The sequence below is a fragment of the Rattus norvegicus genome, chromosome 19, assembly GCF_036323735.1.
Source record: "Rattus norvegicus strain BN/NHsdMcwi chromosome 19, GRCr8, whole genome shotgun sequence".
NCBI classification, from domain to species: domain Eukaryota; kingdom Metazoa; phylum Chordata; class Mammalia; order Rodentia; family Muridae; genus Rattus; species Rattus norvegicus.
Window position 1 is genome coordinate 20,732,490 of NC_086037.1, and position 72,089 is coordinate 20,804,578.

The 72,089-nt window shown below is 43.2% G+C and overlaps 1 protein-coding gene and 1 long non-coding RNA gene across 3 annotated transcripts; one reads left to right on the forward strand and one right to left on the reverse strand.

Annotated features, from left to right (window-relative positions):
• Positions 1 to 17,960: 17,960 nt before the first annotated feature.
• On the forward strand, positions 17,961 to 23,293 carry LOC134483542 (uncharacterized). Of its 2 annotated transcripts, none has more exons than XR_010060363.1 (3): positions 17,961 to 18,089; positions 19,117 to 20,651; positions 21,279 to 23,293. It is a non-coding gene; the product is annotated as an uncharacterized LOC134483542 (long non-coding RNA). The 2 variants fall into 2 exon arrangements; XR_010060364.1 differs by having other exon boundaries at positions 19,117 to 19,276; positions 20,508 to 23,293.
• A 12,729-nt stretch (positions 23,294 to 36,022) lies between these two features.
• LOC134483230 (DNA-directed RNA polymerase II subunit GRINL1A-like) lies at positions 36,023 to 37,111 on the reverse strand. Its single transcript, XM_063278511.1, has one exon. The coding sequence runs from the start codon at positions 37,109 to 37,111 to the stop codon at positions 36,023 to 36,025; it is 1,089 nt and encodes a 362-aa protein (XP_063134581.1).
• Between the last annotated feature and the right edge of the window lie 34,978 nt (positions 37,112 to 72,089).

Here is a 72,089-nt window from a genome sequence, read left to right on the forward strand (position 1 = left end):
TATACTTGACATAACGCAGAGAGCATGAGAGCTGCTTCCACAAACATAGGACATAGTACAACATAGTTTGAGGTAAAGTGAGAAAAACATTTCCTTCCCAAGGGCAGCATTCCAGCCCCTGCTTGCAATCTCTCAGCCATCTCTCCTTGATCCTGTCTGGGAAGTGTATCTCAGTGACTCCACAATTTCTTTCTTTGTTCTTTTGTTTTAAAAGTAACACTTTCTATAACATAGCTAAATGTCCTTGAAGGGGTTTAATGGTGCAAAAAGAAAGCAACATAATATGTAATGTATGCAACCTTTAATGAGTGTATCTATTTTCTTCGTGGCATTATTCAGATACTTTCCCAGATCTGGATTTAACTTTGGTAATTGTTATCTGTCTACAAAATAAACAATATCGAATAAATATTCCAGTTTTCTGGCGTAAAGTCCTCGGGAGTAAGAACTAATGATTTTGGAATTTGCTCGGTGTCTGTTGTTCTGTCCCTCATTTCATTTCTCATTTTTAATTCATGTATTGTCTCTCTTCTGCATTGTTAGTTTGAGGAAGGGGTTGTCTCTCTTGTGGATCTTCTCAAAAAAAAAAAAGAGGAAGAAAAGACAGCTCTTGCTTTCCTTGACTTTGTATTTTTCTCTTTGTTTCTAAAGGCTTGATTTCAACCCTGAGTTTATTGCCCTTCATCAGATCCTACCAGACTCTCTATGGGATGAGGCTTTGCCTCACCTTGGTAACAGCAGCATGGAATAAATGAAGCTTCTGCTGATCTCCGTTGTGGTGTTGCACATCACAATCTCACCGAAAACCATGCATAGCCTGGTTTTAGGCTCTATTAAAGCAGCCCAGTATTTCAGTGTTCCCTGCAAGGTGCCATGGAACAGTAGTAACGTAATTCTGCATGCACATCGACAGGTTTCTCCACGGTCTTCTGGGTCATTTGATAATAATTTATAGTGAGTTCATGGATGAACACACACACACACACACACACACACATACACACACACACACACACACACACACACACTTTACTGACATGGTGCATATTCTTTGCACACCAAAAATAAAGTGAGCATTACTGAAAATGCACCAATAATGGAATCGAAGGAGGGAGCTGTGGGGAAGCTGGGGCTTAGAGTTACTTAAAAGACCCGATGCATTAAAAAATTAAAAAAATTAAAAAAAAAAAGACCCGATGCAGATTCTCCTTCTATTCGAGGAGAAACTTGATAGACAACGTGGTTCTTTATTTTCTTTCTCTAGAGCACACAGGACTAGGGTGGCAGCTAGGGCTTTGAGCATGTTTGGCAAGTACTGTAGCACTGAATTAAATCCTAGGGCTGGAACCCTATTAATCATCTACAACAATTACAGGGCAGGCTGGATGACGACACTCAGCTGACAATGTGGACATCTCAACACAGTCACTGGACAATGGCTGACACACTTGTCTGAAGACTGGAAATGTTTCTCGATCTTGGAGAGGAAAGAAGGACCCTCCAACTACACTGTCCGCTAAGGAAGTTTATTCAGGTGAGGGATGACAGGGACTGTTTTGTCTCATGTCACACATGTCAGTAGAAAATATCCTAGGTATTGGATGGCGCTGTTAGCATTTACAGAACAAAGCCCATAGTGTTGGGAAGGATAATAAATTATGAGTAGGATTAGAAAACCCCAAGCCTCTTCCAGGTTCTAGGAGAGCAAAAAGAAAAAAACCACGAAATACATCATTAATGTGATAGTTTGGTTAAATCTAGTTACTAGTTTCTATTGTGATACCTATTGTCAGTGCCTGCACCGACAGTGTGTGAATATCGGGTGTAGGTTTGTGGGGTTGAAAGAAAACATGTACACGGGTCACCCCTTTTTAGCAAGTACCACCAAGGCTTTACTGAGATCTCCTTATATACCAGAGGCAAAAGCCGTGGAAAAACAACAAGGCAGGTGAAAATCCCCAACCAGGAAAATAGGACAAGTCTGTGTGGTGAAAGTTCCAGCCCAATCAGGGGCATAAATAGCTTCTTAAAAACAAGAAGCAGGAAAGCTCAGTGGGGAGGAAGGGTGCCATGGAAAATCCCAGCCCCAAATCAGGGGCTAAGAGCAGCTGTCAAAGGTGTAAACAATTTCTTGCTATAGCAGGCTGAAAGGCTCAGGGAGCGGGGAGGGAAACACCAAGGTAGGGCCCAACAGGAGCCTTCACTGGTGGCTCTAATGTTTCACTTTCCTCTGCCAACTGGCCTCCACACTGTTTCTAGCACCATAACGATTTCAAGTCTTCCTCATAAGGAATTTTGTGTCAACCGTTGAATGCTAAGCACAAGGCTTCATGAGTGTTCCCCTAACACACACCCATGTTGCAACTTTCCATGCAGGCTATTTCTTGATGTGATTTCAAGAACCTGTACATAATAAGACAGGAGAACATTTTGACTGCATATTCAAACTGGTATTATTTCTCAGGAATTTTTAATGGCTAATATTGGTGAAGGAGGATAATTTGAGTTAGGATGAGACATTTTTGGGCAGGATATGAAAGGAAACATTCATTTAGATGCATAGGAATTACTAAGGTTTTTATAATCAAGCCTTGAGGAAAATTTGGCTTTGGAAGCAGGAGATGCTCAGTGGCTCTCCCCAGGAAAGTCTCCTGGAAAGGGCACCTCTGCTTATGCTCAGTACAGGGAGAACATTAGCAGGGAGGCAAAGTCTGCTCCCCGTGACATCTGCTGTCCCTTCTATGACACTCTATTGTCTCCTAGAGAGTTCTGGCATCCTCTGTGATGTCACCAGTGTTGTAGTGACAACCAGTGCCCTAGTTTCTCTCAGACTGAGTCTGGTGGTTACATCCTAAGACATGTTTTCTCATCTTCACAACCATTTTGGGAGGGGAAACGTTGATTGTGGAGAGACTAGAGTGAATGAGTCTGGCCTTTCGACTCAAAGTAATGATGGACAAAGACAGCACTTCTGGGGAATGTGGAGTAAGTTCTGGGCAGTATATTTTGAGCTTCCTGTCAGGGGGGCTGCAGGCTTAAGCTGACCTTTCTAGCAATGGGCCACAGCAACTGGAGCATCTGAAAAGGAATTGAATTTCCATGAATATCACAATTCCTGAAAGTCAAGGATTTCAGAACTTTAGATTCTCTATCCCCACTGGGAGGATATGGTTAGGCCAATGCTATTACACTGTGAACTTCTGGCCTTTACTTTTCAGTTCATTTGGTATGTTACATTGATATAATAACACCATCAGTGGTCATGGAGGGTCCACCTTTTCTGAGTTTAGACAGGGCAGCAATGTACTTCACTATCATTGCTTCTTTAAATACAGTGGACACCTGACAGTATTAACAGGGGGAGAATTGTGCTCCAGGCAATAACCTTATGTTCTTAGACCTTCTCTGATTTCTTCTAATTGCAGGGTCATCGTTAGCTTTATATATTAGAGATGTGTGTTACAAACATGTTTCTACAATACCAAAACTATTTGGAACATGTAGACCAAGATTCAGCCTGTAACCTATGGGTACTTCTGGGGCATTGGGTATTTCAAATAGGGGAATTGATAAGTCTGTTAACCATGTCCTCCCTGGAAATGCGTTTTAAATCCAAAGTTGTTGGCCTAGAGTATCAGGGTAGGACATCTGAGTGTCTCCAATCACTCAAGTCTTGGATGGTGAATTTATCATCTGAGTTCTGAAACCACAGGGGTGAGGAAACCAAGCTGTACCCTGTTCAGGTGATAAGAATCCTGGAGAAGCCATCTCCATGGTACATGTAAGCACGTGATGTCCTGCATAGGGCACACCTGGCTGCTTACATCTCTTGGTCTCTATAGAGTAGTGGGAGAACTGAGATCCACCGAGGAGGCCTCTTAAGCATAGACCAATCGCCTAGCCGTGACACTGTGTTCCAGGCTTGTTCTCCTGTTTAGGCCTCACTGTGGTCTATGAACACTCTATGCATCTGGCCAAGAAGGAAAAGGAGAGGCTGACTGAAGAGCTGCAGCTCATTACCGAGGAGAGAAATGACCTGAGAGATCACCTGAGGTTTCTGACAGAGAGATCCATGAAGAACGGGGATGAATCGCTCCAAATTCTCTTGTTTCATTCCTGGGACTGCAAGGTCACCTTCATCTTATCCTATTAAGGTTTTGGGTTCTAGAAAGCTGTGCCTCCCTAACCACCCTGTGCTAAACCTCACCTCCCATATAGAGGAGATTCAGAACCTGACCCTGAGGATTGAGATGGAAATTGGACTCATCTGCTTCCATTTATTGAAAAGCAGATCTTGTGGTCTGAATGAAGAATTCGGGGATAAAGTCAGGGAGAGTGAGTTCCCAGTGTGCATTTGCAAAGCCCTTGACAGCTGGTGGCTTTGCAAGATTGTAATTGCAGTGAGTTTATGGTGAGTCTGTATACTTGCTAGGCAGGGGACTGAGTGCTGGAAGATCCAGGCAGCAGCCTGAGGGGCCTGGTCCCAAACTGTTCATCTCAATGCTTGACTAGAAGGTCTCAGGCTCAGGCCTGTTTGTTATTGTCTGTGTGTCTTGCCCTCTGAGACAGCAATGGTGCATGCATTTCTCCTGGTTCTCACAGTGCTCTCTGTTTCCATATTTGTCTTTCTCTGACTCTGTTTACATTTCACTTTTTTGTGGGTGTGTCTTAGTCTGTGAGTCTGTGTGTGCATACATCCAAATGCATATGGACAACTTTTAAATGTTTATATTTCCCTCCACATTGGAATCTAGGGGTCTATGTCCTGGCCTGAGTATTTACTTGTAACACCTTCATGGTGAAGTGAATGCTTTGTTCTTGGAGCCCCACTGTCAACAGCACAGTTCTTTGCCTATGTGGCCACTTTGTCTGTATATTTGTATTCGTTGTGCAGATTATAATTTTGTGTTGATATATGGTCTGTTATCAGGACAGGAGAAAAGAAATCACAGGTTTCTGGGTGTGTTGGGGTGGGGGAGCATGGAGAGGTGTGGCCTAGGCTCTTGATAGCTCAACTGGCTTGACTGCAGATTTCCTCTTGATTGAACAAAGGGAGCCAGGGAAGCCTTCATCTGGATGCTGAGATTCTGGTGTCCTGGACGTAGAAAAACACGTTTCTGAAGCTGAAGAAGATCCAATATGTAGAATTCATAAGGTGTCCTTCCAGGACTGGGGTAATACAGGACCCACCCTGAGTTCATATATTCCTAAATGCTGATGTTCATTGGATTCTATCATTTGGGGCCAGGCCACACTTCAGGCCAAATCCGTATTATGAAGACCTGGAGAGAATGGAGGAGGCGGTCATGTCAATTCTGCACAACTTAGAGATGGAGAACACTGAGATCCATGAGAACAGCCATAAGCTGAAGAAGGAGATGACCTTCTCTAGGTAAGTCCTGGTCAGAAAGGCTATCACCTGTGGAATGGCCATTTCTGATTTCTTTGTTCTGGATTGGACGGTCTTCAGCTCTGGTTCTATCTCTTGTGCTGTTTACACATTGGTGTGCCAGGGTCATTAGGACTCAGTTTTCAGTTCCATAAAAGAGTGTTCCTCATCCCAGGATTGTCTAGGCATCTTCAGAAGGCTCTAGATAGAACAGCACTGATGGAAGTCAGCAGAAGGTTATTAGGCTGACCTGGTCCTCTGGGGTCATACCAGCTTTTACAAAACTCAGTGCGTGGACCACATGGTTAGCATGACCTTCTCTTGGTTCTACTGACCTCCTTTGAGGGTGTTGGCCCAGTACTAATTCATGTTGCCCCCATGCATTGGGCTTTCATGGATAGATGTAGATCCATGTTCTTTCTGAGAGATGTGGACACTAATTGGTGCTCAGGCCAAGCAAACAATTTTTTCTTCCCCGAATTAACTCTTTGTGGTTTGTGCAGCAGCATTATATGTATCGAGATGTATTTTATTAAGTCTTCATGGGTATCTGGGACCTGGTAGAGTTAGTGGTACTTGGGAGTAGGAATGGGAGAAAGGGGCAGCATGATCTTACTATGCAGACTGTATTTCCAGAAACCTGCTCAGCCAGCTCCTGATGGAGAACACATGTAGGAAGAAGTTGGCCCCACTGAAGCAGGAGAGCAAGGAGGTACATCTTGCTTGTGCACTGAACCAGAAATATTCCGTTGATTTCAACAAGAAAGATAAAGACCAGCAAGGTCCAGACCCAGCATCATCTGGTAGGGACAAACAGCTGTGTTAGCTTAACAATATCTGATAAAATTTGCCAATTTGATACATCTTTGCTTCCTCCTACCTCCTTTCTAATTTACACTCACAACCAGCCAACCACCTCATGTAATGGAATTGTTCATTGCTCTGCCTATGCACAAGTATTCTGGGAAGTTAACCACTTTTCAGAAATGGAATTATATTGCAAGTATACTTTGCTGATCTTTTTGAAGCTGCAGTCTAGAAATGGTGACAGATGAATAACATACCTCATTATTGCATATCCATGTGATAGATTGGATCCTATGCAGAGCTTTGAACAAGTTCGTGGTTCTTTGACAAATGACACTCTGTGTTAATGTGACTTCTTGTGTAGGAAGCACCTTTCTGGGATAAGAACTAAGTGCAAATGTCAAATTAGTACTTGTCATTGGCTTTAACCTTGGTGACATATGGACATCTCCTTTCTTCCGGCAACCCAATGAGGTCTCTTCCCATTGCCCTGTTCTTGGTTTGCACTGGTATAAGTCTGGGTCCCATATTGTCAGCCCACATTACAGTGAGGCTTGCCGGGGATTTTGCCCTACCTGCAGAGTTAGCAACAATGATATCAGTTAAAAGGTCCATGCCGACTGTCCAATAGAACTGAGGTGGTAGAAGGCAGCATTCTGACAGCTGGCTAGCATTTCCCCACCAAATCAGTGTCTTAAAAACTGCCTTCCTCTCCCAGGTCTCAGAAAGTGCAAGAGAGCTGGAATTGGACACACCCCAGTAAGAGAGCTTCCTGAAGAATGAGTTGCTTTCTCAGGAGTCCCTGATGATAAACATCCTGAATGGTAACAATATTTTTTGGATGAATATTCTTCCTCAGAGTTAATTTGTCATTTCCTAGAGACCCTAAATTTATATATCACTAAGCCAGCCTGGCTGATTGAGTTCTTACTCACTTTCTTCTTCAGAAAACAGCACTTGAGAGACAGCTTGGGGGACCACCTTTCATTATGTGTGCTAGAGGAGACACAGCAATACATCTGTGCTTCTACATGTTTGTTAAGAATCTGCTTTTAGAAATATTTTTGTTATGATTTTAATTGAAGTTTTCTTTTTGTTGTTTCATATTTATATGTTCTTGTTACTATTTTTCACTTTCAAATATTTTTAAATATTTTTATTCATTTTAATCCTGTTGTGTTGTAAAAATGCATTTGTTATGAATAAAAATTGAATTCTATCTCTTGACTCTTAAGACCATCATTCTTACTCAAGGGTTCTGTGGACCTACAACTGACAGCTAGAGATGGATCTCTGCATGTTCCATGGAGCCTGGGCTAATAAGTGAATTCAAACTCACTAAGGGGTACCCAGTGTGATAGTGTTTTTTGTGTGGATAATGTGGCTGTGTCTCCAACAAACACTTTATGATGTAATCACTGACATACTTTACCCAATTGTTAGGGTCAATGTGGTTCTTCTGAGAGAGCAGCAGATGCTCTAACCTGTGAGTCATCACCACAGCTTCTGCAGGTGGCTTTTGTTATTCCACAGGAGGTGCTGTATTAGGTGGACAAGATCACCTATGATTAAATAGAGAGATCTCAGGAGATGTGTATTCACAGGGAACTTACTGAGCCGTACATGCTCAATGTGTTAGCTTGCCAGGCATCCCTACAGAGCTCTGGTGTTCCCACTCCTCATTGTGGGTCAGGATCATCCTCCAGCACCACTTAGTTTTCATATTAGAGCAGATCTTTCACCTGTTATCAATGATGACCATATGTATTATGCACATCTGATAAAATACAGAATAGAAACTAGATTCCTGTAAGCCAGCTTGGCATAATGTGTTCTATTGATAGCAAGAAACATATCTTAATCTAAGCAGTTTAGGGAGAAACCTCAAGAGCATACATAGTGAATGCTTCCTATAGCTGTGAACACAGGTTTCTTTTGGAGAGCAGGCCTGGGCAGGCCCAGAACCTAGGTTGGGCAGTTCACGCTACCCTTTTTCCATGGCCAAACTGGGATCATATTGAGAATGTATTTTTTCCAGGTGACTGATTTCCAATTTATGGAATTGAACTAACTTACTGAGAGTGGAGGTGACTCACAGAGTTAAAGTACAGAAGGAGCAATCCAGAATGTCCACAAAAACTTGCTGTCACCCTAGGGCTTTAAAAGCTCAGCAGCTAGAGAAGCAATGTAGTATTTGGTTACTCTCATGCTTAGGTCTAGTCATTCATTATAAGCTGAACATGACACAAAAAGAATCATCTGTGTCAATATAGAAGCTAGTTGTAACTAGATTCACCCCACACTATCACATCACTACCGTATTTGAGGTTCTCAGTTACTATCTAAGAACCTGGAAGAGGCCTGGGTCTTGCTACACATACTCATGACTTATGTCTTCATGACACTGTGTGCTTTGTCCTGTTAATGCTACCATTGGCATACAATACCTTGGATACTTTGTGCTGACATCTGTGACCTGAGACAATAGTTCATGTCATGCCTAACCTGAATAAACTGTCCTTAGAGTACAATGTGGTATGAGGGGCCTTCTTTTCCTATGAGATAGCAAAACATTTCCAGTCTTCAGTCAAGTCTGTCAGCCATTGTCCAGTGCCTGTCTTGAGATGTCCACATTTTCAGCTGAGAGTCTTCATCCAGGCTGCTCTGTAACTTTGTAGAAGATTAAATAGGTCCCAGTCCTAGGATTTAATCCCGTGTAACTGTACTTGCCGAACATGCTCAAAGCCCTATGATCTACCCTAGCCCTCTGTGCTTTAGAGAAAAAATAAATAAAGAACGACATTGCACTTGAAATTTCTCCCCCAACAAAAGGAGAGCCTGCATAGGGCCTTTGAGTAACTCTAAGCCCCAGGTTCCCCACAGCTCCCTCCATTGATTCAATTATTGATCTGTTTTCATTATTGCTCACTTTATGTTTGGTGTGCAAAGAATATGCACCATGTCAGTAAAGTGTGTGTGTGTGTGTGTGTGTGTGTGTGTGTGTGTGTGTTTGTATAGTAGTAGAAACTGTCGAGGTGCATGCAGACTCATGTTACTACTGCCCCATGGCACCTTGCAGGGAGCACTGAAATGGTGGCTACTTTAATACAACCTAAACCGGGTGTGCATGGTTTGCAGTGAGATTGTGATGTCAACCCCACTGGAGAGAGCAGCAAAAGCTTCATTTATTACATGCTACTTTTACCAAGGTGAGGCAAAGCCTCATCTTATAGAGTGTCTGGTAGGATTTGACAGCAGGAAATTGATTCAAGGCTCAAATCAAATCAATCAATTACAAACAAAGAGAAAAATACAAAGAGTCAAGGGAACCACGAGCTGTGTGTTGGTTTTTTGTTTGTTTGTTTGCTTGCTTGCTTGCTTTTTTTTTTTTTTTTTTTTTTGGTTCCTTTTTCTTTTTTTTTTTTTTTTTTTTTTTTTTTTTTTTTGTTGAGAAGGTCCACCAGAGAGACAACCTCTTCCTCAAACAAACTATACACCAGAGAGACAATACCTAGACTGACAAAATTAGAAATAAATGGGGGATATAACAATAGACAACCAACAAATTCAACAATCCTCCCTGGTTTGAGTGCCCTGGGGAAGTTGGGAAGCCACTTTTCCCTGACCTGTGTGACTTTCCCTGCATAGTGAGCTCTCCTGCAGGAGATGCTTTCACATGCTTCTTTAAAAGCACCTGTTCCTCAGATCCAGATCAGCTGTGAAAACAGGCTTCTTCAAGATAGTGTGAGAGCTACCCCTCCCAGCTCAGAGCTGCAACTCCATAGGATCCTCCACTCCCAGCGCTGTGTGGGTCCCATGGAGAAGTCAGAGCAAAGTGCCCCTTCTGAGAAGTGACTTAGAACAGAAGGTTCAGAAGTGACAATCAACCCCCAAGTGCTTCTTCCAGGAGAAAGCAACCAGCTCTTCTCATGAAACAGTGTAGGCTCCCACATGACCCAGGTCTGTGACTGGGAAAGATTTTCTGGAGCTTAGTTGCCCAGTCACAGTGGGGCTACATTCTTGATCCATGCTCATTCTACAACAAAAGGTCCTCCCCCTCCCTCCCAGGCCTTCAGTTGAACCGAGGTCCTTCCAGGACCAACAGACCTGAGAGAACAGAGTGCATCTCAGGGGAGAGAAGAGGCCCGAATGAATTTAAATGGGAGAAAAACCCCATATCCGCCATCTAACAACGTTAGGGTTTGTGCATATGTGGACTTCAGAACCTTAAGGTCAGATTTTCTGATAACAGCTGCTGGTGAAGATGAAGTCTGCTATGGGTGGGATTGTCCCAGGCAGGGAGGGGATCTGACTCTGCAGGCCTGGCCAGCTTCTTCATTCTTCTGAAACTAAGTGTTGGTCAGCTGTAAATCTGAAGTGAGAGTTGGTTTTTGTCAACTCAAATGGATGAATTTCAAGTCTCACACACTATGTGAGACACACATTTACCCACAGCGGATTTGAACTCACTTCTATAGAAGTGACTGGGGCGAACAGAGGGAAAGCATTCTCACCTTTACCATTCTGTCTGTATCAGAGACGATGGGGACTGGCTTCCTCGACAGACATGTCCAAGCAGACACACCGTGTAATGGGGGAAAACTGAGGTAAGAAATGTCCTGGGGACAGTGATTTCAGATTGTGCCTTCAGGCAGAAATCTCTGTTGCCATTAAGTCAAGCAGCCTTGGGCCTCCTAAACTTGTCACTACGTCAGGGTGTCTCTGCTCTCACACCTGCATCAGGTCCTCCTCAGATGAAGGCTTCTCAAAAAAAAAATATATATATATATATATAAAGCAATGTTTCTCAACTTGTGGGGTGCAACCACTCACAAATTTATATCAGATATTATAACTTATAAGAGTAGCAATATTAGTTATGAAGTAGTAATGGAATAATTTTGTGGTGGGGGTCACCACAGCATGAAGAGCTGTATTAAAGGGTTGCATCAGTAGGAGGGATTTGAACCACTGCCATAGAAGCTGACACATGGGAGCAGACTCCTCATGTGAGTAGAGACCCATGGCAAGGGATACTGTGTCCTACCTTAGGAACCAGAGGCAGAATCTATCCCAGGAGTCTGTGGGTCACCTTGTCTTAAATTCTTCCAGGGTCAAGAATAGCATTGATCATCTCAGCAGAATCAGCTTGCACAGCCACATCAGGCCCATGGCTTCCCTTTACAGAGAAGGATGTGGGTCTGAGTGACAGCCAGTGAGACTGAGGGGACCCTGACACTCATTTCCTTTGAGCTGTGGTTTCTTCACCTGTAAAATGGGGGTGTTTCTGCTGAATTGGGTTGTTGTGGAGATTAACAGAACATACAACCTGCTCAGTGTCTGCCTGGCATGGACACCTGCTGGTTAAATGGAAGCTCTCGATGGGGATGCATTTAAAAGTAGAATCTCGAGCCCCATAGTGTTAGATGCCAGGCGACATACAGGGGTTGTAAGGGTTTTGTGATTCCAAGAGAGCCTTGAATTAAAACCAAAGGATCTTGTTTTAAATTAAAAAAAATAATCAAGTATAAAGTGCCAATATGAAATAATCATAAACACTAATGAGCTAATTCCTGGAAGTCATTTAGTTTTACATTTTCTGCTTCTATTTTCAAGGCATCTAGAGTAGCACTGTACGAGATCCTAAAACCTTCTCTTATGGTGCTGCCCATTCTTTCCTCTCTCCTTGAGGACTTCTCAGGTGACTTAAGAAAACCTGATTTCCTTTCAGATTGTCCCCAGCTGCTGTGATCTCTCTGTCCATGGGCATTGCCAAAAGCTGCAGAGCCAATGTGTTGTTTTACAACACAAAATTTCCAGACATCAATTTTACCAATGAAGTCTCAGGAATCAGATGCTGAATTCAAGTAAAGCTCCCAACTGTCCTTCCTAATTCACTGTTCCCCCAGAAGAAGGGCATTGTAGCTCCCTCTGCACGCTTTCTTAAAAATCCTTCAACTCAAAGACTTTCCATTGCCCTACTTATCTTCATTTCCTATCAAGTTGTGCCTTGATCTGCTCTAGACCTAAGTGCCCTTTAGCTTTGCAGTAAAGGTGTGAGGTAGGTGAGCTGAACAGTAATAAAGTCCATGTTCACAGTAAACAAAGAGCTCTTGCATTAAATGTCTGTGCCCTGTCGATGCTATACCACACAATACTTTTTCATTAAATAATACATTCAGGGAGATCACAGTGTGATCAAATATTTTGTAACATAACTTAGTAATGTTCTCTCTATTACATAAGTCAAGTACTATCCTGTGTATTCTGGTCTTTTTCTGTCATGTCTGTGTTCATCACCATGTGAATCCCAAGGAACATCAATCCTGGGCTTTTGAAACTGTTGCATACAGCCAACCGGGGACCAAAACTACCCAGGAGACTACTGATACTTGACACACATAAAGTCACCTCCCTATTTTCATATACTTTATGGCAAGAATTCACCATTGCTGACCATGTCTCATTATCCAACGTGCTCCTAAATGGAAGAGTTGGGGTCAAGGAGGTCACTAACAAAGCACAAAACACCCATCTCAGATAAATATGTATGCTTTTTTGAATTCAAACATCCATGTATGTCAGGACACAATTAAAAGTCCAAACATAAGGATAAGAGACATAGAAGAGAATTGAGATTTACAGTTCATAGGTCCAGTAAACATCTTCAGCAAATCATAGCAGAAAACTTCCATAAGGTAAAGAAATAAAAGGCCATAAAGGTACAGCAAGCCTACAGAACGCAAATTAATTTAACCAGAAAAATTTCCTCCATTCACATAATAATTAAAACACTACATGCACACATAAAAGAAAGAATATTATACGGGGTAAGGTATAAATATCCAGTAACAAATGAATTCAGGCCTATCTGATTTACACCAGACTGCACAACGGAGACTCAAAAAGCCAAAAATCCTGGACAGATGTAATGCAGACCCAGGTTCTTATACCCAGCATAATTCGCAATCACCACGAATGGAGAAACCAAGACATTTTATGACAAATCCAAATTTAAACAATATTTTTTCTCTAAGAAAGCATAACCGAGGACAATAGGAGGAAAACTCCAAGAAAATGAGCTAAACTATACCCAAGAACAAAACCAAGAAATTAATCACCTCACAATAATTTAAAAAAAAAAGAGAGAAGCACACAAACATAATTTCCCCAAAACCAGAAAAAGAGGAGAAAGCAGCAAATATTGGTCTTTAATATCTAACCAGACCCTCTGTTACCAACCCCCCAGGTCCTAGGGACAAAACTGCCAGCCAAAGTGCATACAAGGATGGGTCTATGGTTCTAGGTAACTGTGTAGAAGAGGAGTGACTTAAGTGGAATCCATGTGGTAGGAGGCCATTGACTACCCTGAGGCCTGTTGCCCCACCAAAAGGAGATCCTAGAGGTGTGAGGTGGGAATGGGTATGTGTGGGTGGGGGAACACTGTCATATAGGCAAAGCTGAGCAGAAATGGGATGTAAGATTTGATGAGGGGAGTCTGGAAAGAGGGAAAACATTTGAAATATAAATAAATAAAATAACCAATTAATAAAAAAATAGCCGAAAATAAAATAGAAAGTGAAAAGGTAAAAGAAAACTGACACCAAAACAAAACTAAAGAAATCCCTGTAGTGTATTGGTCTAATTCTGCTTGTATTTAATGCTAATTTGTGGAACTCAAGACTGGTTAACCCCAAAGAAGCTGACCCTGCTCCCAGTTAACTGTGATTATAAAGAAGCCAACAGCCAACAGCTGCACAGCAGAGAGATGGGGGAGGTGAGCTTTGAGGGCTTTGCTAGAGAGGATCATGAGGAGGGAAGAAGGAAGAAGAAGCTGCCAAAGAATAAAGGAAGAACGAGTGTTATGGAGAAGAGAGAGGAAGAGGACAGCAGCCATGGGTTAAGGGAGAGGAGAGCCTGGCCCTGAGGGCTGTCCAAGTGGAACAAATAGCAGCCAAGATGCTACACAGTCAGTAAGAGATGAGCGTTATTGTTTGGAAAGTAGATCTGATACCATGGAGGGCAGGCAGCTGCCCAGCTACTGTGCTGATTAGGGCATAGTATACATAAATTTAACACAATGTGTATAACCAGTAAGACAGCGCTGTAGAGGATCCTAAAAGGATTACTTTAGTTTGAAGGGAAGGATAAAATGCCAGAGGAAACAGGAAATAATTTAATGAAACTGTGACAGTCAATCAAAAGAAGCCAATAAAAACCACAAAAATTAACAAAATGACAAAATTTAATACATAGTTTTAAATAATCGGGGGCTGGGGATTTAGCTCAGTGGTAGAGCGCTTTCCTAGGAAGCACAAGGCCCTGGGTTCAGTCCCCAGCTCCGAAAAAAAGAACCAAAAAAAAAAATAATATTTGCATGTCACTAAACTCAATTCCCCAGTAAACAGACATACATTTAGCCAGAAACAGGATCACCATCATGAGAGATGTAGAGGATATACTAGGGAAACAGACCTAAGACACAGGTCCCTATAGCAATTCTGTGCAGTTTCTCTATCAATAAAAACCAACAAGCTCTAGAGATAAATGTTTGTGTTAGTGCTGACCTACACCACCAGACATATATTTTCTTTTAAGTAAATAACAAAATCATGGGGCTTACAATGTAATCAAATATCCTGAAACGTGAGTTTGCAGTGTTCCCTACACTTTTTAAATCAAGTCTGACTACCATTTTGGTTGTTTCCAATCCTGTCTGAGTGCATCATCAAGGGAATCCCAAGGGAAATCAGAAATGGGTTCTTGAAGCTGTTGCACAGGGCCAGTATAGACCTAAGTACCACAGAGGAAACCTTGATTCTTATCACAAGGGATCATTCACCATCCCTCTTGTCACATAACTTATGGCAAGATGTCACCTCTCCTGACCTTAGCTTCTTCTCCTAAATGCTGCTGAAGGGAAGATTTGGTGTCAAGGGTTCTGGATTCAAACCACACCAACACTGAATTCATTTAAATAGGTGTAGTTCATTGAATGCACACACCAATACAGTTCAACCAGAGCAACAGCTCACAACTGTGTACTGGACATTGCTATGGCCCAGCTCATTGCAAGATCCACATGGGCTCATGCACAAGTGCTGGAAATGCTGCTGTCTATGGCCCTGACTCAGGCCATTTTACACATAATTGTTCTTATTTTCCTGGATTCTAATGGGTCCTACGTGAAACTCATAGTTGGGGAACTTGTTAAGATTAACAAATCTCATAACATACAGAACATAAGAGGGTATGTTACCAGCACCACACAGTTCAATGTCAGATTTTTTTTTGTTTTTCTTAGTTTGTTTCTTGGCATCCATGATGTGGAGGCATATTACAGAACAATAGGAAAGAGCTGGCTGCTGTGTAACAAATTTGCTGCTATTAAGGTAGGTACGGGGGCAAGACCTCAGCAGTAGCCCTTAAGATGGGAAGGAGATGATGTGTTTGATAACTGAAAGGAACTGCCTCAGCTGTGTTTCTCTGCCTGCTCAGTGCCCACTCAACATCACTCTGTCCCTGAAGAGGAACTCAAGGTCTGCCCCCTGCTGCCTGTGAGCCAGGACTAGGCACAGAAAGGCAAGGCCACAGTGCTGGTTTCCAATCCCTCAGTAATGCTGGATTTCCAATAATGTACTTGTATACACAAATACTGTGTGGTAAGTTGCAAAAGATACTAATCATTTCTCATATAGGGCAGCAGTTGATTGACTACAACTAATTCTATTTAAGAAAAGAGAAAGAAACCTGGCTCTTGTGGAAATATCTATGGTGGTGGGGAATGAATTCTGCCATGGACTGAACTCAGAAAAGAGGGGTTGGAAGAAAGATGCATGGTTAAATAGCCCACCAGGTTCATATTGTGTCAACTTGATTTAATCTAAGGACAAAGAAGTGGAGTATCTCTGATGGCTTTCTTCTAATCCCTTGAAAGGATCCCTGGGGATTGGCCTCAGTACATCACACTTCTTGATGGGGCAACAACACTCAAGGAAGCTTGAGACTGTCATAGGCACAGTATTATGCTACATATACAGAGTAGATAATACTAAGATGTTCAGATGGTGGTATCCATTTGTATGCACTCTTAATGTGGACGTAAGGAAAGAGAGAGATCAAGGTCCTTAGAATAGAAAGATCAGTTCCAGTTTTTTTTTCTACCATTCCAAACTGAACGGCTGGTAGGGAGAGAATGGTAGATAATCGAGAATTAGTAGATGATGCTTTGAATGAAGTGTGGGTTTCTGTGCTGGTTTTAGACAGGATCTCAAGTATCACATGTTGCCCTCTCCCTGGCTGGCCAGGTTCACTCTGAGCTCAGATGAACCTCTTTCCACTTTCCAATACATAGGCTTACAAGAGTGGCCTCCAAGGACTGTGAGGACAGCATTAGCCTTTGACAGTTGAGGTGTGTAACCCACAACTATAGTTTTAGCCACGTTTTCCCATGTCTACCAGCTATTTCAGATTGTTGCTGTTAGATGCCTGACAATCAAGGACGCAGAATAATACCCTGATAGAGAGCAAGGACATGGTGATCACATCCTTGCCTCTTCTGTATGTTCTGGATGAGGTCTGTTAAAATTCCAATATTGCAAAAATCTTTATATAGGGCCGATCACATTAAGGGTCACTATGCACTGTTCTATCTAAAATGGCCTAATCAGAACTGACTACCATATAACACTTCCTGCAGTCCTCATATGAGAGAGAAGCTTGAGCTTTTTGTTTTGACTTTTTCTCTTCTCTTTCTTTCTTATTTTTTGCTATATAAGTTGCTATATGAATTTGCCCCCAAAATTTGAACTACGGAAGTGATCTATCAGTGTTAATGTGTGCATTCTATAAAGTATTCATTATTTACTATGATAGATGGTTTTGTGTTTGGTGGGGTGGCCATTTCCCAGTGTACAGGTGCTGGGACCTTGCTCTATCCACTTAAAGGATAAGCACCATTTAGCCGTTTATGTGCATCCCCTATATCTCTTGACTATTTTATTTTTCTGATAAAAGCACATGATGTATCTTACTCAGGCCTGTGAGCAATGCTCCTTTGGTAACATTGGTAAAGAGAAGAGAACCCCATAAGCAGCATGAGGTTCCCTTCACTCGTGGTCCCAATATTGCACTTTCCTCTGCCAACTGGTCTCCACGCTTTTCCTAGCACCATAAAGACATCAACTCTTTCTCCTAAGGAATTTTTTGGCAATTGTTGATTGCTAAGCACATGACTTCATGAGTGTTCCCCTAATACACACGCATGTTGGAACCTACCATGCAGACTATATCTTGATGTGATATAAAGCACCTGTACAGAATGAGACAGGAGAACTTTTGACTGCATATTCAAGCTGGTGTGAAATCTCAGGAAGTTTTAATGGCTAACATTGGTGAATGAGGATAATTTGAGTTAGGATGAGACATTTTGGGGCAAGATATGGAAGGAAACATTCATTTAGATGCATAGGAATTACTAAGGTTTTTATAATCAAGCCTTGAGGAAAATTTGGCTTTGGAAGCAGGAGATGCTCAGTGGCTCTCCCCAGGAAAGTCTCCTGGAAAGGGCACCTCTGCTTATGCTCAATACAGGGAGAACATTAGCAGGGAGGGAAAGTCTGCTCCCCATGACATCAGCTGTCCCTTCTTGGACATTCTATTGTCTCCTAGAGAGTTCTTGGCATCCTCTGTGATGTCACCAGTGTTGTAGTGACAACCAGTGCCCTAGTTTCTCTCAGTCTGAGTCTGGCGGTTACACCCTAAGACATGTTTTCCTGCCTTCGCAACTGTTTTGGGAGGGGGAACGTCGATTGTGGAGAGACTAGAGTGAAGGAGTCTGGCCTTTCGTCTCAAAGTAATGATGGACAAAGACAGCACTTCTGGGGAATGTTGAGTAAGTTCTGGGCAGTATATTTTGAGCTTCCTGTCAGGGGGTGCTGCAGGCTTAAGCTGACCTTTCTAGCAATGGGCCACAACAACTGGAGAATCTGAAAAGGAATTGAATTTCCATGAATATCACAATCCCTGAAAGTCAGGATTTCAGAACTTTAGTTTCCCCATCCCCACTGGGAGGATGTGGTAAGGCCAATGCTATTATATTGTGAACTTCTGGCCTTTACTTTTCACTTCATTTGTTATGATACATTGATATAAAAACACCATCAGGAGTCATGGAGGGTCCACCTTTTCTGAGTTTAGACAGGGCAGCAATGTATTTCACTATCATTGCTTCTTTAAATACAGTGGATATCTGACAGTAGGAACAGGGGGAGAATTGTGCTCCAGGCAATAACCTTATGTTCTTAGACCTTCTCTGATTTCTTCTAATTGCAGGGTAATCGTTAGCTTTATATATTAGAGGTTGTGTGTTACAAACATTTTTCTAAAATACCAAAACTATTTGGAACGTGTAGACCAAGATTCAGCCTGTAACCCATTGGCACTTCGGGGTTTGGTATTTCAAACAGGGGAATTGATAAGTCTGTTGACCATGTCCTCCCTGGAAATGCGTTTTAAATCCAAAGATATTGGCCTAGAGTATCAAGGTAGGACATCTGAGTGTCTCCAATCACTCAAGTTTTGTGAATGGTGAATTTATCATCTGAGTTCTGAAACCACAGGGGTGAGGGTCCTGAACCAGCTGTACCCTGTTCAGCTGATAATAATCCTGGAGAAGCCATCTCCGTGGTACATGTAAGCACGTGATGTCCGGCATAGGGAACACCTGGCTGCTTACATCTCTTGGTCTCTATAGAGTAGTGGGAGAACTGAGATCCCCTGAGGAGGCCTCTTAAGCATCGACCAATCATCTAGCAGTGACACTGGGTTCCAGGCTTGTTCTCCTGTTTAGGCCTCACTGTGGTCTATGTACACTCTATGCATTCTCCCCATGCAGGTTCACTGTGTCCTTCTACCTACAGACGCTGGGAGAGAAACATCATCCACTGGAACTGAGCTAAGCAAGAAGCAGGCCAAGAAGGAAAATAAGAGGTGGATTTAAGAGCTGCAGCTCATTACAGAGGAGCGAAACGACCTGAGAGATTGCCTGATGTTTATGACAGAGAGATCCATGAAGAACAGGTATGAATCGCTCCAAACGCTCTTGTTCCATTCCTGGGTGTTCAATGTCTCCTTCATCTTATCCTTTTAAGGTTTTGGGTTCTAGAAAGCTGTGTCTCTGTAACGACCCCTTTTTAAACCTCACCTCCCATATAGAGGAGATTCAGAACCTGACCCTTCCTGAGGAGCCAGATGGAAAATGGACTCATCTGCTTCCATTTATTGAAAAGCAGAACTTGTGGTCTGAATGAAGAATTCGGGGATAAAGTCAGGGAGAGTGAGTGCCCAATGTGCATTTGCAAAGCCCTTGACAGCTGGTGGCTGTGCAAGATTGTAATTGCAGTGAGTTTATGGTGAGTCTCTGTACTTGCTAGGCAGGGGACTGAGTGCTGGAAGATCCACGCAGTAGCCTGAGGGGCCTGGTACCAAACTGTTCATCTCAATGCTTGACTAGAAGGTCTCAGGCTCAGGCCTGTTTGTTCTTGTCTGTGTGTCTTGCCCTCTGAGACAGCAATGGTGCATGCATTTCTCCTGGTTCTCACAGTGCTCTCTGTTTCCATATTTCTCTTTCTCTGTTTACATTTCTCTTTATTTGTGGCTGTGTCTCAGTCTGTGTATGTGCATGTGCACACATTCAAATGCATATGTATAACATTTATATGTTTATATTTCCCTCCAAATTTGAGTCTAGGGGTCTATGTCTTGGCCTGAGTATTTACCCATGCAGCACTTTCATGGAGATGTGAGTGCTTTGTTCTGGGAGCCCCACTGTCAACAGCCCAATTCTTTGACTGTGTGGTCACATTTGTCTGTATAGTTGAAACCATTGGGCAGATTATTATTTTGTGGCCAGATGTGATCTCTACTCCATAATTATGTGTAATGCCTGTCTCTACACTATTAGTTATTCAGAATGAATAATTCCTGTTGTCAAAACAGGAAAAATCAAATCACATTTTCTGGGTGTGTAGGGGAGTACCCGGAAGAGCTGTGGCTGAGGCTTTTGATAACATAACTGTCTTGACTCCAGGTCCAGTCTTCTGTATTGAGCAAAGGGAGCCAGGGACCCCTCCATCTGGATGCTGAGCTTCCGGTGTCCTGGCCCCAGAATAACAAGTTTCTGAAGCTGAAGAAGATCCCAATATATAGAATTCAGAAGGTGTCCTTCCAGGGCTGGGGTAGTACAGGACCCACCCTAAGTTCATATATTCCTAAATGCTGATGTTTGCTGTATTCTATCATTTGGGGCCAGACCCCACTTCAGGCCAAATCCATATTATGAAGACCTGGAGAGAATGGAGGAGGTGGTCATGTCAATTCTGCACAACTTAGAGATGGAGAACACTGAGATCCATGATAATAGCCACAAGCTGAAGAAGGAGATTACCTTCTCTAGGTAAGTCCTGGTCAGAAAGGCTATCACCTGTGGAATGGCCATTTCTGATTTCTTTGTTCTGGATTGGATGGTCTTCAGCTATGATTCTATCTCTTGTGCTGTTTACACATCAGTGTGCCAGGGTCATTAGGACTCAGCTTTCAGTTCCACAAAAGAGTGTGCCTCATCCCAGGATTGTCTAGGCATCTTCAGAAGGCTCTAGATAGAACAGCACTGATTGAAGTCAGAAGAAGGTTTTAGGCTGACCTGGGCCTCTGGTGTCACACCAGGTTTTACAAAACTCAGTGTGTGGACCACATGGTTAGAATGACCTTCTCTTGGTTCTACTGACCTCCTTTGAGGGTGTTTGCCCACTACTAATTGATGTTGCCCCCATGCATTGGGCTTTCATGGATAGTTGTAGATCCATGTTCTTTTTGAGAGATTTGGACCCTATTTGATGCTTGGGCCATAAAAATTTTCTTCTTCCCTGAATTGGCTCTTTCCTGTTTCTGCAGCAGCCTTATATGTATCAAGATGTATTCTACGTCTTCATGGGTATATGGGTTCTAGGGTTGTTAGTGGAACTTGGAAGTAGGAATGGGAGAAAGGGGCAGCAAGATCTTACTATGCAGAATGTATTTCCAGTAACCTGCTCAGCCACTCCTGATGGAGAACACATGTATGAAGAACTTCGTCACATCTATGCAGGAGAGCAAGGTGGTACAGATTGATTGTGCACTGATACAAAAATATTTGATTGAATTGAACAAGAATGATAAATATGAACAGGAGAAGACCAGAAACCGCCAGACCCCAGCAATATCTGGTAGGAATAAGCAGCTGTGTGAGCTTAACAATATCTGATACCATTTTCCAATTTCATACATCTTTGCTTTCCCCTACAATCTTTCTAATTTACACTCCCAACGAGCCAACCATGGCCTGTAATGGAATTGTTCATTGCTCTGTCTATGTACAAGTATTCTGGGAAGTTAACCACTTTGCAGAAACTGAACTATTGGCAAGTATATTTTGCTTCTCTTTTTGAAGCTGCAGTCCAGAAATGGTGACAGATGAATAACATATCATATTATGGCATGACTGTGTGATATGCTATGTAGAGTTTTGAACAAGGTCTTGGTCCTGTGACAAATGACATTTTGTGGTCATGTGACCTCCTAGGTAGGAAGCACCGTTGTGGGATAAGAACCAATTGCAAATGTCGAATTCATCCTTGTCATTGACTTTTTTTTTTATCTTGGTGACATGTGGACATCTCCTTTCTTCCTGCAACCCAATGAGGTCTCTTCCCATTGCCCTGTTCTTGGTTTGCACTGGTATAAGTCTGGGTCCCAGATTGGCAGCCCACATTACTGTGATGCTTGCTGGAGATTTTCCCTGCCCGCAGAGTTAGCAACAATGATATCACTTAAAATGTCCATGTTGACTGTCCAATAGAACTGAGGTGGTAGAAGGCAGCATTCTGACAGCTGGCTTGCATTTCCCCACCAAATCAGTGTCTGAAAAACTGCCTTCCTCTCCCAGGTCTCAGAAAGTGCAAGAGAGCTGGAATTGGACACACCCCAGTAAGAGAGCTTCCTGAAGAATAAGTTGCTTTCTCAGGAGTCCCCTGCTGACAAACATCCTGACTATTAACAACATTTTTTGGATGAATATTCTTCCTCATAGTTAATATGTCATTGCTTAGAGACCCTAAATTTATATATCACTAAGCCAGCCTGACTGACTGAGGTCTTACTCACTTTCTTCTTTAGAAATCACCACTTAAGAGACACCTTGGGGGACCGCCTTTCATTATGTGTGCTAGAGGAGAAACAGCAATACATCTGTGCTTCTAAATGTTCGTTAAGAATATGATGTTTAGGGGCTGGGGACTTAGCTCAGTGGTAGAGCGCTTACCTAGGAAGCGCGAGGCCCTGGGTTCGGTCCCCAGCCCCGAAAAAAAGAACCAAAAAAAAAAAAAAAAAAGAATATGATGTTTAGAAATGTTCTGTTATGATTTTCATTGAAGTTTTCTATTTGTTGTTTCATAGTTATATGCTCTTGTTACTATTTTTCATTTTTAAAATACTTTTAAATATTTATATTAATTCATTTTAATCCTGTTTTGTTGTAAATTGTATTTCTTATCAATAAAAATTGATTTTAATCTCTTGACTCTTAAGACCATCATTCTTATTCAAGGGTTCTTTCTGCTCCTGTGGACTTAGAACTGACAGCTGGAGATGGATCTCTGCATGTTCCAGGGAGCCTGGGCTAAATAGTGAATTCAAAGCCAGCAAGGGGTACCCAGTGTGAAGTGTCTTCTGTGTGGATAATGTGGCTGTCTCTCAGATGCACACTTTACTATGTAATCACTGCCATACTTTACCCATACTGTCATGTGTTCTGCTCACCTTAACATATAACAGTCTGCATCTCACATTCATTGTTGACCCTGTGCCCCACATATTGAGTAATATACACTCATTGCTGTACAGCTACAGAAAAATTGACAACATTCTCAAAGGAATACAGAAGTCATCCTAATGGAGAACCATGTGCTTCAGCTTTTCTTGCAATACAGCATCGATATTTACCCCAGAGATTATGACCTTCAATGTCATGCTGGGAAACAGGTTTTGACAGATGGTCTTGTCCTTGACCAGAAGTATGCTGTGTTTTTATTGATGTAGATTAGACTTACTTTTATCATTTATGTCAATGGGTCTTTTTTTCTACAGTCTGTCTGTGGCCTGTCCTGGGTGAATTTCCCTCATAGTCCAAAGGAAGGAATCCCATTCCCCGTTGTATATTATTGTTAGGGACCACGTGGTTCCTCTGAGCGAACAGCCGATGCTCTAACCTCTGAGTCGTCACCACAGCTTCTTCCGGTGGCTTTTGTCTTTCCAGGGCATGTGCTGTATTAGGTGGACAGGATCACCTCCAATTAAATAGATCTCAGGAGATGTGTGTTCACAGGGAACTTACTGAGCCGTGCGTGCTCAATGTGTTAGGTTGCCAGACATCCGTACAGGGCTCTGGTGTTCCCACTGCTCATTGTTGGTCAGGATCATCCTCCAGCACCACTTAGTTTCCATATTAGAGCAGATCTTTCACCTATTACCAATGAGGACCATGTATATTATTCACATCTGATAAAATACAGAATAGAAACTAACTTCCTTTAGGCCAGCTTGGCATAATGAATTCTTTTGATTGTTAGCAAGAAACTTATCTTTATCTAAGCAGTTTAGGGAGGAACCTCAAGGGCATCCATAGTGAATGCAGCCTACAGCTGTGAACACAGGTTTCTTTTGGAGAGCAGGCCTGTGCAAGCCCAGAACCTAGGTGGGACAGTTCAAGCTACCCTTTTTCCACGGCCAATCTCAGATCACATTAAGAAAGTATTTCTTCCAGGTGACTGATTTCCAATTTATGGAATTGAACTAACTTACTGAGAGTGGAGGTGACTCAGAGAGTTAAAGTACAGAAGGAATAATCCAGAATGTCCACAAACAGTTGCTGTCACCCCAGGGCTTTTAAAAGCTCAGCACCTAGAGAACTAATGTAGTCTTTGGTTATTCTCAAGCTTAGGTCTTCTACTCATTATAAGCTAACCATGACACAAAAAGAGTCATCTGTGTCACAATAGAAACTAGTTGTCACTAGATTAACACCACACTATCACATCACTACCGTGTTTGAGGTTCTCAGTTACTATCTAAGAACCTGGAAGTGACCTGGGTCTTGCTACACATACTCATAATTTATGTCCACATTGTCAGCTGAGAGTCTTCATACAGCCTGCTCTGTAATTTTGTAGAAGATTAATAGTGTTCTTGTGAGCACAATGTGATTAGGAAATCGGGGGATCCCAGGAGCCTCTCTGAATTCTAGCCCTCCATGCACTGTCAGATGCAGCCAGAGAACAAGGGGCTGTCGGTTCCAGGACTCTCCACATCCCTGCTGGGGTGCCATGCCCAGCCTGGAGAGTGAGGGTCGGTCCTGCTGTCCCCAGTCCCTCATGCGCAGAGCCTATCCACTGGCTGGCTGGGCTTGGCTTTCCTGTGCCTGGCCCTCCTTTGCCCATCCCTGCCCTGCCTTGCCCTGCCCTGTTGACTCTCACTACTTAGGCCAAAGAATTTGAGATTTGGGCTCTCTGGCCCTGCACTCAGAGCCTCTGGGAAGCAAGGAGACCCAAAGGGACAGACCCCAGGCCTGGCCCTGGAGTCCTGCATCTCCCCCTACCCAGAGGTGTATTCCACAGTTCTCCACTCCAAGTTTAGTTTTCAGGGACCCCAGCAGGTGGCGCTCGTTGCTGAGCCTCACATGTGAGCCTGGGATAGTGGTGGGATGTAAAGTGCTGGAAGTCTTTCAGAAAATCCAGGCTTTTCTCAAACTCTCTGACCATCCAGTGCCCTCCCTGGTTCACCCACCCTGTGGAAGGTGGGAATCCACTTTTGGATGTCCTGTGTGACTTTCCCTGCAGAATGGGCTCTCCTGCAGGAGATGCTTTCACATGCTTCTTTAAAAGCACCTGTTCCTCAGACATAGATCAGCTGTGAAAACAGGCTTCTTCAAGTCAGTGTGCGAGCTCCCCCTCCCAGCTCAGAGCTGCAACACCATAGGATCCTCCAGCCCCAGTGCTGGGTGAGTCCCCCAAAGGACTTAGAGTAAAGTGTTTCTTCTGAGAATTGACCTTAGAACAGAAGGTTCAGAAGTGACAGTCAACCCCCAAGTGCTTCTTCCAGGAGAAAGCAACCAGCTGTCCCTTTGAAACAGTGGTGGCTCCCACATGACCCAGTTCTGTGATTGGAGGAGATTTTCTGGTACTTTGTTGCCCAGTCACAGTGGGGATACATTCTTGATCCATGCTCATTCCTACAAGAAAAGGTCCTTCTCCCCACCCAGGCCTTGAGTTGAACCCAGGTACTTAAAGATCAACGGACCAGAGAGAACAGAATGCAGTCCAGGGCAGAGGAGAGGCCAGAATGATCTTAAAGCAGAGAAAAGCCCCATATCGGCCATCTAACAACTTTAGGGTTTGTTCATATTGTGTACTTCAGAACCTTAAGGTCACATTTTCTGATAACACTGTTAGGAGAAGCAGAAGTCTACTGTGGGTGGGATTGTCCCAAGCAGGGAGGGGATCTGACTCTGCAGGCCTGGCCACCCTCTGTGTTCTCCTGAAAATAACTGTTGGTCAGCTGTAAATCTGAAGTGAGAATTGTTTTTTGTCAACTCAAACGGATGACATTTCAAGTCTCACACACTATGTGACTTTACACACAGGGGACTTGAACTTACTTCTAGAGAAGTGACTATGGGCCGTCAGAGGGAAACCATTCTTAACTTTAGCATTCTGTCTGTATAACAGTCTACAGGGACTGGCTTCCTGGACAGACATGTTCAAGCAGACTCACATTGTTATGGGGAAAACCTGAGGCAAGAAATGTCCTGGGGACAGTGATTTCAGATTGTGCCTTTAGCCAGGAATCTCTGTTGTCCTTAAGGCCTGCTAAAACATGTAACTAGTTCAGGGCATCTCTGGTCTGACAACTGTTCCGGGTTCTCCTGAGAAGAAGGCCTTACTTTAAAAGTATTTCACAGATGCCCTTCAACAGAGGAATGGATACAGAAAATGTGGTACATCTACACAATGGAATATTACTCAGCTATCAAAAACAACGAGTTTATGAAATTCGTAGGCAAATGGTTGGAACTGGAAAATATCATCCTGAGTGAGCTAACCCAATCACAGAAAGACATACATGGTATGCACTCATTGATAAGTGGCTATTAGCCCAAATGCTTGAATTATCCTAGATTCCTAGAACAAACGAAACTCAAGACGGATGATCAAAATGTGAATGCTTCACTCCTTCTTTAAATGATGAAAAAGAATACCCTTGGCAGGGAAGGGAGAGGCAAAGATTAAAACAGAGACTGAAGGAACACCCATTCAGAGCCTGCCCCACATGTGGCCCATACATATACAGCCACCCAATTAGACAAGTTGGATGAAGCAAAGAAGTGCAGACCGACAGGAGCCGGATGTAGATCGCTCCTGAGAGACACAGCCAGAATACAGCAAATACAGAGGCGAATGCCAGCAGCAAACCACTATAGGTCCCCTATTGAAGGAATCAGAGAAAGAACTGGAAGAGCTTGAAGGGGCTCGAGACCCCAAAAGTACAACAATGCCAAGCAACCAGAGCTTCCAGGGACTAAGCCACTAAAAGACTATACATGGACTGACCCTGGACTCTGACCCCATAGGTAGCAATGACTATCCTAGTAAGAGCACCAGTGGAAGGGGAAGCCCTCGGTCCTGCTAAGACTGAACCCCCAGTGAACTAGTCTATGGGGGGAGGGCGGCAATGGGGGGAGGGTTGGGAGGGGGACACCCATAAGGAAGGGGAGGGGGGAGGGGGATGTTTGCCCGGAAACCGGGAAAGGGAATAACACTCGAAATGTATATAAAAAATACTCAAGTTAATAAAAAAAAAATAAAAAAAAAAGTATTTCACAGAGCAATGTTTCTCAACCTGTGGGTCGAGACCCCTTCCCAGGCCCTTTTTTTCTGATACTTTGCCTATCAGATAAGTTGCATATTATGACTTACAAGAACAGCAATATTAGTTACAAAGTCGCAATGAAATAATTTTATGGTGGGGGTGACCACAGCATGAAGAGCTGTATTAAAGGGTTGCATCATTAGGAGTGATTTGAGTCACTGCCATAGAAGCTGACACATGGGAGCAGACTCCTCATGTGAGTAGAGACCCATGGCAAGGGATACCGTGTCACACCCTAGAACCCAGAGGCAGAATCTATCCCAGGAGTCTGTGGCTCACCTTGTCTTAAATTCTCCCAGGGTCAAGAATAGCATTGATCATCTCAGCAGAGTCAGCTTGCACAGCCCACATCAGGCCCATGGCTTCCCTGTACAGAGAAGGATGTGGGTCTAAGTGACAGACAGTGAGACTGAGGGGACCCTGATACTCATTTGCTTTGAGCTGTGGCTTCTTCACCTGTAAACTGGAGGTGTTTCTGCTGAATTGGGTTGTTGTGGAGATTAACAGAACATACAACCTGCTCAGTGTCTGCCTGGCATGGACACATGCTGGTTAAATGGAATTTGTTCATGGTGATGCATTTAAAAGAAGAATCTCTAACCCCATAGTGTTAGATCCCGGGTTGTGGGGAGAAAGTGTGGCGGCAATCCCAAGATGGCACCCAGGACTGCTGCCAAGTCTTATGACTAGCACCTGACTTCCTCATACATCCAAAAGTAAGCCACGCCCATCGTGTGAGCTGCGCAGGCGCACCATGACACAAGATCAGGCCATTTGGCCTGGACCTATGAACTGAGACTATGTAGACTGGACTGATGGGGCGTGGTTACTGGTTTTTTAGTAGGGAGTGTCCTTGGGGGTAGGAGACTGCTGCTTGCATGCAGAAAGAAAGGTTCCTGAATAAACTGCTTTGAGAAGAACTTCGTGGTGTCTCTCCTATCTGCAGGACGGAGACGGAGACGACACCGGTGCCATACAGGTATTGTAAGCATTTTGTGACTCTACGACCACCACAGATTAAAACCGAAGGCTCTTGTTTTAAATTAAAAAAAAAAAGAATCAAGTATAAATTACTAATATGAAAAAATCATAGTCAGAATTGAGGTAATTCCTGTGAAGACATTTAGTTTTTCATTATTTTCTCCTTGAGGACTTCTCAAGTGTCTTTCCAAAATGTGATGGCCACACAAATGGTTCCCAGCGGGTGTGATCTCTCTGTCCATGGGCCTTCCCAAAAGCTGCAGAGCCAATGTGTTGTTTTACAACACAAAATTCCAGACATTAAGTTTACCAATGAAGTCTCAGGAATCAGATGCTGAAGTCAAGTAAAGCTCCCAACTATCCTTCCTAATTCACTGACCTCTCAGAAGAAAAGCATTCTTGTTCCCTCTGCACACTTTCTTAAAAATCCTTCAATTCAAAGACTTTCCATTGCATTAGTCATCTTCATTTCCTTTCAAGATATGCCTTGATCTCCTCTGGACCTAAGTGCACGTTTTACCTTTGCAATGAAGGTGTGTAGTAGGTGAGTCATATGGTAATAAAGTCCATGTTTGCAGTAAACAAACAACTTTTTCTTTAAATGTCTGTGCCATGGCAATGCTATACCACACACTAGTTTTTCACTAAATAATACATTCATAGAGATCACCGTGTGATCTAATATTTTGTAACATAACTTAGTAATGTTCTCTCTATTATAGAAATCAAGTTCTCACATGTGTATTCTGGTCTTTTTCTGTCATATCTGAGTACATCATCATGGGAATCCCAAGGAACATCAAACCTGTGCTTTTGAAATTGTTGCATGTGGCCAACTGGGAATCAAAACCACCCAGGAGACTACTGATACTTGACACACATCAATTCCCCTCCCTATTTTCATATAGTTTATGGGAAGAGGTCACCATTGCTGACCATGTCTCATTATCCAACGTGCTACTAAATAGAACAGTTGGGGTAAAGGAGGTCACCCACAAAGCATAAACACCCATCTCAGATAAACATGTATGGTTCATTGAATCTAAACATCAATGAATTTCAGGACACAATTAAATGTCGAAACCTAAGGATAATAGATAGTGAAGAGAATTAAGATTTCTAGTTCGTAGGTCCAGTAAACACCTTCAACAAATCATAGCAGAAAACTTCCATAAGGTAAAGAAAGAAAAGACCATAAAGGTACAACAAGCTTACAGAACATCAAATTAATTATACCAGAAAGAATTCCTCCATTTACACAATAATTAAAACACTAAATGCACAGATCAAAGAAAGAACATTAAAAGGGGTAAGGTATTGAAGAGCTAAATTTCAAAAATTCAGTCACAAACAAAGTGCTGACATGCCTGAGAGAATTTGAGATAGGGTTCACCCACCCGGCTATCAGCCCCCAAGGACACTGGCCATCTGGAGCCACCCCCTCCCCTTCCTTCACTCCCTGAGGATGAGTCATCCCCCTGCTGAGTGAGATGAGTCACCCTACCCACATTGCTGAGATGCTAGATTACACGTATTCTTTGCTGATGTAACTCCGCACTAAAAGTAACTGTGCACCATTTGAATCAGCCAATCATGTGTAACAGCGCGAAATCCCCTGGCTTTCCCTATATAAACCCCTGCCTTTAGAGGCTCGAGGTCGGCTCCGTGAGATACGTGTCGGCCCGAGATCTTGTTAATAAAGCTACCTCTTGTTGTTACATCAAGATCGGCTATGCGTGTTTTCTGGGGCAAGCCATAAGGAGACTGGAGCGAGAGTCTCCCCAAATTTGGGGTTCTTTCAGTATAAACATCCAGTAACAAAAAAAATTCAGACGTATCTGAATTACACCAGACTTCTCAACAGAGACTCTAAAGGTCAGAAAATCTTGGGCAGATGTAATGCAGACCCAGGCTCCTATATCCAGCATAATCCTCAATCACCATAAATGGAGAAACCAAGATATTTCTTGTCAAAACAAATTTAATGAATAATTTTTTTTTCCGGAGTGGAGGACCGAGCCCAGGGCCTTGAGCTTGCCAGGTAAGCATTCTACCACTGAGCTAAATCCCCAACCCTACAAAACCAAATATAAACAATACTTTTCTCTAAGAAAGCACAAAAGAGGATAATAGGAGGAAAACTCCAAGACAATAAACTAAACTATACCCAAGAAAAACCAAGAAATTAATCATCTCTCAATAATTTCAAAAAAGAGAAGCACACAAACATAATTTCACCTACAACCAGAAAAAGAAGAGAATGTAGCAATCATTGGCTTTAATATCTGACCAGATCCTCTTTCCCTAATCCCCAAGCTTCTAGGGGCCAAACTGCCAGCCAAAGTGTATGCAAGGATGCTCTATGGTTCAAGGTGAGGCCTATTGCCCCACCAAATGCAGATCCTAGAGGTGTGAGGTGGGGATGGATATGTGTGGGTACAGGAGCACTGTCACATAGGCAAAGCTGAGCAGAAATGGAATGTAAGGTTTGATGAAGGGAGTGTGGAAAGTAGGACAATATTTGAAATGTAAATAAATAAAATAACTAATTAATAAAAAATAGCCAAAAATAAAATAACAAGTAAAAAGGTAAATGAAAATTAAACCAAACCAAACAAACAAACAAACAAAAACTCCTGTAGTGGATTGGCCTAATGCTGCTTGTATTTTAATGCTAATTTGTAGAACTCAAGACTGGTTAACCCCAAATAACTGACCCTGCTCCCAGTTAACTGTGATTATAAAGAAGCCAACAGCCAACAGCTGCACAGCAGAGAGATGGGGGAGGGGAGCTTTGAGGGCTTTGCTAGAGAGGATCATGAGGAGGGAAGGAGGAGGAAGAAGCTGCCATAGTATAAAGGAAGAACATGTGTGATGGAGAGGAAGAGGACAGCAGCCATGGTTAAGGGAGAGGAGAGCCTGGTCCTGAGGGCTGTCCAAGGGGAACAAAAACAGTCAAGATGCTACACAGTCAGTAAGAGTAGCTCTCAGGCGAGCAGAGATCAGCAGAGACCCCAGACCAACAAGCTACTCAAGCATAACTCTATCCAAACTCCCTCTCAATATCCCGGGTCCTCCATGGGCCTGGCCTCAGCGCGTGTCCTGCGTCAGCACATGTGTCTGTCTCAGCTGACATCACTCTGCCCATCAGCCCGAGCCCAAGGAAACAGCGAGAAACCACACAGCCCACCAGAAGGGTTTTTGCTGTGGTTCTATGAAGTCCCAACAAATGCAGCTCAACTACAGAATGCAAGGCAGACCAATGCATGTGTGTCCTTAGTGCAGAACCCTTCATCACGTGTCCTTTCACATGCGTGCTTTAGCAGAACATCCTTTTACCTGCATCTGCCTCAGTGAAACATTCCTTCACACATCTGCCTTAGCCTTTCACCTGTGTCCACTTTAGGGAACCACTCCTTCAGGTGTAGAATTTCTCTAGATTAGCAAACCGCATACAGAACATTCAGAACAAAACAAGGTGTGTGGTCAGCATGTCCTTGAGCCAAGTCCCTTCTCCTCCTAAGTGACAGCAGGCGTGTTACAGCAACAATATGAAATGGCTGGCAGGCCTGGAACAAAATGGCAAAGCTATTCTGGGGGATGTCACACCGTACCAGCCAGCAGCTCAACTGAATTTTTAAGTTTTGATGGTACAAGTGAATATACTTGACCATCAAACGCTGAGAGAGCCCATTATAATATGAACTATATAAACTAGGCCAAGACCGCCTCTAGGGCAAAGGCCCTCAGCCTGTGGGTCGTGACCCACACAGGGTCTCCTATCAGATAGTTAACACTACAATAAAGATTCATTACAGTAGCAAATTTACAGTTGTGAAGTAGCGACAAAATAATTTTGTAGTTGGGGTCACCACAGCATGAGGAACTGTTCTAAAGGGTTGAGGCCATAGGAAGGTTGAGAAACACTGCTCTAGGAAATTATGTTTTCTTTCTCTTTCATATTTTTCAGACAGAATCTCAAACTGTAGCTGAGATTGGCTTGGCTTGGAACACGTGTGCAGTTCATGCTGGCATCAGACTTATGGCAATTCTCCTGCTTCAGCCTCCTACTCAGGAGCCTACCAGGGTGAGATCACAACCACGGGTAATGGGATTGCTGTTCTTGGTTGTCAACTTGAGTGTACCTGGAATTAACTAATGCCAAATGGCTTGACGCCCTGTGAGGGGGATCTCTCTCTCTCTCTCTCTCTCTCTCTCTCTTTCTCTCTCTCTCTCTCTCTCTCTCTCTCTCTCTCTCCTTCCTTCTTTCTGTTTTCCTCTCTTCAACCCCCTCCTCTTGGTCCTCCTCCTCTTCTTTGTTTTTTTTGAGACAGGGTTTCCCTGTGTAGCACTGGCTGTCCTGGAATTCATTTTGTAGACCAGGCTGGCCTTGAACTCAGTGATCCACCTGCCTCTGCCTCCTGGATGCTGAGGCTAAAGGCATTAGCACCATTGGATTTTTTTTTTCTTAATTAAATTTTCTGAAGCAAGAAGACCTACTTGTAATCCAAATCTTGGAGATCAGAAGATAAATCTTCAATTCAGATCTTTTGAGATGGAAAGGCCCACCTCTAATCTGGACCACACCTTCTTTTTTCTTTTTATTTTTTTCATCTTTATTAACTTGAGTATTTCTTATTTACATTTCGATTGTTATTCCCCTTTCCGATTTCCAGGCCAACATCCCTCAATCCTTTCCCCTCCCCTTCTATTTGGGTGTTCCCCTCCCCATCCTTCCCCCATTAGCGACCTCCCCCCAACAATCATGTTCACTGGGGGTTCAGTCTTTGCAGGACCAAGGGCTTCCCCTTCTGCTGGTGCTCTTACTAGGCTATTCATTGCTATGTATGCAGTTGGAGTCCAGGGTCAGTCCATGTATAGTCTTTGGGTAGTGGCTTTGGTTGGAATTGTTGTTCATATGGGGTCTTAACCCCCTTCAAGCTCTTCCAGTCCTTTCTCTGATTACTTCAACGGGGGCCCCGTTCTCAGTTCAGTGGTTTAATGATGGCATTCAGCTACGTATTTGCCGTATTCTGGCTGTGTCTCTCAGGAGAGATCTACATCCAGTTCCTGTCGGCTTGCACTTCTTTGCTTCATCCATCTTACCTAATATCTGTATAGGTATGGGCCACATGTGGGGCAGGCTCTGAATGGGTGTTCCTTCTGCCTCTGTTCTAAACTTTGCCTCCCTATTCCCGGCCAAGGGTATTCTTGTTCCCCTTTTAAAGAAGGAGTGAAGCATCTGCATTTTGGTCATCCTTCTTCATTTTCATGTGTTCTGTGCATCTAGGGTAATTCGAGCATTTGGGCTAATATCCACTTATCAATGACTGCATACCATGTGTGTTTTTCTGTGATTGGGTTACCTCACTCAGGATGATATTTTCCAGTTCCATCCATTTGCCTATGAATTTCATAAAGTCATTGTTTTTGATAGCTGAATAATATTCCATTGTGTAGATGTACCACATTTTCTGTATCCATTCCTCTGTTGAAGGGTATCTGGGTTCTTTCCAGCTTCTGGCTAAATAAGGCTGCTATGAACATAGTGGAGCATGTGTCTTTGTTATATGTTGGGACATCTTTTGGGTATATGCCCAAGAGAGGTATAGCTGGATCCTCAGGTAGTTCAATGTCCAATTTTCTGAGGAATCTCCAGATTGATTTCCAGAATGGTTGTACCAGTCTGCAATCCCACCAACAATGGAGGAGTGTTCCTCTTTCTCTACATCCTGGCCAGCATTTGCTGTCACCTGAGTTTTTGATCTTAGCCATTCTGACTGGTGTGAGGTGAAATCTAAGGGTTGTTTTGATTTGCATTTCCCTTGTGACTAATGATGTTGAGCATTTCTTTCGGTGTTTCTCAGCCATTCGGCATTCCTCAGCTGTGAATTCTTTGTTTAGCTCTGAGCCCCATTTTTTAAATAGTGTTATTTGTCTCCCTGAGGTCTAACTTCTTGAGTTCTTTGTATATTTTGGATATAAGCCCTCTATCTGTTGTAGGATTGGTAAAGATCTTTACCCAATCTGTTGGTTGTTGTTTGGACCACACCTTCTGCTGGCAGCTCATATCAAGGACATGGAAGAAGGAAGTTTGCTATATTAATTTGCCTACTTCTTCAGGATTCCTGCATGTACTGAAGAGCAGCTGAAATATCCAGCCTTATGGGGTCCAGGAGTTGCCCCATAAACCACACAAACTCTGACCTCACTTAGAGAGGGATGGTTTTTTGAATGCCCACCCTAAGACTGATCATCAGAGACGTAGCTGAGAATTTGTCAGGCTACGACCCTGGACATTTTTCTATGTCAGTTTATAAAGCCTAAATCTGTGAGCTCATAGGCAGGTGCTGGAAGGGCTGTCTGGTTGTCAGCCCTGACTCAAGCCATTTTAGACAACAAAGGTTCATACTGACTTTTTATCTGTTTAAAGATTTATTTATTTATATATAAGTACACTGTAGCTGTCTGCAGACACACCAGAAGAGGGCATCAGGTCTCATTACAGATGGTTGTGAGCCACCATGTGGTTGCTGGGATTTGAACTCAGGACCTCTGGAAGAGAAGTCAGTGCTCTTAACCATGGAGTCATGTCTGCAGCCCTCATATGGACCTTTAATTTTATTGGTCCTACATGAAGCTTATAATTATGAAATTTAAGATTAAGAATATTAATAAAAAATAATGCTTATGCCAATATTACTCTGGGACTGGTATGCCAACTCCATTCAGGCTGTGTAAGGTCATCTCTTTTCCTTTTTAATTTTATAATTTGTCATTTCAGGGTATGGTGAACTCTTTCAACAAACGCTTGTCCTTGTGGATGGTATTCTATACCAGTAATATGTACAATATGATATCATTGACAAAATGGTTTTTATTTTTGCTCTGATTGGTATTTTATTTCTCCTTTACAAATTCCACATAATAGAAAAAGGCTTTTTGATAACATTGTTAACTTTGCTGGAAATGATCATATAATCATTTGAAACAGCACAAATGTGCACATACAGGACTGAGGTTTCTGCAGCCTGTAAATACCTCTGTGGGTTTAACCAGGAAAAAAAGCAATTAACTGACAATTCAACTGTAACTCTTAGAAAAACACCGGTTTCCTTACCAAGCACGAGTGTCCTGTACAGGGACCTATCATCCCAGATGGCAATGAGTTCAAGCCTAGGGCAGCCAGGAACAGCTCCCCACACCAGCTCAGAAGACCCTCCCCACCTAGCACTTCTTCCAAGTGCTCCTTAACCTCATCACAGGTGACAGCAGTCGCCCCAAGGGAGGACAGAGCAGCAGACACAGTGGTGGTGGTTCCCGAGTGTTGTGTGCGGCATTTCACATCCAGCGTCTCAGGAACGTGTCCATGCAAGCATGCGTACCATTCTTTAGACTGCTCCCCTCATTTCTCGAGTGAGGGGACCAGGCCTTCCTAATTCACTTTAGGTGCCTGGAATAACAAAGTATTTCACCAGAAGGGGTGTAAGCAGTGCTATCTGATAAGAATACGAAGAAGGAAAAAGCAGATATCTTAAAGAAAACGTGTGTTCTACTCACACTAAAATATCAGACCAATGCACAATATACTGCAAAACTGTAACACAATATGGCCAAACACAATGTTCAAATATTGAACTGTTCAAGCATGTGAAGATCATCTTCTGAAAGACAAACTGGGTTCTTATTTTGTAGCTACCTTTGTGTAACTTCAACTGCTGTCCCTCAACAAGGTCTGACACTGTCTTGGTACTTGTTAGGAAGTTAGATGAGACAATTTAAGCTCAACAGTCAACTCCCGGGATCTCCCAGCGCTCATTTTCAGCATTAGTCCGAGGACTGGGCATCATCTTCATCCCTCACTTCTCGGTATCTCCCTGAAGACTCCCCTTCTGGATTGTAGCTCTGCATTGTAATATTCAGTCTCTCAGCTAGTTTCTGTGCTGCGAGCTTTGCCCGCATCTTCTCATAATTCTGCTTCTGCTCTTTCTGCAGAGCCAGTGACTCTTCTATGGAGAGCAGCTGTGCAGGCAGGGGGTGGAGCAGAAGAAGGCGAGCTGTTGTGACATCATCAAGATGCTGCCTAGCCCTGTGTCTCTGCTCTTCTGAGGAAGCAGGAGACTGAGCCCTCTGACAATGACTTGTTGAGTCACTCTGTTGTGTGGGTAACACATTTGTCTTAAACTTATGAGGAGGGGGCACTGGGCTTCTAGCTCGCATTTCTAGCACTGTCATGTAATGAGGCTTCTTAGGAGTCTCACTCTGCAGTTCTGGAAAGTTCTCAGTGCTGGTGTTTTCTTCTGAGGGTTCAGTCTGGTCTGCAGTTGTGATCTTTTGCAATTTAGTGATAAACAGACTGTCGACGCTGCTGGAAACCTCTTCCGCTTGACTTGAATGCTGGGGGAGATGTTCATTAACTTCAGATGGGGGAGCCTGGGCTGTGATGCGGACAGATGGGCTGGTACTCACTGTGCAGCCAGTCTCCAAAGTCTCTTCATTGCCTTTGTGAGTGAGCTGTGTAGGTCCCTGAGTTTCTGAGGTTGTTTTAGATGATTCAATGTCTACTGACGAACATTCAGGAACTAATGATGAAGTATCAAGCATCAGGTCAGAATTCTGGGCCTTGTCTATGTCGGTATCAACTCTTGTGGTTGCTTTATGCCTTAGCTTACAGTCAACACTGACAGGATGAAGTAGTTCAGTTCTCCCTCTGACCTCTTCACTTTCTGAAATGGCAGCTCTCAGTTTGGCAGTGGTGTCTGAGATCTTTTTACCTTTGTAGGGCAATTTGCAAATGAATTTTTCTTTGCGCAAAAGTCTCTCCTGACGCCTCAACCTCTCCCGCAGCTCCACCAAACTCTGCCGCCCCACGTCCTCAGGAACTGGGGGCTCGAAGCCTCTGGGCAGGGAGCACATTGTGCATGGGCTGAGGCTGGCCCCGCAGGCAGGGTTCCCCAGCAAGGCCCATGGAGGTTGCAGGCTCCAGGGCAGCAACTCTGGAGCACGTGCAGGAGTCGCCATTTTCCCGGAAGAGCCGACAAAATTGTTTAAATTGATAAGAAATATATGTTGGTCCATAATCAGTTTTAATTTTAGAAGGCGGTCCCATAACAGCAGAAGTTTCCAATAGATGCTGTATAACATGAGCAGTGCGTACTCCTGGCAATGGTGTAGCCCATACAAATTTTGAAAAATTATCTATGTTTACATGTATATATGAAAGGCGACCAAACTCAGAAATATGGGTTCCATCCATCTGCCACGATGTATTAGGTTGCATCCTTCTGGGATTAATTTCAGATGGAATACATTTTATAAGTGAAGGCTCACAAATACCACAATTAGCAATAATTTGTTTGGCTTCAGAATAGGGAACCTTATATTTAATATGCAAATATCCTGCATTGGCATGATTATGACTGTTTTCTTCTGGGGTAGCAAATGCCACTAATTGATCTACCATATGATTGCCAGTGTTAAAGATCCTGGCAATCTTGAATGTGATCTAATATGTGTAATAAATATTCTAGAGTTTCAGAATAACAATAGTCCTTTAATATGTGAGAATAACATTTAATATAGGCTTAGATGTAGAAACAACAGCAGTTGCAATATTCTGTACTACTCCTACAACATAAGCGGACTCAGCTATAATATTTTTACATCATGAGTAAAATCTGGCAATACATTAATTACTGCTAATATTTCATTTTGTTGTACTGACCCAAAAGAAGATTCTTGTCCCCAAAATTTATCTTTGGTCCAATAAGCCATCTGTATTAGATCTTTGGTCTTGGAGCCATCTGTAAACACAGTAAAGGCAGATGGTAATGGGTCAACAGAAATTAGTGTATTTATCACATTTTTTTTTTGTTTTCTTAAGCAATCCCAGAATTTACTATGGGGAAAATGAAATTCAGTATTTCTAGTGTAAGAAATCATGGCTAATTGAAAAACTTCAGACGTCTGCATTAAATATTCCACTTTATTTTTGCTTAATGAGAAAACAAAATCAGCACAATCATATCCCCACAGTGTAACAGGTCTTTGTATGCCTTGCTGAATAATTAAAGAAATTTGTTCCTCATATGTTGTTAATGTTTTGTTAAAGTTAAATTTAATATATATCCATTCTAAAGGCAACTCATCTTGAGCTAAAGTGCCTATAGGATATTCAAGAGTATTTCAATGTATAATTTAATAACTCTATCTGGATCAATATATGCCAAAAATGCATCTTTCCATTTTCAGAGAAGATATACTTACATGCCTTCATATAAGCATTAATATCCCCAGTCTCCTTTATAGGTAATTATGCTCTCCTATACTCTTCATTAGCATTTTCAAAAGCAAGCATTTGCAGCAGTTGTCCTCCAGCTTCCTCTCCTACCATCGTTCTTTCCAATGTTAATTTTAATATACATAAAAACTTAATATATGGTTCATAGAAAGTTACTGCCTTTTTCAACCAACCACTATCATCCTTTATAATAAGTTGGTTGGGCCACACCTTGAACCGATGATAGACATTGTCCCAGGATAGACATTCTTTATCAGCAGGTCTCAGGGTAGAACTGGATATGTGACCCTGTGCTATAGCACTGTCCAGAGTGGTAAATGCAGCTTCTGAAGAGGAATGCAGGCCTGGCCTCTAGACCTCCACCTTCCAGGCCTGTCTGGAGAGCCTGATGCCCTGGCAAAAGAGATTCCTTCTCTCCAGAGGAGCACTGCAGTCAAATGACATCTCAGTGATGAAAACTATCAGTCCCCAAAGGCATGCCACTGAGCAGAGATAGCCTCAGTCATGCACCTCTGCCCATCCCCAGTCCCTCGTTTCAATAACTCAACCCTTTCATGAACTAGATGGCAATACTTGAGGCAGGATGATCAGTAGTTTACTGGCCAATCTGGGCTCTATGAGACGCTCTCCCTGAAATCAGAGCCAGCAGGAAATTCAGTATGAAAGCTCTTTGTAGACAAGCTCAACAACCCGGTTCAGAGCCTGGGACCCCATGCGGTAGGATAAAGTGACTCCCATGCTTTCTGCTCTACCTTCAACACTCATGCTTTGGAATGCACACCCCTACAATGAGATCAATACACATGGAATAAAAATTAAACATAAAAATTAATGAAGACAATGCAGACAATGTTTTAAAGGATCCTGGGAGTCCTCACTCTGCACTTCCCTTTCCTTTGCCTTGGGAACATCACCTGCACCAGACGCTGAGACTTCCTGCAAGAGAGAGAGGAGAGATGCACTGTTCATTCCACTGGAGCTGTGCAAAGACCAGAGCCACCTGTCTTTTCCTGATAGTGGGAGCTGGGCCCAAGTGTGGGCTGCTCCTACTAGAGGAACCACAAGAAGAGGACCACCTTCCTCAAACCTTCCTGGAAGTCAGAGTACGGGCTATGGACTTCCCTCAATCCTCAGAGGACTCTCTTTCAGCGATGGCTCAGAGCCTCTTAGGACAGAGAGGGACCAGAGCTTCTCCCCAAAGCAAGATCCCTGTCTTATCTGACAGGTATGTGGGCTTAGGGATGGGACAGAGGATGTGACAAGGTTACATGTAGCATAGGGGCTAGGTTAATAAAGAAGTCAAAGAGAAAAGAAACCTGGAAGATTCCTCATCTGTTCTTTTTTGCTCTATTCGTAGGGATGAGGTGGCAGTGTGGGGTAGAGGACTAGGACACAGCACAGCCTTCTCTGCTCATGGTTAGCTTTCTAGGCTGCCTGGTCACTGTGACCAGCATCTTTTCAACTGTGCCATTCTACTACCAAGGCTGACACAACTGGTGGACCATGTAGCAATAGGACTGTACTGACTTAGCGACATTTGGAATCACACAATGATCATGTGTCACAGATGGGTTTCTTTTTTTAGAAAAGGATTAAAACAAAAACTATTTATTTTGTCCATATGAGTGAGTACACTGTCCCTGTTTTCAGACACAACAGTAGAGGGTAGTAGATGAGATTAGAAATGGTTATAAGACACAGTGTGGTTGCTGGGGATTGAACTCAGATCCTCTGGAAGAGCAGTCAGTGGTCTTAACCACTGAGCCATCCCTCCAGCCCCAGTATATTGTATTTTCAATATTTTTTGTTTTATTTCTTTTCTCACCTATGTCTGTATGGTGTTTCTGTGAGTACAGGTACTGATGTGCCTGTGTAAAGGTCAGGGACAACCTGAGCACAGGTCCTCACCTTCTACCTATCGTCCATGGCTGTGTATGCTAGGCTAGCCCTTCCCCTAATCCTAGAGACTGTCCACTTTAGGCTCCTATCTCCCTGTGGGAAGGGCTGGATGACAGACTCTACTGCATCCAGGTTCATGTGGCTTCTAGGGACCTAAACTGTTGTTGGGCTTGTTCAGATGAAAATAAACACCATTTCACAGCCCTGGCTGGGCCAGGCAGCGCACAGGTCTTTGCTGCTCTTGCAGAAGACTTGAGTTCAGTCTCCAGCACCAGGGTCAGGTGGCTCACAACCACCTGAGACTCCAGGTCCAGGGACTTCCAAGCTCTTCTGGATCAACCTACATGGCAAAAGCAGGGCTGGGAGCTGGAGGCTTCTGGTGTTGGCTTCTCCCTGCAGTAGGGGGCAAATCATGGGAATGTGAGGTAACAAGGAACCCTGTAATTCTACAAAGTGCAGAAGCTCCTGATGTCCCTCATGGTGCCCCAGAGCCTGCTCACCACACATGGAGGCTTCAGTAACATGGCCTTGTCCTGACCTGTGTGCACTCTGCATCCTCACTCTCTACCCCCTGCTTTTCGGCGTTGGAAGTCTCAGGTGTAGGAGGCGCCTACCATAGGCCTCTTCCCTTAGCATTTCAGCATTTTACCCACTTGACCTTCACCAGGCATCCTTTGCTGTACACAGATATATCAGCCTGTGACCCTCATCCTCCAGACTCTTATGAAGCAAACCCCATAGGTGTGGAGCTCTCATGTTAGCCAGGGCTAAAGGGGAAGGCAGCAAGCCCTTCAGGAACTCTAGAAAAATGTCTATACTGGGACTAAACTCGTGCTGCCATGTAGGGCTACATTTTTCCTTTAAAACAGAAGGATGTGTGGTGGTGGTGGCACAGGCCTTTGATCCTAACACTTGGGAGGCAGAGGCAGAGGCAGACAGATCTCTGTGAATTCTAGGCCAGCTCCCTCTACAGAGCTAGTTCCAGGTCAGCTACACAAAAAACCCCTGTTTCCAAGAGTAAAACAAAGAAAGAGAAAGAAGGAAAAAAAGAAAGAAAGAAAGAAAGAAAGAAAGAAAGAAAGAATGAATGAATGAAATTATATTTTGTATACAATGAGATGCCTGCCTGTCTATGCCTGAACCATCATGGTAACTATAACTCTTGTCACATCTTCATTAATTCAAATACTGAAGGCTAAATGGGTAAATCTTAATGACAATACAATGAGGGGGTGTGCTGAAGGGAATGTTGGTTTAGTGGCTAAGAGCAGAAGACCAGGGTTCAGTTCCCAGTGCCCACATGGTGGCTCCTATTAGGCTGTAATTGCAATTCTAGGGAATCAGTCTGGACTTCACGGGCACCACACATACCACATTGTGCACAAGCATTTATTAGGTGAAACACTCAGGCCCATAAAAGTAAGTAAATAAAATATATGCTTAACAGACACTGTGATTCAGGAAGTTCTTAGTGACTTTGGTTATCATTTCTCTCTCCTGGAGACCTGTCTTCCTCATGGCTCAGCCTCCCTGGCTTCTAGGACATTCCCTAGCTCTGTGGAGCATGAAGTACTCAACACCATAAGCCAAGCATTGCAAAGCCATCTACACCTTCACTGCTACACCTTCTCCATGGCTGTGTCTAAAGGGAGAGACTTGGAATCCCACAGATGCAAGGCCAAACCTGTTGGGCTATGTGAGCCCAGCCACCCAATAGTCAGATCTATTCCTGCCCTTGGCTATGGCATGAGGCTCTTAAGACAAATTAATCTGAAGGATCTCAACAGCTATGCTGTTAGACCTCTCATTGCTCTGCCCGACCTCCAAGCTCCGTTTTACTGGCTCAAATTCACACCCGAACTCCTCTCCTGCCTCAGCCACCATCAGCTCTTCTACTCCTCTCCACCTGTGCTCTGAATAATCCACACTAAGGTGGACGTTAACCTCTTGTGGACCTCCAGACGTATGCTTGTGATTAATCTTCATTGGCTGTTTTGTATGGGTAGGCGGGTTCTTCTAGTCTCATGCAGAACACTGCTCACACATTTTGGATCTTACAACACCCTCTTGATTGAGAATCCTGACTAATGACTGACTGAGCCTTCCATGCCTGAAGTCACCCTCTGTCTCCCAGTCCAAGATGAGAATCCCCACCCTAACCCCATGGTGTCCAGTTTCATCTCAGAAGCTAGACTCTGCACTGCCCATTACCTTTTGGTTCTCTGCCTCTAATTCTGTTAAATAGTTCCTCTCTTCTTTAAAACAAATTCATTTTGTTGTTTATTTTTTGAGACAGGGTTTCTCTGTTTGGCCCTGGCTATTCTGACAGGCTCTCTGTAGATCAGACTTGTCAGGAAGCCAGATATCTGCCTGCCTCGGCCTCTTAAGCACTGGGATTACTGGATTGTGCCAGCATGTTTAATTAAAAATTAATTAGTGGCAGTGCATGTTGCCACATGCCTTTAATTCAATCCATTGGGAGGTAGAGGCATTGTGAGTTCCAGGACAGCCAGGGCTATAAATTAACACCTTGTCTCAAAGAAAACAAGCCAAAAATGAAACAAAAATGTTGCAATATGGTCTTAGGTATATAACTGAGTCTGTTCTTGAAGTCTGAATCCTCCCACTTTCACTCAGGTGCTAATCAGCAGGCTTCTGTCTTGACTTTCACTGAGCACTCAGGGCTGCCAGGACTGTTACCTCTCCCAGTGTAACTCCTGACTCTCTCATCAGCATCATCACAAAACTCCTGCTAAGAATTAAGGAAACCTGAATTCTAAGGAACAGTCGGAGCTCCAGTATTTCCAAAGCTCACTCTAACACAGATGGATCCTATGCTGCAGTAAAATGGTCACAGCTGGAGGTCTTAATTCCAGGACTTGGGACAGAGGGGTTGGAGGATCTTGAATTCAAGGTTATTTTTATGTTACATTGTTGCTCAAAGCGAGTTGGGCTGCTACAAGATACCCTGTCTCAAAACTATACCAAACACACCTAAAATGAAACAGAGGAGTTTGAGTGGGCACAGATGGGAAAGCTCAGCACTTTATGGCTAAGCCACCTGCTGCCAGCACCAAAGTCCATGCACAGCCCCGATTCTGAGCTGTGTCTGGGACCCCACTTAGGAGCACGCACCAAAGTAGCTCAGATCCAGGGCTTTTGGTCTAAGAGGAATTCAGGCAGTCACTCTTTGGATGCCAGTTCTCCAGCTCAACTGCCTGTCAGCCCAGGATCTGGTCTTAGTCATGGCTTGGCATCCCTAAATTCCTCCCAGCTGTGCTCCGAACTCACCCTGTGCCCCGTTCTGATGAATCTGCCATTCTCCATGGGAGTAGCCTCAAGAAGTCCCTCACATCTGAAGCACCACTCTGAGTGCAGTAAATACTGCAGGGGAGGGGCGTGGCCAGCAGAGCACCCACCCCTTTCAGCTGTAGAACATTTAGCTCTAGAGTGAGCACTGCTGTGCATTGTGGAACTTAAGCAGTATCCCAGGCTTGGCCTGGGAAGAGCCGTTGACACCCACACTTTCTGGGGTGACATTGTCTCCTGAGGATAGAGTCAGGTCAGGAGCAGCAACTGATGTTCACGAGAGACAAACTTTCTTCACCACCTGCCCATGCTGGCCCTAGGATCTGGGCTTTTTGGGTGACATGATGCTGAGCCCCCCAGGTAGATGGGTTTTCAGGGGTCAGGTGGTTATTTTCACTAAAGGTATCCACAAGGATAAGTCATACTGTACTAATTCCCATATTAGATCCCTTCTCACGGGTCACAGAGGCCGTGCTGGGTCCTAAATGTGGACCCAGGTTCCTGCGCACTTTTGAGGAGACTGGTCAGGGCGCAGGCTTCAGGACATTTTGTTTGAATTATTTTGGGGGATTTTATTTTTACTGTTGGGGACAAACCTAGGGCTGCCATGTGCTGGGAAAAGGCTTTGCCACAGCTGTAGATCATCCCTAATTATAAACTCCTAAATTCTCCCAATCCTGGAACTTTCTAGGTCCCTCACATGATGCAACCTTTGGGGGATTCCTCACATAGAATCATGGGGTGGATTGCATCCCAAAGAGAGACAGTGGGAAATGTTCCCCAGTGTCTGCCTGTGGCTGTGGTAATGAGAGTGCTGACCAGTGGATGGCAGGGCCCATGTGAAACCCTTTTGTTTTCTACTTGAGTGGAATCTTCACCATGCCTTTTTTTTTTTTTTCTTGAAACACAGGTTGCCCTGGAACTTACAGTCTTCCATCACCCTGACTCAGTTTCCAATGACCGGGATCACTGGCTTAAATTACTATGCCCATCTTTCTTTTTTTGTAATTATAAATCTTCTAAAAGCCAGAAGGATCTAGAATTTAAAATTTTGCGGTCCAAAGCATTTCCAACAGGGGATTCTTGACCTAGGAGTATCCAGACCAGTTTTTTTTTTTTTTTTTGGTTCTTTTTTTTTTTTTTCGGAGCTGGGGACCAAACCCAGGGCCTTGCGCTTCCTAGGCAAGTGCTCTACCACTGAGCTAAATCCCCAACCTCCCCAACCCCTCCAGACCAGTTTTTATTGTGTGGGTACTTCATTCCCATAACAGCTTATGTTTGACAAAGAGTTCCAAGGTGTGATGTCACTGGGCATCAGGCGGTGTCCCAAATAGCAGCACTGACTCAGGTTGTAATTTAGGCTGGAGAAACTTACTAGGACCCTGGTAATCCTAGCACCCTGGGGCCTCACATGTCCTTAATCAGATCTGGCTATGAATCAACTGCTCTTGAGTGTGGATTGGAATTCTAGTTACTGTGAGGCAGGAGCATTAGGACCCTACAGCCACTCTGGGCTCCATAGGAAGACCTTGTTTCAATAGTAAAAGGAGTCACCTGCGAGTTCTTACTGTCTTCCCTGAGGCCTTCCTGCTGGAGTTAGAATAGCTGTCTCACCAAGTTGAAGTAGAGGGCAGAGTGTTGGTGCCTTCTATAATGAGGACTAGTGACAGATAGTCTATGGAAATTCTAGAAAGATCTACAAGTATTTATGTCATGTGCATGGGAATTGCTGGCTTCCCTGTGTCCTTTGCCTTTTTATTTGCAGTCCATGGGGCACCTGGGAATGTCCCAAATCCAGGCTGCAGACAGGGCTTGTCCCATGATTCTCACTTGCACCCAGTGCCTGCCTGATTGTCATAAGTCTGACAGAGCCACTGTATGCTCTCCTGACACCTGCAGAGAGCAGTATATCGGACCCTACCATCCCCACACTGCCCATCAGTGTCTACAATGTCCCTATATGGCACTGAGATGGTCTAAGCTGCTTCCCGCCTATATGCTGCATCAGAATCTGACCATTCCTAATTTCCTCCTCTCACACCCACACTAGAAGCCCTGTACCCACACTAGCCCCAGCTGGCCTGTTGCCTACTGACATCTCATGGACTCTGCCCCAGTCCCCTGCCCTGCCCTGCCCTGCCCTGCCCTCACTCAGCTGACAATGTGGACATCTCAAGACAGTCACTGGACAATGGCTGACACACTTGTCTGAAGACTGGAAATGTTTCTCGATCTTGGAGAGGAAAGAAGGACCCTCCAACTACACTGTCCTCTAAGGAAGTTTATTCAGGTGACGGATGACAGGGACTGTTTTGTCTCATGTCACACATGTCAGTAGAAAATATCCTAGGTATTGGATGGCGCTGTTAGCATTAACAGAACAAAGCCCATAGTGTTGGGAAGATTAATAAATTATGAGTAGCATTAGAAAACCCCAAGCCTCTTCCAGGTCCTAAGAGGGCAAAAAATACCACCAAACACAGCATTAATGTGATAGGTTGGTTAAATCTAGTTACTAGATTCTAGTGTGATACCTATGACCCTTTGTGTGTCATGCTCAGCTTATAATGACTAGAGGACCTAAGCCTGAGAGTCACCAATGCCTCTCCCTTGCTTCTCCAGCTGCTGAGCATTGAAAAGCCCTAATGAGACAGCATCTGTTTGCAGACATACTGGATAAGTCTTCTGCACTTTATCTCTCCCAGTCACCTCCACTCTCAGTAAGTCAGTTTAATTCCATAAATTGGAAATGAGTCACGTGGAAAATATACTTTCTCAATAAAATCACAGATTTCAAGGTAAAAGGTGAAACATGAACTATCCCACCTAACTTCTGGGCTTGCACAGACATGCTCTGGAAAAGAAACATGTGGTCACAGCTGCAGTCTGGATTCAATATGGATGCTCTTGAGGTCCTCCCTAAGCTGCATAGATTGAGATAATTATCTTGCTTTCTATCAAAAGAATTCATTATGCCAAGTTGGCCTGTAGAAGGAGGCTAGTCTCTTCTGTATTTTATCAGATGTGCTTAATGTATATAACCATCGATAGTAAGTGAAAGATCTGTTTGGAATTGAAACTGAGTGATGCTGGAGGATGATCCTGAATGCACAATGAGCAGTGGAGGCACCAGAGCCCGGTGTGGATGCCTAGCAGGCTACCACATTGAGCAGGCACCGCTCAACCACCTGTACATACACATCTCCTGAGATCTCTCTCCTTAATTGAAGGTGATCGTGTCCATCTAGTATAGGACATGCCCTGGAAGGACTAAAGCTACCTACAGGAGCTGTGGTGATGACTCCCAGGTTAGAGCATCTGCTGCTCTCTCAGAAGAACCACATGGTCCCTAACAATCATCTACAATGGGGAATGCTATTCCCTCTTTTGATCATGAGGGAAATGCACTCAGGAGTGGCCCAGACATACATTTGAAAAAAAAAAGATCCATTGAGTTAAATGATAAAAATAAATATAATCAGCAACAATAAAAAACACAGCATATGAATGATCAAGTGAAACAGCATCTATAAAAACCTATTTCCCAAAATGACGTTGATGGTCATTATCTTTCTGGTTTAATAATAATGCTGTATTGTAAGAAAAACTGAGTCACATGGTTCTCCATTAGGATTATTCTATATTCCTTTGTGTAAGTTGTCATTTTTTTCTGCAGCTCTACAGGCATGAGTGTGTGTTACTCAATATCTGGTGCACACAGTCAATAAGGAATGTGTGTTGTAGACTGATATAGATTAGGATGAGCAGAAGACATGAGAGCATGGATACAGTATGTCAGTGATTACATCATAAAGTGTGTTTCCATAAAAAAAGTCATACACAAAAGACACCATCACCCTGTGTACCCCTTGGTGGCTTTGAATTCACTGGACCATGCAAAGATCCATATCCAGCTGTCAGTTCTAAGTCTACAGGAGGGGAAAGGACCCTTGAATAACATGGTCTTAAGAGTCAAGAGTTACAAATCAATTTTTATTCATAAGGAATACAATTTACAAAAAACAGGCATAAAATGAACAACTAAAATGGTATAAAAATGAAAAACAGTAACAAGAATATATAACTATGAAATAACAAAAAGAAAACTTCAATGAAAATCATAACCAAAAACATTTCTTAACAGCATTTTCTTAATGAACATTTAGAAACACAGTTGTAGTGCTGTTTCTCCTCTAGGACGTGAGATGTCAAGGCAGTCCCCTCAGTTGTCTCTCAAATGGTGTTGTCCGTATGAGAAAGGAGAAAGACCTCAATGAGACAGGCTGGCATACGGATACATAAATTTAGGGTCTCTATACATTGAGGAAATTATCTGAGAAGAAGAATATTCCCCCAAAAAGTCTTTGACTGTGAGGATTGTCGTCACAGGGAACTCCTGAGAGAGAAACTCATTCCTCAGGGGGCTGTCTTCCTGGGATCCGTCCTATGCCATGTCTCCTGCAGTTTCTGAGACCTGGGAGGAGAAGGCAGCTATTAAGACACTGATTTGGTGGGGACATGCATACCAGCTGTCAAGTTGCTGCCTTCTGTCCCCTCAGCTGCATTGGACAGACAGCACTGATCTTTTCATTGAAATCATTGCTGCTTTCTATGCAGGATGGGGAACATCACCAGCAACACTCACAGTACTGTGGGAGAACAAGCTGCTCCTCAGAATCTACCAGTGCAAACCAAGAATGGGGAAATGGGGAGAGACCTGATTGGGGTGCAGGAAGAAAGGAGAAGGCCACATGATACCCAGATCAAAGCCAATGACCAGGACTCATTTGCCATTTGCACTTGGTTCTTATCCCTACAAGGTGCTTCCAACCATCACATGACCCCTGTATGACCTTTGTCACACAACCAAGAACTCGTTCAAAACTCTTCATAGCATCCAATCTGTGATAGGGAGATGCAGTCATGTGATATGTTATTCCTCTGTCACCATTTCTGGACTGCAGTTTCAAAAAGGGCAGAGAAGTATAATTGCCCATAATTCAGTTTCTGAAGAGTGGTTAACATCCCAGAATACTTGTGCATAGACAGAGCAATGAATAACTCTATCACATGAGGTGGGTGACTGACTGGGTGTGGGGAGATTAGAAAGGTGATAGGGGAAGCAAAGATGTATCCAATAGGCAAATGGTATCAGACATTGTTAATCTGACTCAGCTGCTTGTTCCTACCACATTTTGCTGGGTCTGGAGGTTGCTGGTCTTCTCCTGTTCGTCTTCATCCTTCGGGTTCAACTCAAACAAATATCGCTGTAACTCCTTGCTCTCCTGCTTCAATGTGACCAACTTCTTCTTCATACATGCCTGGTCCATCAGGAGCCGGCTGTGCAGGTTGCTGGAAACACACTCTGCATAGTAAGATCCTGAAGCCTCTTCCTCCCATTCCAACTGCCAAATCCCACAAACTCCACCAGGACCCAGATACCCATAAAGACTTCATAGAATACATCCCCATACATGTAAGGCTGCTCCACAAACAGCAAACGGCCAATCCAGGGAAGAATAAATTGTTTCTGTGACCCAAGCACCTAACAGTCCATGTCTCTCCAAAAGAACAAGGGATCTACAACTATCCATGAAAGCCCAATGCATCGGGGCAACATCAATTAGTAGGCAGTAAAAAACCACAAGAGGACAGTAGAACCAAGGGAGGTCATGCTAACCATGTGGTCCACACATTGAGCTTTGTTAAACCTGATATGACCCCAGAGGCCCAGGTCGGCCTAATAACACTCTGATGCCTGAATCAGTATAGTTCTATCCAGAGCCTTCTAAAGATGCATAGACACTGTGCTGAGAAGTCACAGTCTCTTATGGAACTGAAACTGAGTCCAAAAGACCCACGGCACAGTGATATTTAAACAGCAGAAGACATGGACCCAGAGCTGCAGGCTCTCCAGTCCAGAACAAAGAGAGGCAGCAATGGATATTCCAAAAGTGATGGGCCCTTCTGACCAGTACTTACCGATAGAAGTTAATCTCCTTCTTGAGCTCCTGAAATTTCTCACGATGTTCAATGTTCTTTGTGTCTAAGTTGTGCAGTAATGAAATGAACTCTTTCTCCTTTATCTTCAAGTTTTCATAAAATGGATTTGGCCTGAAGTAGGGGCTGGCCCCAGGAAGATAGAACCCAATGAACATCGAGGTTTAGGACTATATGAACTCAGTCTGTGTCCTGTACTACCCCAGCCCTGGAAGGACACTTTCTGAATTCTACATATTTGGATCTTCTTCAGCTTCAGAAACTTGGAATTGTGTGCCCAGGACAACAGAAGCTAAGCACCCAGATAAAGGGTTCCCTGGCTCACTTTTTTCAATCAGGAGGGCTGGATCTGCATTCAAACCTGTTATGCTGTCAAGAGCCTAGGCCACAGAGCTTACCCAACCACACACACACACACACACACACACACACATCCAGAAACCTCTGATTTCATTTTTCCTGTTTTGACAAGTGGAATGCTACAAGCCGAATAACTAATATTCTAGAGGCAGACAGTACACATAATTCTGGAGATAAGACCAGATATTGCCACAAACTTATAATCTGCCCAAGGCATACAAATGTATAGACAAATGTGACCACACAGGCAAAGAACTGTGCTGTTGAAAGTGGGGCTTCCAAAATAAAGCACTTACACCTCCATGAAACTATTATACAGGTATATCCTGAGGTCAAAAAACAGACCCCTAAATTCCAAGGGACAGGGGACATAGAAACATATAAAAGTTGTACATATGCATGCAGACCTGTGAACACACAGACACACAAACTGGGACACACCCACAAGAAAAGAAAAGTAAACAGACTCAGAGAATGAGAAAGAGAGACAAATATGGAAAGAGCACAATGAGAATCAGTAGAAATGTATGCACCATTACTGTCTCAGTGTTTAAGGCACACAGACAAGAAGGAACAGGCCTGAGCCTCAGGCCTTCTAGTTAAGCATGGAGATGAACAATGTGGGACCTGTTACCTAAGGGTGCTGCCATGAGATGATAGCGTTCAGTCACCTTCCTAGCAAGTACAAACACTGTCCACAAACTCACAGCACCTAGAACCTTGCAAACTGCCACCTGTCAAGGGCTTTCCAATTGTACACTGGGAACTCATGCTCCAGTGACATTATCCCTGAATTCTTCACTCAGATCACAAGTTCAGATTTTCAACAGGTGGAATCAGAGAGTCCATTTCCAAACTCACTCCTCACTAAGGGTCAGGTTCTGAATCTCCTCTCTATCGGAGATGAGGTTTAGAACAAGGTCGTTTGTTTGGAGCAATGCATACCTCTTGCTCATGGATCCACCTGTCACATAAAGGAGGCGATCTGTCAGCTCATTTCTCTCCTTGGTAGTTAGCTCCAGTTCTCTATTCAGCCTCTCCTCTTCCTCGTTGGCCTGCACCTTGTTTAGGACATTTTCAGGGGATGACGTCTGTCTGCAGGCCTCTGTAGGTAGAATAACACAAGTGAACCCACATGGGGCGAATGCATAGAGCATACACAGACCACAGTGAGGTCCAAACAGGAGAATATGCTTGGAAGCCAGTGTCACTGCAAGGAGTTTGGTCTATGTGTAAGAGGCCTCCTAAGTGGATCACAGTTCCCCCACTACTATATAGAGACCAAGAGATGTAAGCAGCCAGGTGTTCCCTATGCCTGCCCACACAGGCTTACAAGTACCAGAGAGATGCCTTCTCCAGGATTATTATCAGGTACGCAGGCTACAACCTGGTTTCAGGACCCTCACCCCTCTGGTTTCAGAAGTCAGATCATCAATTCAGCATCCACAATGACTTGATTGATCAGGGATACTCAGATATCCTACACTGTTACTCTAGTCCAATAACTTTGCATTAAAAATTCATGTAGGGGGAGGACATGGTCAACAGACTTATTAATTCCCCCTACTGAAATGACAAATGCCCCAGAAGTGCCAGTAGGTTACAGGCTCTTTCTCTACCTGCCCCATATAGTTGGCTACTGTAGAAAAATATCTGCCACACAGAACCTCTAATGTATGAAGGTAAGATTGGCCCCGTCAGCCAGAGGTAGTCAGAGGAGTTCTAAGAATATAAGGTCATGGCCAGGAGCACAATTCTCTCCCTCTTACTACTGTCAGATAGTCACTGAATTTAAAGAAGCAATGAAAGTGAAGTACATTGATGCCCTGTTTAATTCAGAAAAGTTATACCCTCCATGACTACTTATGGTGTTATTATATCAATTTAACATACTGAATGCACTGTAAAAGTAAAGACTAGAATTTCACCCAATAATAGCATAGGCATTGCCATATCCTCCATGTGGTTATGGAGAAACTAATGATGTGAAAACCTTGACTTTCAGGAATTGTGATAATCATGGAATTCAATATCTGTGGAGATGTTCCAGTGGTTGTGGCCCATTACTAAAAAGGCCAGCGGAAGAACCCCACACACACCCCTGACAGGAAGCTCAACATACACTGCCCAGAACTTACTCCACATTCCCCATGTCCTGTGTCCATCATTACCTTTAGGTTTCGTTTGCTTCACTCTAGACCCTTCTCGATCAACATCAACTCTCCCAAAGCGCCTACAAAGAAGGCCAAACATGTCTGTGGATATATCCTTTGGACACTAAGAGAAAAAGAAGGGAATTGGTTGTCACAACGATACTGGTGACATCACAGGGATTCCAAGGTCTCTCTAGGAGACAATAGAATGTCCACGAAGGGACGGCTGATGTCACGGAGAACAGACTTTGCCTCCCTGCTAATGTTCTCCCTGTACTGAGCAAAAGCTTATGGACCCTTTTAGGGGACTTCCCTGTGGCATAGCCACTGAGCACCACATGCTTCCAAAGCCAAATTTGGCTCTAGGCTTGATTGGAAAAACCTAAGTCATTGCTATGTATCTAAATGAGTGCTTCCTCCCCAATCCCTGCACAGAAATGTTTCATCCTACCTCAAATTCTCCTCAGTCAGCAATATTACCCATTAAAGATTACTGAGAAATCACACCAGTTCCTATAAGTAGCCAAAGAGGTCTCCTGTCTCATCATGTGCAGGTGCATGAAATCACACCCAGAAAGAGCCTGTAGGGTAGGTTGCGATGTGGGTGTGTGTTATAGGTACAACCTGAAGCTTTGTGCTTAACATTTGACAGTTGCCACTGGATTCCTTAGGAGAAAGAATTGCATTCATTATGGTCTTGGCAACAATGTGGTGATCTGTTAGCAGAGGAAACTGAAATATTGGATCCACCAGTGAATGCACCCTCAGGCTGAATGTGGGGCTCTCCTCTCTGCACCTAAGTTACCAAAGCAGGATTGCTTACAGGCCTATCTAAGCTATAACGTGTGATTTCATCTGAAAAATAAAATAGTCAGCAGATGTGGGGGGGGGATGCAGCCAAAGGAGTAGGACAAGCCTAGAGACATAACTCAGTGGACAGAGTAAGAAACAAGCATCTTCACTCCTGTTTCATGGATCACCCTTCAAAACACAAAAGCATCTATCCTACTAAAAAAAAAAAAAACCAGTTATTTTAATGAATGCATACACTAATACTGTTTACAGTATTAGTGGCAAAGCTCAGATTTTGGGGGCAGATCCATGACTTGAACTATCTTCCTGACAACATATAAAGCAATAAATAAATAAATAAATAAATAAATAAATAAATAAGAAAAAACACAAAAATAAAAAACTCAAAAAGCACAAGCCTCTCATGTGAAGTTACAGAAGAGTGATCCAGTGGTCACTTCTGACCAGGCCATTTTAGCTATGACAGTGCATAGTGACCCTTAATTTGATGGGTCCTATATAAAGCTTTGTGCAATATTGTCATTTTAACAAACCTCATCCAGAACATACATAACGACACAGGATATGATTGCCATGTCCTTGCTGTGTATCAAGTTATTTTTCTGTGTCCTTGATTGTCAGGCATATTACAGCAACAATCTGAGATGGCTGGTAGACTTGGAAGAAAGTGGATATGAAAGATCTCCGTTAGATATCAGTACAGCCATTTCTTAAGCATGAGAATCTTTTAAGCTGGCCCTCGTTTAGCCCCTAGACGTTAGACAATAGACCAGAAAGTACAGAAAGCACATTCCCACCCACTCTCTAGGAAGCTGCCCGACCATAAGAACAGAGGGTATAGAACATATTTACTGCAGGGCAATTACAAGACAGGAAACATCTCTGGGAAGCTGACTGACCACTATAGAAGTGAGATATCCTTGGTACTGAATGCAGCTGTGCTATAGGCTGACATCGCTATAGCCTTGTCCTGGGAACTCCAGAAGGGAAACACCTGCCAAGACAGATATCCTTGGTCCTTGTCCTGGGAACCCCAGGATAAGAAAATATATATCAAGTCAGATGTCCTTCCTACTGAAATAGCTACATTGATGTGGTTACGGCCTTATCCAGGACGAGAAACATCTGCCTAGGTATTCTTGGCACCGAAATAGCTGAGCTAATGAAACTGTGTGATCGTAAATGACTGTTTAAACTGTACATTTCTGTTGTTCGAGGCTCCTCACATCCCTCCTGCGTGTGGACCATGTCGAGCCCCAGTGCATTGGTATCCCAAAGTAAACCTCTTGTTTTTACATCAAGACTGAGTCCTGTGTGTTCATGGGGTGGTGATTGTCCTCAGGACTGGAGCGAGAGTCTCCTCTGTCTGAGGGTCTTTCAGATAAAGCTATAGTTGTGGGTTACACACCTCAATTCTCATTGGCTAATGCTGTCCTCACAGTCCTTGGAGGCCCCTTTGTAAGACTACCTGTTGGAAAGTAGAAGCAGCTTTATTTGAGCTCAAAGTGAACCTGACGAGCAGCGTAGAGAACAAGATGGGGTAATTGAGAACCTGTCTAAAACCAGCACAGAAACCCACCCTTCATTCAAAGTATTATCTACCAATTCTTGAATTTTTACCATTCTCTGCCAACCAGTCTTTCATTCAGGAAAGGTAGAAAAAAAAACTGGAAATGATCTTTGTATTCTAAGGACCTTGATCTGTCTTTCCTTTGGTCCACGTTAAGAACAAATGAAATGGGTATCACCATCTGAACAACTTAGTATCACCTACTCAGCATTTCTAGCCTAATACTGTGCCTATGGCAATCTCAAGCTTCCCTGAGTGTTCCTGCCCCAGCAAGAAGAATGAAGAACTGAGGTCAAACCCCAGTGAACCTTTCATGGGTTAGAAGAAAGCCATCAGAGATACTGCACTTCTTTGTCCTTAGATTAAATCAAGATGATACAACGTGAATCTATTGGGCTATTCAACTATACATCTTCCTCACAACCCCACCTATCTGAGTTCATTGCTTGGCAGAATTCATGCCCCACCATCCTAGATATTTCTTGATTCATTGCTGCCAAGGGCCAGGTTTCCTGAGTTTTGTTTTTTATAGAATTGGGTGTAGTCAATCATAGTTGCCCTTGTAAGAAATGACAAATATCTATAATAACTGACCACACTGTACTTGTGTATACAAGTACAGTAGTGGAAAATTCAGCATAACTGAGGAGTGGGAAATCACCACTGTGTCCTGGCCTTTCTCTGCCCATATCACAGCTCACAGGCGGCTGGGGCAAACCTTGAGTTCCTCTGTAGAAACAGAGTGATGTTGAATGGACACTGAGCAGGCAGAGCAACACAGCTGAGGCAACTCAATTCCAGCAACAAATGCATTATGTGTTTCCCATCTTAACAGCTCCTTTTGAGGACTTGTCCCCACACCTAGCTTAAACACAGCAATTTTCATACATGCCCGCCTGCTATTTCATATTGTTGCTGTAATACGCCTCCACATCATAGATTTCAAAAAATATATACCTAACACTGAGAAGGGTGATGCTTGTCAACAGCTAGTGCGTTGGGGGCCCAGGTACGGTCACAAATAACCAGGACACAGGGGATGCAGAGCAAAGGCAGATGCAACTGCATGCAGCTACAAGCTTATTAACCCTTATACAGGCATGAATATGCATTACCTCACATTCCCTTTTGGCAAGATATAATAAGGTCGTTATTCCCATGATACCAGGAACGACTGAGGCAAGACTAGGCAAAGAAGTGAGAGTAAGCTAAGGCTTCTCCTTAAAATATCTGTATAGCAAATCACCCCTCTTCCTAGTATCACAATCTACTTGTCATAACCCGGAGAGCATGAGAGCTGCTTCCACAAAAAACGGACACAGTACAGCATAGTGTAAGGTAAAGTGAGAAAAACATTTCCTTCTCAAGGGCAGCGTTCCAGCCCCTGCTTGCATCTCTCAGCCATCTTTCCTTGATCCTGTCTGGGAAGTGTATCTCAGTGACTCCACAATTTCTCTCTTTGTCCTTTTGTTTTAAATTAACACTTTCTATAACATAGCTAATTGTCCTTGAAGGGGTTTAATCATGCAAAAAGAAAGCAATATAATATATAATGTATGCAACCTTTAATGAGTGTATCTATTTTCTAGGGGTATTATTCAGATACCTTTCCAGATCTGGATTTAACTTTGGTAATTGTTATCTGTCTACAAAATCAACAATATCGAATAAATATTCCAGTTTTCTGGCGTAAAGTCCTTGGGAGTAAGAACTAATGATTTTGGAATTTGCTCGGTGTCTATTCTTATGTCCCTCATTTCATTTCTGATTTTTAATTCATGTATTGTCTCTCTTGTGCATTGTTAGTTTGAGGAAGGGGTTGTCTCTCTTGTGGATCTTCTCAAAAAAAAAAAAAAGAGGAAGAAAAGAAAAAGACAGCTCTTGCTTTCCTTGACTTTGTATTTTTCTCTTTGTTTCTAAAGGCTTGATTTCAACCCTGAGTTTACTCCTTTCATCAGATCCTACCAGACTCTCTATGGGATGAGGCTTTGCCTCACTTGGTAACAGCAGCATGGAAAAAATGAAGCTTCTGCTGATCTCTGTTGTGGTGTTGCACATCACAATCTCACCGAAAACCATGCATAGCCTGGTTTTAGGCTCTATTAAAGCAGCCCAGTATTTCAGTGTTACCTGCAAGGTGCCATGGAACGGTAGTAACATAATTCTGCATGCACATCGACAGGTTTCTCCACGGTCTTCTGGGTCATTTGATAATAATTTATAGTGAGTTCATGGATGAACACACACACACACACACACACACACACACACACACACACACTTTACGGACATGGTGCATATTTTTTGCACACCAAAAATAAAGTGAGAATTACTGAAAATGCACCAATAATGGAATCGAAGGAGGGAGCTATGGGGAAGCTGGGGCTTAGAGTTACTTAAAAGACCGGATGCAGATTCTCCTTCTATTGGAGGAGAAACTTGATAGACAATGTGGTTCTTTATTTTCTTTCTCTAGAGCACACAGGACTAGGGTGGCAGCTAGGGCTTTGAGCATGTTTGGCAAGTACTGTAGCACTGAATTAAATCCTAGGGCTGGAACCCTATTAATCATCTACAACAATTACAGGGCAGGCTGGATGACGACACTCAGCTGACATTGTGGACATCTCAAGACAGTCACTGGACAATGGCTGACACACTTGTCTGAAGACTGGAAATGTTTCTCGATCTTGGAGAGGAAAGAAGGACCCTCCAACTACACTGTCCGCTAAGGAAGTTTATTCAGGTGAGGGATGACAGGGACTGTTTTGTCTCACGTCACACATGTCAGTAGAAAATATCCTAGGTATTGGATGCCGCTGTTAGCATTAACAGAACAAAGCACATAGTGTTGGGAAGATTAATAAATTATGAGTAGGATTAGAAAACCCCAAGCCTCTTCCAGGTTCTAGGAGAGCAAAAAAAAAAAAATACCACGAAATATGGCATTAATGTGATAGTTTGGTTAAATCTAGTTACTAGTTTCTATTGTGATACCTATTGTCAGTGCCTGTGCCGACAGTGTGTGAATATCAGGTGTAGGTTTGTGGGGTTGAAAGAAAACACTTACACGGGTCACCCCTTTTTAGCGAGTGCCACCAAGGCTTTACTGAGATCTCCTTATATACCAGAGGCAAAAGCTGTGGAAAAACAACAAGGCAGGTGAAAATCCCCAACCAGGAAAATAGGACAAGTCTGTGTGTTGAAAGTTCCAGCCCAATCAGGGGCATAAACAGCTTCTTAAAAACAAGAAGCAGGAAAGCTCAGTGGGGAGGAAGGGTGCCATGGAAAATCCCAGCCCCAAATCAGGGGCTAAGAGCAGCTGTCAAAGGTGTAAACAATTTCTTGCTATAGCAGGCTGAAAGGCTCAGCGAGGGGGGAGGGAAACACCAAGGTAGGGCCCAACAGGAGCCTTCACTGGTGGCTCTAATGTTTCACTTTCCTATGCCAACTGGCCTCCACACTGTTTCTAGCACCATAATGATTTCAAGTCTTCCTCCTAAGGAATTTTGTGGCAACCGTTGAATGCTAAGCACAAGGCTTCATGAGTGTTCCCCTAACACACACCCATGTTGCAACCTTCCATGCAGGCTATTTCTTGATGTGATTTCAAGCACCTGTACATAATAAGACAGGAGAACATTTTGACTGCATATTCAAACTGGTATTATTTCTCAGGAATTTTTAATGGCTAATATTGGTGAAGAAGGATAATTTGAGTTAGGATGAGACATTTTTGGGCAGGATTTGGAAGGAAACATTCATTTAGATGCATAGGAATTACTAAGGTTTTTATAATCAAGCCTAGAGGAAAATTTGGCTTTGGAAGAAGGAGATGCTCAGTGGCTCTGCCCCGGGAAAGTCTCCTGGAAAGGCCACCTCAGCTTATGCTCAGTACAGGGAGAACATTAGCAGGGAGGCAAAGTCTGCTCCCCATGACATCTGCTGTCCCTTCTTGGACATTCTATTGTCTCCTACAGAGTACTTGGCGTCCTCTGTCACCAATGTTGTAGTGACAACCAGTGCCCTAGTTTCTCTCAGTCCGAGTCTGGCAGATACATCCTAAGACATGTTTTCCAGTCTTAGAAGTGTTTTGGGAGGGGCGAATGTCAATTGTGGAGAGACTAGGGTGAAGGAGTCTGACCTTTCGTCTCACAGAAATGATGGACAAAGAAAGTGGTTCTGGGGAATATGGAGTAAGTTCTGGGCAGTGTCTTTTGAGCTTTCTGTGGAGGTGGGGTGGGGGGAGGGATGGTGGGGGTCCTGCAAGCTTAAGCTGACCTTTCTAGCAATTGGCCACAACAACTGGAGCATCTGCAAAGGAATTGAATTTCCATGAATATCACAATTCGTGAAAGTCATGGATTTCAGAACATTAATTTTCCCATCCCCAAAGAAAGGATATGGTAAGGCCAATGCTACTATTCTGTGAACTTCTGGCCTTTACTTTTAAAGTTGATTTGTGGCTTTTTTTTTGTTTGTTTATTTATTTATTTAGTGGGTAATATTATTTATTGCCAAAGTCAAACATCTGGGTTACATCCTGGGACCCACATGACAGAAGGAGAGAAATGGCTCCTGAAAGTTGTTTGGTCATGTGCTGCACACACACACACACACACACACACACACACACACACACACATACATACACACACACACACAGACACTCATACTCATACTCTCACTCATACACACACAAACTTTAAAGCAATAGTAATTTTTCTTAATAGCTTCTCGACCTTTTGGCAAAGATCAAGTGTAGTAATTTTTCTTAGAGTCTGATATAATTGGTTCTAATACAAAGACAGCCTGAGTGTAGTTACTATATAATTAAATAGTACTCATGCTCTCAGGCAAAGAGTTTAAAGTTTATAGGTACCTAATAAACTCGCATTGGGACATATAAAGAACATTTAAATGTTCAGCAGAAATACAAAGAACAACTAATTTAATTTGTTAAAAGTGAAAGCTTATACAATTCTGAAGGTTTTTATGCTGGTTTTATTATACATGTAACTATGAAAAGAAAACATACATACTTGATCAATGAAATGAGGAAGAGTGATTTAATGAACAGAAAAGTGGATGGTACTTCAAAATTTCCATGATTACATATTATCTATTTAATTCCCTCCACAATAGCAAGAAACGGACATTATTATTTATGCGACATTACAGATACATAAACCGAGAAAATATTGTTTGGCCTGATTTTCTGAGCTTTTTAAAGGTTTAGTTAATTGACAGAGCTGTGCTTTAAAATTAGGGTCCATATTCTTCTGTTTTAAATGTGTGACACTTTTCTCTTTTTTTCTCCATCTTTATTAAATTGGGTATTTCTTATTTATATTTCAATTGTTATTACCTTTCTGGGTTTCCAGGCAAACATCCCCCTAACCTCCCTCCCCTTCTCTATGGGTGTTCCCCTCCCTATCCTCCTCCCATTGCCACCCTCCCCCCCAACAAGCCCCTTCACTGGGGGTTCACTCTTGGCAGGACCAAGGGCTTCCCTTTTATTTCTAGTGGGTGCTGCTCTCCCTGCTCCCTGGGAAGTGGATTGGGGGAAGGCCCGGGCCTGAGGTGAGTTGGAACTGGGGTAGAAAGGCATAGGGCCTCCTAGGTGAGAATGCCAAACCACCACTGCTGCTGCAGCTACCATGGAGAAGCCCTTGTTCCTACTGCAGGGAGGAGAGTCTGGTGCCCACAAGATGGCTGAAGGGGAGCTGAGAGTGGACAGCTCCATCACCCGCCTGCTGGAGGTATGAGGATATCGTCCAGGAAAAATTGTGCAGATGACTGAAGCAGAAGTCCGAGGGCTGTGTATCACGTCTCGTGAAATCATTCTTAGCCAGCCAACAGCTGTGAACACAGGTTTCTTTTGGACAGCAGGCCTGTGCAGGCCCAGAACCTAGGTGGGACAGTTCAAGCTACCCTTTTTCCATGGCCAATCTCAGATCATATTCAGAAAGTATTTCTTGGGCTAAAGAGATGGCTTAGTGGTTAAGAGCACTGACAGCTCTTCCAGAGGTCCTGAGTTCAAATCCCAGCAACCACATGGTGGCTCACAACCATCTGTAATGAGATCTGATGCCCTCTTCTGGTGTGTCTGAAGACAGTCACGGTGTACTTGTATATAATAAATAAATAAATAAATAAATCTTTAAAAAAAAAGAGTATTTCTTCCAGGTGATGGATTTCCAATTTATGGAATTGAACTAACTTACTGATGGTGGAAGTGACACAGAGAGTTAAAGTACAGAAGGAATAATCCAGAATATCCACCAACAGTTGCTGTCACACCAGGACTTTTTAAAGCTCAGCTGCTAGAGAAGCAATGTAGTCTTTGGTTATTCTCAAGCTTAGGTCTTCTAGTCATTATAAGCTGACCATGACACAAAAAGAGTCATCTATATCAAAATAGAGAATAGTAACTAGATTCACACCACACTATCACATTACTACTATATTTGAGGTTCTCAGTTAATATCCAAGAACCTGGAAGAGGCCTGGGCCTTGCTACACATACTCATAATTTATGTCCCCATTGTCAGCTGAGATTCTTCATGCAGCCTGGGGTCAAGGAGGTCATCCCACAAAGCACAAAACACCCATCTCAGATAAACATGTATGGTTTATTGAATCCAAAACATCCATGAATTTCAGGACACAATTAAATGTTGAAACCTAAGGATAATAGATATAGAAGAGAATTAGGATTTCTAGTTCATAGATCCAGTAAACACATTCAACAAATCATAGCAGCAAACTTCCATAAGGTAAAGAAAGAAAAGGCCATAAAGGTACAACAAGCCTACAGGACATCAAACTAATTGTACCAGAAAAATTCCTCCATTCACATAATAATTAAAACGCTAAATGCACAGATCAAGAAAGAACATTAAAAGGGGTAAGGTATAAATATCTAGTAACAAATAAATTCAGACGTATCTGAATTACACCAGACTTCTCAACAGAGATTCTAAAAGTCAGAAAATCTTGGGCAGATGTAATGCAGACACAGGCTCCTATATCCAGCATAATCCTCAATCACCATAAAAGGAGGAACCAGGATATTTCATGACAAAACCAAATTTAAACAATTCTTTTCTCTAAGAAAGCACAACAGAGGCTAATAGGAGGAAAACTCCAAGACAATGAACTAAACTATACCCAAGAAAAACCAAGAAATTAATCTTCTCTCAATAATTTAAAAAAAGAGAAGCACACAAACATAATTTCACCTATAACCAGAAAAAGAAGAGAAAGCAGCAATCATTGGCTTTAATATCTGACCAGATCCTCTTTCCCTAATCCCCAAGCTCCCAGGGGCCAAACTGCCAGCCAAAGTGTATGCAAGGATGCTCTATGGTTCAAGGTGAGGCCTGTTGCCCACCAAAGGCAGATCCTAGAGGTGTGAGGTGGGAATGGATATGTGTGGGTGCAGGAGCACTGTCACATAGGCAAAGCTGAGCAGAAATGGGATGTAAATTTGATGAGGGGAGTGTGGAAAGCAGGACAACAGTTGAAATGTAAATAAATAAAATAACCAATTAATAAAAAATAGCCAAAAATAAAATAACAAGTAAAAAGGTAAATGAAAATTAAACCAAACCAACCAAACAAACAAACAAAAACCCCTGTAGTGTATTGGCCTAATGCTGCTTGTATTTTAATGCTAATTTGTAGAACTTGAGACTGGTTAACCCCAAATAACTGACCCTGCTCCCAGTTAACTGGGATTATAAAGAAGCCAACAGCCAACAGCTGCACAGCAGAGAGATGGGGGAGGGGAGCTTTGAGGGCTTTGCTAGAGAGGATCATGAGGAGGGAAGAAGGAGGAAGAAGCTGCCAGAGAGTAAAGGAATACCATGTGTGATGGAGAGGAGAGAGGAAGAATACTGCAGCCATGGTTAAGGGAGAGGAGTGCCTAGTCCTGAGGGCTGTCCAAGTGGAACAAAAACAGCCAAGATGCTACACAACCTGTAAGAGTTAGCTTTATTGTTTGGAAAGTAGATCTGGTACCATGGAGGGCAGGCAGCTGCACAGCTACTGTGCTGACTAATGCACACTAAAAATAAATTTAACACAATATGAGTTACCAGTAAGACAGCTCTGTAGAGGATCCTAAAAGGATTACTTTAGTTTGAAAGGAAGGACAAAATACCAGAGAACACAGGGGATAAATTATTAAAACTAGGAAAGTTATTCAAAGAAGACTGTGAAAACCACAAAAATTAACAAAATGACAAAATTTAATACATAGGCTTAAATAATAATTACATATCACTAAACTCAATATCTAGGGTGGTGGGGCATGAATTCTGCCATGGTCTGAACTCAGAAAGGTGGGGTTGGGAGAAACATGTCTGGTTAAATAGTCCACCCACATTGTGTCAATGTGATTTAATCTAAGGACAAAGAAGTGGAGCATCTCTCACGGCTTTCTTCTAACCCCTTGAAAGGATCACTGGGGTGTGGCCTCAGTACTTCATACTTCTTGCTAGGTCAGCGAAACTCAGGGAAGCTTGAGATTGTCATAGCACAGTATTAGGCTAGATATACTGAGTAGATGATACTAAGTTGTTCAGATGGTGATACCCATTTGCATGTGTTCTTAATGTGGACCTAAGGAAAGAGAGATCAATGTCCTTAGAATAGAAGGAACATTCCCAGTCCTTTTCTACCATTCCAGACTGAAAGGCTGGTAGGGAGAAAGTGGTAAATAAGAAAGAATTAATAGATGATGCTTTGAATGAAGGGTTGGTTTTGGTGCTGGTTTTAGACAGGGTCTCACGTATCCATGTTGCCCTCTCCCTGGCTGGCCCGGTTCACTTTGAAGTCAGTGCTTCCATTTCCAATAGACAGTCTTACAAGAGGGGCCTCCGAGGTCTCTGAGGACAGCATCAGCCATTGACAGTTGAGGTGTGCAACCCACAACTATAGTTTTAGCCACTTTGTTCCATGTCTACCAGCTATTTCAGATTGTTGCTGTCTATGCCTGACAATCAAGGACACAGAAAAATAACCTGATAGAGAGCAAGGACATGGTGATCACATCCTTGCCTCTGCTGTATGTTCTGGATGAGGTTTGTTAAAATTCCAATATTGCAAAAAGCTTTATATAGGGCCCATCACATTAAGGGTCACTATGCACTGTTTCATCTAAAATGGCCTAATCAGAACTGACCGCCAGACAACACTTTCTGCGGAGTTCCTATGAGAAGCTTAAGTTTTTTGTGTTTTTTCTTCTTCCTTCCTTCCTTCCTTTCTTTCTTTCTTTCTTTCTTTCTTTCTTTCTTTCTTTCTTTCTTTGCTTTTTAGGTTTAAAGGAATGTATTTTGGGCCACGGATCTGCCCCTAGTATCTTAGCTATGGATGTGATCAGTCAGTGTTAGTGTATGCATTCAATGTCCATTTTTGACTAAGGTAGATGCTTCTCTGTTTTGTGGGGTGACCCATTGTCAATGTGTAGTGAGTTGGGGCCCTGGGTATGATCGCATACCCCCAGGACACAGGGGGTGCAGAGCAAAGGCATAAGAAACTGCACGCAGTTGCAAGCTTTATTAATCCTTATTAAGCTAAGAATATGCATTACTACAATTTTCATTGTGTCAAGATACCATAAGATTATTATTCCCAGGATACCAGGAACAATGAGGGAAGATTAAACAAAGAAAGACGAATAAACAAAAGCTTCTTCTAAAAATATTCATATAACAAATAACCTCTCTTATTATAATCAAAATATACTCACCATTAGCAAGAGAGCGTTAGAACCACTTCCACAGAAACGGGACACAGCAGAACATAATTTAAGGCCAAGTGAGAAAAACATTTTCTTCTCCAGGGCGGCATTCCAGCCCCTACTTGAATCTGTCACCAGGCCTTTCTTGACCCTGCCTGGGAGCTGCATCTCTATGTCTTAACAATTCCTTCTTTTTTCTTTTGTTTTAAAGTAACACTTTACATAACATAGCTAAAGGTCCTTGTAGGGGTTTAGTCATGTAAAAATAAAGCAACATAATACATAATGTACATAAGATTATGGCAAAACTAGCTCCTCCCATGCTATGGAAAATCCTTTGAAGCCAAGCCTTGGGATCTAATCCTGTCAATTGATCAGCCAATAATTTAGCTATTTCCATAGGGGTAGTATCTTCTAGCTGTTTACCAGAAGACATTCGAACATCATATTTCAAGGCATTAATTACTTTTGAAGCACTTTCATTACCCTCTAAATAGGCTTGAATTAACTTCCAATCATGTTCTGTGTCATTATCCATATATTTACTAACAGAAAAGTAGTAGGATTTCATCATGATAAGCAATATAAACCCGATAACTGGCATTGGCCGCAGCAGAAGAAACCATGAGTAAAACACACATTGCTAAGAATAAGTGCTCAGCAGTAAAGGACTTTCCTGAAGGAGACAAAATTATTCCTTTCAGTGCTTAATCGCTTCACCTGACCCCACATAGGTAATAGGGTTGTCACTGCACGGATCCTTATCCATTGTTGTTTGTGGACACTAAGAGAAGCCAGGGCCTCAGTAATGGAGGACACCTCCTTCATCTCCTGAGTACATCCATCAGGAGAAAATGTAGCTGGTTTAACTGGATTCCTTTGAGGGTAGGGAGCAGTTCTTATTATTCTGTGCTTGGATCCATCTCCCGGGTAACCAGAATAGTCTCCCATCCTGTAATGAGACAAAACCCTCTCCCCTATATACAATGATGTCCCTTCCTGCCATTCAGCATCCCGGGCAATTTTTATCCATACTGTCTGTTCCATGCCTTCTGGGGGGAAGTTCAACAAAGTGTCTATCGGCTCTTGATATAACTTCACCTTGTGGTAAATTAAGAAAATTAATAACGTATAATGCTTGTGCCAATATAGCTCTGGGACTGGTCTGCAAACTCCATTCAGGTTGCGTAAGGCCATCTCTTTTCCCCCTTTTTAATTTTATAATTTGTCTTTTCAGGGTATGGTGAATTCTTTCAACAAAAGCTTGTCCTTGTGTATTGTGTTCTGTACCAGTAATATGTACAATATGATATCGTTGACAAAAGTGTTTATATTGATAAGAAATACATGTTGGTCCATTATCAATTTTAATTTTAGAAGGAAGTCCCATAACAGCAAAAGTTTCCAATAGATGCTGTATAACATGAGCAGTGCGTACTCCTGGCAATGGTGTAGCCCACACAAATTTTGAAAAATTATCTATGCTTACATCTATATGTGAAAGGCGACCAAACTCAGAAATATGGGTTATATCGATCTGACACGATGTATTAAGTTGCATCCTTCTGGGATTAATTTGAGATGGAACACATTTTATATGTGAAGACTGACACATAGCACAATTAGCAATAATTTGTTTGGCTTGAGAATAGGGAAGCTTATATTTAATATGTAAATATCCTGTATTGGCATGATTATGACTGTGTTCTTCTGGGGTAGCAAATGCCACTAATTGATCTACCATATGATTGCCAAATGTTAAAGATTCTGGAAATTTTGAATGTGATCTAGTATGTGTAATGAATATTCTAGAGTTTCATAATAACAATAGGCCTTTAATATGTGAGAATAACATTTAATATAGGCTTAGATGTAGAAAAAACAGCAGTCTCAATATTCTGTACTACTCCTACAACATAAGCGGACTCAGCTATAATATTTTTACATCATGAGTAAAATCCTGGAATACATTAATTACTGCTAATATTTCATTTTGTTGTACTGACCCAAAAGAAGATTCTTGTCCCCAAAATTAATCTTTGCTCCAATAAGCCATCTTGGTGTTAGAGCCATCTGTAAACACAGTAAAGGCTGATGGTAATGGATCAACAGAAATTAGTGTATTTATCAATTTTTTTTTTGTTTCTTAAAGCAATCCCACAATTTACTATGGGGAGGATGAAATTCAATATTTCCAGTGTAAGAAATCATGGCTAATTGAAAAACCTCAGCCATCTGCATTAAATATTCCACTTTATCTTTGCTTAATGGGAAAACAATAGCAGCACAATCATATCCCCACAGAGTAACAGGTCTTTGTTTGCCTTGCTGAATAATTAAAGAAATTTGTTCCTCATAATTTGTTAATGTTTCGTTAAAGTTTTATTTAATATAAACCCATTCTAAAGGCAACTCATCCTGAGCGAAAGTGCCTGTAGGATATTCAAGAGTATTTAAACATATAATTTAATAACTCTATCTGGATCAATACGTGCCAAATATGCATCTTTCCATTTTCAGAAAAGATACCCTTGCATGCCTTCATATAAGCATTAATATCCCCAGCCTCCTTTATAGGTAATAATGCTCTCCTGTACTCTTCATTAGCATTTTCAAAAGCAAGCATTTGCAGCAGTTGTCCTCCAGCTTCCTCTCCTACCATTGTTCTTTCCAATGTTAATTTTAATATACATAAAAACTTAATATATGGTTCATAGAAAGCTACTACCTTTTTCAACCAACCAGTATCATCCTTTATAATAAGTCGGTTGGGCCACACCTTGAATCAATGCTGGCCTAATTATAGGAAAAGAAAAAGCAGGTGAATTTGTCATCATCATCGTGTGAATCTAATGGTCAACATGCCATCCTCGGGAAACGACTTAGAAAAACATGCTTCAGGCAGTGGTGCAGAGGGCAAAACTCTTACTTTCGTTTTGTCTTAATGAAGCTCTAGCTTCTTGTGCTGTATTTGTTATTACCCTGTCTTCATTCATGGCCTTGAACACAGTAAAAATTCCAGCCCAAAGAGACCAGAAATTGGAATCTTTTTGCCCTGCCTGACAGCCTTTTTCTCCTTAACTTTCACTTATACCCAGATATCAGAATCCCTGGAACCCTCGTCAGGGAACCAAGGAGTGTACTCTTGCTATCTCTAAACACTTTTCTAAACCAGACTGATAGACATGAATTCCCTGCACTTTTAAAGATGCTTAAGCATAGCGAGATGAAGAGAAGATTTATCTTGTCCCATTTCCTTGTAATAAAATGTACTTACCTTATCTGACTGTCCAGACTTACCTTCAGGGACCCTGTTCCAGTGCCATAGGTCGACATCTTGGGTGTTGGGAGCCCTGCATTCCTTTCTGTGTTTCCCGATGCTCAGTGACCATGCCACTCCAGCATTCTTTGAAATGAACCAGTCCGCAACCACCACCACCACCACCACCACCACCACCACCAGCACCACCACCACCAGCACCACCACCAATTTGGTTTTGTAAATAAAGTTTTATTGACATCGCCATCCTCAGCATTTACATCCTGTTCAGTGCTGCTTCTGGCTGCAGCTGCAGGGCTTAGGAGCCACAGAGCCCTTTAGGCTCCCAGAGCTGAGAGCATTGACCTTTGCCTTGTTTGTGAAAGAGGTGACTGACCCCTGTGCTCGAGGTGGCCTTTCCGTGCCCCTTAACCCATAGCATAGGTCTCTGTGCCATCCTCTCCCTTTGCTGTGGTGTGCACTTCCTGGTACATTTCCGTTAGCTCTTGACATTTCCAGAGCATTGGGTCTTGCAAATTGAATTTGCATGGCACCAGGAATAGACCTGATAGCAGGGTGTGGGACACTCCCTATGGGGACCCTGCCCAGGGGCATAAGCTTACTTTTCCAGTCAACTCCCTGAACAGTGAGACTTTGTGGGACAAGGTACTTCACGACATGACTTGACCTCTCTGCAGTGCACCCAATCCCTGCTTGGCTCAGATGTCCCCCAGAGAGGTTGTTTGAGTGTCCCCAGTAGAGGCAGCACTCTGTATGGTGGCATTGACATGGCATCCAGGAAAGTCAAAACCAGAGGGACATGTCGGGCAGTTAGAAGCAGATATCTGTGTCCATGGAGAGAAGGATGGACTAGACACTCCTACAGGGGGTGAGCTGAGAATCACTTCCTTGGCTTTTTCACAGCCGTGTAGGCTGCATGCCATGCTGTGTACCCATGCTGTGCTGAAGCCCCAGGCTTTGAGTCTCCCACAGCTGCTGTGTCCTGGGGCCAGGGTAGGATTAAGCAGACTTCAGCAGGAGAAAGGTGAAATCCCTGGTTGCAGGGTGGGGATGGCACAGTCATAACACTCCTGCACATGAGGCCCCTGACTTAGAGCCGTATAGCAGCTGTGACAAGCCAGCTCTGGTGACACTCATCTGCAATGCCAGGCCATGGGGGGTAGAGGCAGTAGGATCAGTTGTTTAATTATCCTTGGCTACACGGCAAGTTCGAGGCCAGCCTGGGCAACTTTGTCTATGAAAATAAGACAAAACAAGTCTTGACTCTGAGCATCACTGCCAGTACCTGGCACGGTTGCCCCACCCCAGGTAAGAAACCCCTCTGTCCAGAGGCCATAACTGCAGGAGACCCCTGGCCAAGTGTCTATACCGCGCCTTGTTTGACTGGTCTGTGCTGAGGACCAACCACACTCTCCGCAACAGGAAGGACATGGGAGAGGCTGTTTCTGTGAGGTCCCGGGCCCTGAGGCGGCCAAGAATAAACCCTGTCCTTGGGAAAGGCATGGAGACTAAAGAACCCACGGGATCTCTGCAAACACCAGGGCTGGCAGGGCACTCTGATCCTCTACAGCAGCTGCTCTCAATCTGTGGGTTCTACATCAGCGCTCCTGCACACCAGACATTTACACTATAGTTCCTCACAGTAACAAAGTTACACTCATGAAGTAGCTCTCCAATAAGTTTATGTTGGGATGACAACGACATGAGGAACTGAAATAAAGAGTCACAGTGTTAGGAAGGGTAAGAACCGCCATTCTATAGGAACCCAGGCATCTGCACTCGGTGTCTGGAAGTGTGGTAGGCTAGGCTTCACCCTCAGCGATGCCAGCATGTGGGCACCAAGCCTAGGTCCCACCCCAATGCTTACTGGATATGTGCAGGCCTGGTTCCATCAAGAAGTAATAAAGGAACCCTTGGTAAAAAACACTGGGTACCAAACAGGTCAGGAAAACACACCCCCTCTGCTGCAACTCCTCTCAGGAAGGCTGGTCTTCCCAGGAGGCCCAGGCTATAACCAAACCTCGTCTCCCAGTGCTTGCCCATTGGTGTCTTGGCCATATTCAGATTTGAGGACTTTGAACAGAATAGCTTCCAGCAGATTTGCATCAATGAATCCAACAAGTAGTTGCAGTCCTACTTCACCCAGCGCATCTTCTAGCTGGAGCAGGTGAGAGTGGACGCCTATTCCCCAGCCCAGCCCAGCCATCACCCTGAATGTCAGCGGTGTCCCTCAGTATCAGCAGGATGGGGCCTGGGCACCGTAGGTTCCCCAGGACCTAAAGCTATGTCCTTGAACTCAGTGCCATGCTCAGCCCTTCCAGCCTCTTTCAACCCTTCTGGAAGCTCAACTGCTCCTGCAGCAAGGCAGCAGTGTGCACATTCTGTCGCGTCATTTGTGTGTGTCTACAGGAGGTCAGAGCCTGTCCCCTCTGTTCCTTTCTTTTGGTGTATTTGCCTTTCTGAGGAGCCAGCACCCACAGGTATGGGAGGCAGCCACATGCATATTCTGCAGCCATGTCTGATTCCTCTGAGGCTCAGTCCCACTTACACACCTACCCTCCAACCTCCCCACTCCATGTCACCCCTGGGGCTCTGTAAACCTTCCTGCTTTCTGTCTTTATATAATTGGTGACACTGCAGCCCTCAGTGGTGTCATACAGTGTTAGTTTGTCTTTGCACTGCCTGGAGGTCTGACTTAGGAGAATGGCTACCATTCTCATTCCTGTTCAAGGGTTAGAATCTGAATCCTATGTAAGGCTGAATAATATTCCAGCACATGGCTGGGCCATGTTGAATTTACACAGTCACCTATGGATCTTATATTTTGGCTTGTAAACACACACATATAAGACTCAAGTGACACCCAAGTGGAGAATTGCTGGAGTCCTCCATGGCTTTCTGAACCGTCTGAGAGACCATCCTGTCCACAGTGTATAGGGCACCATCTACTCATAGCTCACACAGCATGAGAAGATTTGGGAGGGTTAACCTGGCTTCTCTGTCTCCTACTTTCTGCCAGACTAGCCCTAGCATCTTTCTGTATTGCAGTGAATGTTTAGAACCCAGGAGGATTCCAGCTGCCTTGCTCAAATATAGCAAGTTCCTCCTTGCCGGCTTTGAGACTGAGTCTCATGCAGCCCAGGCTGGCTTTGATCTCACCATTAGTTAAGATGGCCATGAACTCCTAGTTCTCATGCCTCAGACGTCTCTGAGTGCTGGGTGACAGGTATGCACCACTCTTAAGTCCTGCCACTGGGACAAGAGTGAGCAGAGCCAGCTCTGAAGCACACACTTTGCTGGTGTCAGTGATGACTGACTTATGTTTCCTGTCTTCCTTGCCCATGGCCCTTCTCATTGCTGCATGCCATCCTTCCTCCCTGTGACTCATGGGGGACACCAAGCCTGAGGATGTCAGGAAGAAGTTTACTTACTTCACTGGGTTGGAGGCTGTTAGATTCCTGCGTCAGTAGGTGAAATTCAAGCTAGAAGGTTTGTGGCATGAGAAACTGGAACAGAACTGGAATGGCAGGAACAATCGTCGCCTGGCTCTGAGAAGACCAGGTGGGCAGAAACTCATCGTTGGGCAGGTAGTGAGCTCAAGACCAGGCTGGGCATTGCTCAGCGCATGTGAATAGGTGTGCTTACATGGACATGTGTTTCCCCCACATGGTCACCACTTATCCAGGCACGGTGAATACTCCAAGGAGCTTTTTATGTTTTAACATTGTGTGTGTTTGTGTGTCCATACATACATATACACACATACATTCGTACATATACACGAATACATGTACATGAAAACACATGCATATACATGACTATACACATTCATGCTCACACACACATATATACACACCTACATGCATACACACATACACACACATACACACACATACACACATACACACATACATGCATACACACATACACATATACATACACACAACAATACATATACACACATACAAATACACCTATACACACATATAGACAGACATATACACACATATACATATACACGTATACACATACATGCATACACACATTCATATCCACACGTACATACAGACATATACATATATACTCACATACATGTAAGCACATGAGTGGAAGCCAGAGGACAGCTTGGCCCTTGTTTATCTCCTTTTTACCACGTGGGTCCTGGGGATTGAGTCAAGCTCATCAGACTTGACAGCAAGCCCCTTTAACTGTAGAGCCCTCTCATTGGCTGCCAGTTGCCTCTTTCTACAAATTCTATCCATGGTGGGATGTTTAGAGTTGTTATTCTCATGATTCCTTCAGGAATAGTGCAGACATCATTTACACTGCATTAGGAGTTATAATTCATGTAGATGTCAGGAGAGCTGGAGGCGTGGATCAAGAAGAGAGCCCACTTTCAATGTCATTATGTGTTATTGCCTTAGGCCCTTTTATACACTCCCTGGTTTTGTCTGAGTATATG

Bases quoted from the DNA above. Each gene is read 5' to 3' on its own strand.
- LOC134483230 (XM_063278511.1), bottom strand. From the start codon at position 37,111: ATGTGCTCCCTGCCCAGAGGCTTCGAGCCCCCAGTTCCTGAGGACGTG.